A 72,089-nucleotide genomic window follows, 5' to 3' on the forward strand; every position below is an offset into this window, starting at 1 on the left:
GAAAAATAAGCTTAGAGCGACTCTTACGGTGGTCTTGCCACAGGAGGAGGTCTCAGTGGGGGAGGAGGTGGTCTATAAATGCAGAAGTCATTTAGGGTGTTAAAGGCAATGCGCGTAAATAATTCTTCGCTTGGAAGTTAAGTTGGGAATATTTCTTTTCTTACGGAGGTCGGGTAACAAGAGGTGGTCCTGGCGGCGGTCTCGGCGAGGGAGGAGGTGGTCTAAAATAGGAAGCGTCAGTTAGCGCACACAGGATTACAGCGACTAATATTTCAGTAGCCGAGGGCCGCGGGCTCCTTACAGTGGTCTCGCCGAGGGAGGTGGAGGCGTGTATGCAGGTGGAGGCCGTCCCGAAGGGCGCCGAGGTCTGTGAAAGGGGCAGAACATGTTCTATCCGGCTTCCGATTCCTAACGAGAAGCAATTAGCGGAAGAGCACGCGTGCATTGCTGGCATTCTCGTAGTGTAATGCGTGCGTTTAAAGTTTAAAAAGTGGTTCACTAAATGTCTGTTTAAGTTTTCACCTTTGGGCACATTGTAAAATGTAAATTTTTTCTTTTGTTTATGTGATTTGTTATGTGCACTCTTGCAATTTGCTAGTTATCCCTTTTCCTGAAACTGATGTACAGTTGTACAATGTACTGTTGACTGTGTACTGTTGAGGCTTGATGGCCTTTGGCCTCTTCGCTGCAGTGAGCTTTGTATATTGCTTACTGTATACAAAATGCCTACTTACTTACTTACTCACTTACTTACTTACTTACTTACTTACTAACTTACTTACTTACTTACTCACTTACACTATTCCGAAACTAAGGCTGAGCAGTATTAAATGCGCGTTTCTCCAGCAGAAGGCGACCGCCCAGCAGCACTTTCGACAACTTGTGTGTCAATATTTTTGGTAGCAGAGAGCACACTCGTGCGAATGAAAATGTCGAAATGTAACCTGAATAAAACATCATTGTACTATTCATCAATTGAAACTGGTTCGCTGTGCCCTGGACGACTGAAAACTCACTCCAGCGCATCGCAAACGCTACTGTAGACCTACTATTGCGATCGGCTTACCGCGATTGAGTTAGCATTTCGAGTTACCAATCTGAGTATTGCAATATGCACACGTTCGGTCTTGTGGGGTTAAATGCTCTTACAATAGGAATTTGGCGTTGCAGCCACAAAAGCGCTTGCCAAGTAGTTCGTGGCAAATTATCTGGCACGCCAATGCATTCTAGAAAACTCTTTGGAACGATGTTTGGAAACTTGCGTTAGCCTTAAGATTAAAATTATGTAAATTCTTCTAGAAAGCCGGATATGGCGGCATAACGGGAAAGAACACCGATAAGCAAAATAGCAGAGACAAAGCAATGGGAAATTCCAAATGAATTTGGGAAATGCATTCATACGGGGGCCTCGGCGAAGGTGCTGGCGGCTGGTACGGCGGACCAGGGGGGCTGAAATTGGGGAAGTGATAAGGACGTTGGCCAAAACGGTTGCTTAGCAATATTCAATGAAGCAATATTCAACACATGAAGAGGTCGTGAAAGCCTTACGGTGGTCTGGCCACTGGAGGGGGCCTTGGAGGGGGTCTTGGCGGGGAAGGTGGTGGTCTGTAATGCACAGTTTATACGAATTCGTGGCTCGTGTGTTGTACTAGGTACTAGTTGAGTAATGATTGAACGCAGCCATTTCTTACGGAGGTCTGGCCACAGGAGGTGGAGGAGGGAATGCAGGTGGGGGTCGCGGTGAAGGAACTTGTGGTCTGCAAAACGTTTGCGCAATACATATTAAGGTTCGAAGCGGGCTCCGAGCGCTGGTGGTTATGCTTAGTAAGAACGTTGATTTGTTCCTTCGAAATAATGGATTCAATGGGCTGTATGCGTGAGATTTCGAGATGGAGCGTCAGATGCTCAGGTACGTAATATTTATAGAAGGGAATTAGTTTTTAGGGTGGCCATGAAGAGGTGATTGATAGAGGATTACCGTCTAGTAGTTTTATAATAACTCTATATCAACTATATTCAGCTTTTGTTACGTAAACAATGTTCTTCGATATGTTACACACAATGAAATCAGAAATGATATTCATCCCTCAAAGGTAGCCTGCAATTTGAATATATATTGAAAACATTGGTGTAATATTGCATAGCTATAATTTGCCGGCATTTGCCTGCAAGATACGCGGCAAGCTTTAAACACGGTGCCCACAAGAGAGGAAGTAATGAAATATGTCGATATTCACGTAGCGGTTATCCAGAAGTCTAACAGGATGATGAAGCTCAGTAATGTGGAAAGTTGGGCTAGTTGGTTATTATTCATCATACCTTGCTGCTGAAGCAGTACACTGACACGGACACAGTTAAGACACACAAGAAAACGCTGGGAGTGTCGTCTTTTCTTGTGTGTCTTCACTGTGTACGTGTCAGTGCACTGGTTCACCAGCAAGGTATGATGAGTAACAGGCTGAGTATCTCCCTTGCCAAGCCATTATAAGTATTTGCGCTATACAAAGTAAACATTGTGTAAATGATTATTGCATTGCGTAACGCTTCCAGAGCTATATGCTTCTGAACATGCGGCATAGTCATCACTGTTCACTTGTAAAGCATTTGTTGCGGTTTGGCGTTCATGTGAAGACAAATTTGGCGCTGAATGTTCCGTATATGCATACAACAAAATTGGTATGGAGGAAAACACTGATATAGATACTCTTTGGAATAGTGAGAAATCGATGCGAAAATTGCTACGACACGCTCTAATAATTGTACGTAGTTCTACGTACGCTAAAAACGTCTAAGTAGACACATTCAGGCTGCTTCAGAAAAATGTATTGGCCATTCTATGAACAATCGGTCTCTCCGATAATGAACAGCTTTGCGCGGGATTGCTATACAAGAGCAGTATATAAATAACGGACTGCATCTGCATATTCCTACAGTATGTGAATTGAAGAAGCTTAAATCGAAAGAATGCGACGACCGGTAAAACACAACAAATGAATTGCAGAACTAGAGCGCAGATAACAAATTTTAGACTCGCAGAAAGCTAAGGTTGTTAATCATTTCGGATCAAGAAATTGCGGCTGACTTGACCTATTAATATCCATACTGGAAGACTAAAGAATTGGTAGGCATATTGACTCCCCATGCCGTCCCTGCAAAAGGAGGTGTCCTGCGAAGCTGTTGAAAACCGCCGCTACAACCGTTGATGCGTTGCTTTAGTGCTTTAGAGTGATGTTAATGATGGTTGACTTTACACAATGCCTCCTTTACTAGATGCCTGCCGCGTTGTCCGGTAGCTCGGTTCCGGGCCCTCTGCCTTTTCTCTCCTCCGCTAAAAGGCAACCAGCGCCTCTCATGGCGAACACTTGCAACTCGGAATCACGTGCTGCGGCCTCTGATATTAACATGGCATCTGTCACCGGCTCGGAGGCCGGCGATAACGCTCGCTAACAGACGCTCGCGCATATAACGCGCCGGCGGAGTCATTCAGCCGCCGCTGCCACATCCGCCGAAAGTTGAAAGGCAACGAGCGCCGCCTCACGGAATTTATGCCGAACTAACTTCAACCAAGGGAACCGCCGCTACAATGGGAAAGCGAGCAACGCGGCGGGCATCCAGTAAAGGAGGCATTGCTTCAGAGGACGCCGCCGGCCATAGTGGTGCTGCAGCATCATTCCAATCAGTTGCTAGGCAGGTTCCCTCATTTTCGAAAAGCAAAGGAACTGACTTCCCACATCGCAAGCTGCCGTTGGCGCGGCAGCTTGCGCAACCTTCACCGGGAAACGCTTCGCATTGTTACGAGGAGTGCCTTATCATCAATTATGTGGCTCGGATGATTGGTTGGTGCTTGTTCCTCATTGAAACGTAGGCTGTTCTGCATGTTGCACGCGTGATTTCAAGGAATGTATGCACTGTTCGCTTCACATTGCTGAACGCTTGAAGCCTCTGCCTTACGGGGTGACCAGCAGTGCCCTATATATGGCGATAAGTATGTCGGTGTTGATTGAAAAGACACGTGCCACAATGAGTTTTGTATTTTCACAATTTCTTCGTTGTATTGAATTGCATACTCAAGTGCCTTCTTTTTAATTTTTAACCTTCTTTTGAATGTTTTTTTTTCGATTTATTATTTGGTCTTCGAGGTGACTATCGCTGTATGATCGGCATGATATATGGCCAGTGGCTCCGTGGCTACACTGGAAAGGTTGTTCGCCAATGTGAGGCTTATGCCGGACCGATGTCTAGTCATGGACACACTGAAGTTTGTATAACAATGAATTCGGAACCTTTCCTAGGGAAACGCCACGAACCCTTTTCGATGTGATCGATGAGCAAAACGCGAACAAGGTGAAAGCAGGAGCCAACCTTTCGACAAGTGGACTTGACGAAACGTTGGCTCCTGCTTTCACCTCGTTCTGGTCTTGAATTTCCATCTCCCAGCTTGCCCCTGTTTTCCGTGTGAGACACGCCTATGCTGAGATCCCCCGCAGTTACGATGGGAGCAGGCAGGGGTGATCCAGCCAAATGCGCTTGGCGACTGCGGCCCCAGCTTCGTCGGTGTCACGGGCCGCGTGCCGTGCACATCGCCCTTCGGTTCACGACGGGGCCCTTCGTAGGCGCGCTGTTCTTCCGCAGTCCTCACCGCACGCGGCCTACTCATTGCACGTGGGAACTGAGACAAGGTTACCTGGTTTTCCTACAGAGCCCAAACCGCAATCCATACTAAAAGGCGTCTATTCTGGTTCTACCTTTTCCTATTGCGATATTTTTTGTCGAAATAAGTTTTGACACTTCTCGCGAATAAACGCCGTTGGAGCATGCCCGGTGATACGCTTTTGATTTAGGCTTTGCCTTTTTATGTCTGGGGTGGCCGCCATCTTTTTGGCTACGCACACAAACCGCCCCAACGAGCTCTGAGTAAAAAATTAGAGGACGCTTAAGCTTCCCCTTTACGAGTGGAACGCGATAGCGTATCGGCACCGTTGACACCGACACCGGATTTCCTGCCACAAGGTATCCGATAGAAAACAATGGTGGGCCGATCCCGGTGGCAGGGCAAGGCAGAGCAGCGGCTCGTACCTCCGAAAGGCATGTGTTACAAGCATTGACTCGTCAATGGTTTGTGCGCCCGTAAGTAAGAGGAAGAGGAAGAAGGGGGAGCGTTTCTGCTGACGTCCCTGCGTGCTTCACGTCAGGGGCGTCCACCTCTCACGCCATGATACCTACGGTGCCGTGGACTCCTTCGAAGACCCAGATTTTTGATGTAGCTGTCCCTACTGGGAATGATCCTTAGACCGTCGTCGACGCGACGACCTCAATAGTTGGCCTCTCTGAGGTCTATTGCGTTCAGCACATTGGACGCTTCAACTTCCAAGTCACCGTCAAGAGCACGGCTTTCATGGCTCTAATCGTCGATGAGGGACACTGCCTTGTAATTGGTGGCGAGCGTTGTCCTGTCGTTCACGTCGGCCCGCAGGTCACCAACGTAACCTGCCTCTTCTTGCCGTCCTTCGTTTCGAACAAAGTCCAGGCACTATCACCTTACGGCAAGGTTCTCTCAGTCAATGCTGGTCTCATGAGCGGACGACCTGGCGTGCTCACCGGCACCCGCTTCGTTCGAATGGAAGTGAGCACCACAACCGCTGTCCCCAATTATCTTCGAGCATCTGGTCATCGTGTGACGTGTGACTACCGTGGCTTGCAACGCCTGTGCCGTCGCTGCGGCTCCAGCGACCACTAGCGTGCACAGTTCATCGCAGCGTTCTGTCATGGCCGCTCAATGGAAGCGCACTTGGCGCGGCCCGTCGCGTCGCGCCGGTTTTAGCGGGCGAGGGCGTGATGCGAGAGTTTACAGTTCCGCCGTCGAGGCGCCACTGCCCCGGGACGCTTTGCAGGAGGAAGAGCGCCCGAGCACCGCAGAACCAGTGGTTATCACGTGTCGCAGTGGGTTTCATTACGATACGACTGCCCTACTGGATCTGCGCACGTGTGTGATCCTGTACGGTGTGAACAGATGTTTTGGCACAGACAGTGCCATGCCGCGCTACTACTGTGTGCCACTGGGCAGCACCAACGCAAGGGAAAGTCCGACGACCCGATATCATGAATTTCCGTGCGATCCCCAACGGCGGGCAGCATGGTTGAAGAACATTTCCCGGGAGGGCCCGGGGGGAAAAGGCACCAAGTGGCAGCCACGTGATAAATCACTGGTATGTCACTGCACTTTACGGACGCGGACTACAAAAAACAAACGAAACGGAAGATTCTGCATCGGACCGTGGTTCCGAATGTGTTTCCGAACTACCCGCATTACATGCAAACAGAATAATAATATTTGGGGTTTTACGAGCGAAAACCACTTTCTGATTATGGGGCACGCCGTAGTGGAGGACTCCGGAAATTTTGACCACCTGGGGTTCTTTAACGTGCACCTAAATCTAAGCACACGGGTGCAAAGAGAAAGTGAACAAAGAAGAAAGAAGAGTCCAAATGTGAGTGGAGATGAACTTGATCAAGAGGCATGCAGAGAAGTTGCTAGTGAAAGGTACCATATGTAAAAAAAAATTTAGACAGGTGAAGAGTGAAATATTTGGCCATTCTTTATGCAGGTTGGAATTCTGCGAGCTGCAGAGGCAGCAAATGCTCCGATTAACTCCGAGGCGCAAGCAACTGTTAACCTTCCCATTCAGGATGGTGAAACTTGTGTCTTGCCAGCTGCCATCTTATCTGCAGCCAGGGAGCTCTCGAGTGAGCTTGAATTCACCGCTATGTGGAGTGAGCCAGTAGCTGAGATTGAGTTACCACCAACCGCATGCCTGGCTGGCTACGTTGCACGTGCATGTGAGGAAAAGGTACCGTTCTGTTACAAGTTTGAAAAATTGAATTAGGCTTGCATTATTTCATCCTTTCTTTAAGTGACTAATTGCCCTACATGTCCAGAAACTCTGTCCAGAAACCATGTCCAGACTCTGCATGTCCAGAAACGTAAAACAGCGTCAATCAACGGCTCTAATTGTGGACGAGACTGATCAGAGTTCTGACTTCCTAAAACGAGCATTTGTATGCTAACCAGCTAATTATATGCAACAAGTTAATGTAGCGGATATCCGGCTTCGTGTGTGTCGAACGCGAGTTACTGAATAGGCGAACGCTCGAAAAAGCGCACGTAACATAGGTAACTTCCGACACAAGCTGTCGCTAACAACTGCAGCGACGGTGACGTACTGCTATCAGTAGGAGATCGCCATTTGGCATTGCCATTCATATTTTGTGAAACACCGCGACACAGCTCTTTATCGGAACAAAGCAAGCGCTGACCGCGTGGCCGCAGCGGGCGGAGAGCACAGCTCTCACCTCGCAACTGCGCCGGAGCAGTGGCGCTGTGGCGGTGGCGAACGCACCAAGTGCGTTCCATTGAGCAGCCGTGGTTCTGTGGTCGTTGTGGTATGCGTGGCCACGAAAGCGACGGGTGTTACCGTCCTTGTAGGCGTTGCGGGGATGTTCACCCTACAGTCGTGTGCCTTGTGCGGCGTTCACATTCAGACGCTACTGCTGGTGCCTTTCCCCCCCTTACCACCGGCGTCTACTGCGGTCGCCCCTGCGCGTGATGCCGTCACGACAGAGATTGCCTTGACACCGCATCAACGAGCGTCGGCAAATGACAAAGAAGAAGTATGCAGCTCGAGCAATCACAACACGCCATGTTCGCCGGGCTCGTCGGCCGAAAGGGAGGACCATGCTTTTGATGACGTGGCCCATCGCAGCACGCCATGTTCGCTGGCCTCTCAGCCAGCGAGGGACACGCGCGCTCGGGTCGGTGGCGCCTCCGCTTCGGCTGCTACCACCAGTCCTGATCACACGGAAGTTTTGGACACGGCTAAAACACCTGGCCCTGCAATTTCTGCGCTCGCTACACCAACGAAGTCTGCGGTGGTTTCATGCGCCTCAGTTGCGTCGCTTACAATGCCACATTCGATTTGTGGCTCTTCTTAAAAATCCACTCCGCCGATGCACATGAATGAGCCCCCCACTGCCGAAGTTGTTGGCGGCGATGACATCGATCCCGCAGCACAGCCGCTACCACCATCATCATCCTCTGAAAATAGCTTCAGCCTCGGAGTTGATAGTAGCGTTGGACTCTCACCAAGCCTGGATGGACTCAACGTAGAGGTGGCAGCCCCACGAGACGTAAAGCGAGCCCACGAGTCAGCCTCTGGCTCGGACGGCGCCCCGGATCGCCCCGCCGAGTCGCAGCGGCCAAACCTCGGCCTTCTTCGAGAGGGTCGAAGAAGTGACGTGTGTGCTGCGTGTCCCCTGGACTTGTTCCCGAGGCGCCGACATGAACGACATGACCAGGTCAGTTCAGTGACACTTTTAATTTAATGTGGCTGACACCCTGAATACTATTTCATTGAACGCACGGGGGTCCCTAAATCCTATAAAAATGTCTAAATTATCAGCGTGGCCCGTGCTAAAAACTTTGACATTGTGTGTTTGCAAGAAACAAATGTTTTCACTATTGGACATGTTCTTGCCTTCAAACGCACTTTCAACCTAGATTGCTTTTTCTCTTTCGCGACATCACACTCTAGTGGAGTCGGTATTATTATTTTCAACAGAGCTCTCTTCCGAGATCTTCATGTTTTTTATGATGGGACAGGGCGAATATTGGCATTTGACTGTGTGCTGTCCTCATTAAACTACGTATATCGTGCATCCATGGGCCTGCTCAAGCCTCTAAGTCCAGTGATTTTTTTGTGACCTGGACCTGTATTTCCTGGAGGGTCGTCACGTGGTTCTTGTTAGGGATTTTAATTGCGTTTTAGACACGCGAGCAGATGTGCAAGGCCCGGGCTGGGTTCGCCCAGATTGAAACGCACGGGAGTTGCGTCGCGATGCATATCGACTTTTTCATGGGTCTTCATTTCTCTGGACGTGGCGACGCGGCACGTCGTCAAGCAGGTTAGACCGTGCCTTTGTGCCATGCAATTTAGCTCCGTATGTCTCCCAATCTGATGTAATAACTTTGCCTTCATCTCATGTTTATATTTCCGATCACACCAGTTATGCTTGAAGTTTGCTTCCCTGCATCTTCATCAGCAAAACCTTGGCGCGATCGACACCTGCGTTCTACACGACGCGCACTCGCGCTCTTATTTGTCAAGAGTCTTGGGCGCTTCTCTTTCTAGATCTCAGCCAGGGTCATGGGACGCGCTCAAGGTGCTGTGGCGTCTGCATTGTTCAGTTGAAGGTCGTGCCCTCACAGGATGTGCGTCACAAGAACTGGCGGATACTGCCATGAAGCTCCGTATTGCCCTTCGGGTCAATCAACTGACTCAACTGATGCGGTCTTGGCAGCCTGAGCTACGGAGGCATTTCCAACGCCACATCACAGCGTCGTATTTGTCAGCTGCTGCTTGGCGATGCAGACGTTATCCGTATGCACACCCTGAAGTTCTGCGCTTAGCAAGAGACTCTGTTTTTAGGCAGCCGAATGTACTCGTTTGTGTGGCCCCAAGAGCACTTCCTGTTAGGTCGCCTCCCGCGCGTGATTATTCGCTCTTTGTATCGCAGTTTGAAAACATGGCGCGTACGAATATGCGAATTGATCATGGTAACGTCGAAATCCTTAGTGAGTTGCCTCAGGTTCCACCTGAAATCGCTGAACGTTTCTGTGCACGACTGTCAGCTGACGAAGTGAAAGAATTAGCTTCCATGAAGTGTGGCTCGGCCCCAGGGCTGGACGGGTTACCCGTAGAGTTTTATCTAACATTATGGGAAAGTATTGGTGCCACTTTCGTGTCTGTTATCAGCCGCTGCTTTGAGAACCTTGAATTCCCGTCTAGTTTTCGTGACGTTCGTATTGTGATGATAGCTAAGCACGGTCCATCATCAGTTCGTCCAGAGGAATGGAGGCCAATCACGCTTCTCAACGTTGACTACAAAACCTTCACAGCTGTTCTTACCCGACGCCTGGGAAGCCTGATGCCTTCATTAATAGGACACCATGAGTCATATTCAGTCCCTGGCAGAGAGATACACAGTCTCTCGTTCGTCACGCGTGACATAATGACACACACGCTGACCACGACCGCACGTAGTCTCTTAGTTTCCCTCGATCAAGAAAAGGCAATAGATCGCCTTGGACATAGCTACATATTTAATGTACTGACCTCACTCGGCTTGTCATCAATTTTTGTTGAACTTATTGGGACTGCCTATTTAAATATCCGAAGTACATTGTTTCTTAATGGTCGGGAAAGTGCACCATTTCCTGTTACTCGTGGTGTTCATCAAGGATGCCCTCTATCCCCAGTACTCTTTGTGCTCAGCCTTGAGCCTTTTCTGCGATCAGTAGTGCGAGAATTTTACGTGTGTGGTCTCCGCCTGGTAGCGGTGTTGTGAAGGTGGCAGTGAACGCCGATGACATCACATTGCATTTCAAGAATGAAGATAACTTATCCTGCAGCCTTCGTATATTCACTGAGTACGGAAATATTGCAGGTGCTGCGCTAAATTTCTCAAAATGTCGTTATTCATTGGTTCACCCCAGACACGCCTCAGTCCCGCTTTCTGTCTTCAAAAGAGCGACTCTTTTCGTACATTAGATCTTGATTACACCTATGATGGCATATGAGAATCTGTGTGGCTCTCAATTCTTGAAGATGTAAGACAAAATATTCAGATGTCAAGGGTATGAGTTGCCCCTATTAGAAAGAAGGTACTCAGTACAGTCTCTATTTTGCGGCCGAGTGTGGTACGTTTGTCACGATGTACAGCCACCATTACGGGTTACTAGGCCCTTGCAGTCCAATCTTGGTTCCTCTTTATGGTCGGGCAGTACAGAACTGGTCTGTCGGGCGGCACATGGGCAACCACGCTAACGCCGTGGGTTCGCGTTCCCATCCGTGCCTGTCCGCTGCCGGCTGCTTGCCCTGCGATTTCTGCTCCGTATGTTAAGACATGATCAGTGTCCTGCGCGTGAACTCGCCTGCTATTTCCTTGGCGCAAAAATTCGTTACAGGTTACCAGGCGTACATTTAAATCGCGGACCACAAGTGTTATACGCACCTGCGTTTTACTCTACGGCCGTGGCATATTATCGCCACATACAACAGGTATTTCCTGACGAAGACGGTCTCGAAAACCGTGTTGCGGATACAATGTTAGCCTTGCTGCTTCTTCTTGTTCCTCCAGCGCGCTGCACACGTTCCAATAATGTGTCGTGGAATGCAATAACGGCGTCATTTCGGCCTGGCCACCTACGCGACTTCATGTGGCGTCTAGGGTGGCTAGTGCTTCAAACTCGGGACAGGCTAGAGCGGTGGGGTGTAGTTTCATCTTCGCGGTGTGCCAATTGCCCCCTTCAGGAATCCAATAAACATATGCTGCGGCAATGCGCCGTTGCCAGGGTGTTTTGGAGGGCCGTGCATACTGGTTTCCGTGGCCTTGGAATTGACCACTTTATCACATCTGGTCGCTGGTCACGTGGCCGCTTTGCGCGACGTGTAATCGCTGCGGGGGCCTTTTGTCTGTGGTCTAACCGATGCGAGGCAGTTGCGGCGGGGCATCGTCGCCGTGCTCTGTATCCACTCCCGGGGAGGCTCTACTCTGAGCTGCTGTGGTTTCTGTCAGAGGTGTTGTTCTTCCTTGGGGTAGAAGAGTTCCTTCGACAGCGGTCATGCCATTTCCTGTCGGTTGCTGATGGACGCGCACAGCTTAATTTTCGTCCAGTCTGGTTATTGTAGCCAGGACATTACACGTGTTCATTGAATGTGCACAGAATTTAAGTGCCTGTAACTTCTGTGTGTGCGTGTTCTCTTATGCATGATCATTTTTGTTTATACACATCTCATAGTATCACTTCAAAATTAGGTGAAGTCTGTGTGTCATCTTCATTTTAGATAACCATTGTGTACACGGTATATACTGAACATCATTTTATACATGAGTCAATTAGCTCATGTTTAACTGTGCTTTTCCGTGGATCTATGTTGTTATATGTTAATGAGTGAGGACTCGGACACTCCTTTGAGAACATGCCATGTATACAATCCTTAGTTTTTTGTATATGTTATCGTCCTAGTGCCTTTTTGCCGTGATTGTGACTGAGTGTTCGTATCGTCCCTTGTTTAAATAAACTTTTTCTAAATACAGTAAGGAAAAAAGGCGCTCGTATTTGAGATTTCCCGTAAGAGAATTATGTTTTCTCGTAGACCCAAATTATTTTCCGTCGCGTTCAATTAACACTCCGACGCTATCACGTCTGTAGGTTCTGTGCAAGTCGGATGTCTCGAACTTTCTTACGCATTTTACTGTGAGAAATTCAATTTGTTCAGCAGCGCCTGTGTGCCACGCGGAGGGCCTGCGTTGTTGTGGTGCGGGCAGAATTTTCTCTGCTGACGCACAATGCAGCCGGCCGCGGACACCGGTTTTTGTGCGGCAAGGAGCGCTTAACGCTTTCGCGTTAAAATACCGCCCACCCAGAGCCAAACAGGTTCGCTTTAAAACCGCATATTGTATGGTCCCATCAGACCGTTGTGAGAGACGCCGCAGGATCCGCCTACCATCATTCGAGCATAAGCAAGCGTGTTTGTCAAACTGCAGTGCGTATCGCGCGCTGATTCGTGAGATGTGGTATAAACGAAAGCTCGTCCGGCGGAGGTTGGCGCGGGGGTTCCGGAGGTCTGATATGGGAGAGATACCTGGTTGCGCACCCAAACAAGCTCACCCTTTAGGACGTACCTTGTGCCTAAAAACTGATCGTCATCTCTCTGAATTGAGTCTACTTTCCTGGAAACTGCACTCGCTACTTGCTTGGAGAAATTTTACGGCAGCCAGATAACGCGCATGGCGTTCGCCACCTCGAAGTGTTAAGAAAGAATTGGGACTGGACGACGGCTACGCTTGGGGACGGGAGCAGCGCCGCCAAAGTGGTGCCGTTCTCTTATCAATGGTGCTTCATTGTGCAAGTAAATCCTAATCAGCACTGCTGTGTTCTGTGCACAAGATAAGCGGTTGTGGCACAAGAGGTGCATGGTGCAATACTCTCGAAGCGTTCGGGTATGTTTAGCATAGTGATGTGTGTCTGAACACATACTGCTACGTCATGTTTCCTTACGGTGGTCTGGCGACAGGAGGTGGTCCCACAGGAGGCCTCGGGGAAGGAAACTGTGGTCTACAATATAGAAAGCAGTATTCGGTGGGTGCGATATTAGCATGGAAAGCGGAAAGAGCAGGAATATCTTACGGTGGTCTGGCCACAGGCGGGGGTGGAGGCTGGTACGCAGGTGGGGGCCTTGGGGTCGGACGTTGGGGTCTGTGAAGGTGGAGACGATAAATAACAGGCACACCCAAGACTAGTGCGAAGAGTAGCTCGACACAACTGGGTGGCAGCATTTTAGATATCGAACGGCTTTCATGTCAGAAAAACACAAACAAGAGTCAATGCTAAATTTGCAGGAGATTGCATTTGCGTGGAAAATGAGGCTTCTTATAAATAATATGTTAACTATTAGAATAAGGCGCGTTGTTGGAGGGGGTGGGAAGGAGAGTGGAGTGGGTTACCGTGGAAAATTTTTAACCACCACTGTTTTTTTCATAGCATGCGCCCAGTGCAGAGGTACGTGAACGTATTTGCATTTCGCGCGCATGCTTCCACGAGCTGCAACGCCACTGTGCCACAGCGCGTATCATGTTGAAGGCACCTGGATACCCGCATGAGCTGTGATTAATTCATCTGAATCGCCTCAATGATCCGTGCTAGGCTATACGTACAGTGTCTTCCACAGTGCACAAAACAAGACTACGCAATTAGAGAACCAGATATCGCGGAATAAGATAGAGAGCAGGCCAAAAACATTAAGAGTGACTATCAGATATTGCAACAATAAGGGAAAGATATGGAATTGGTTTCATACGGTGGTCTAGGCGCAGGTGCAGGAGGCTGGTACGGCGGACCAGGGGGGCTGAAATTGTGCAAATTACAAGGATGTTGGTCTAATCGGTTCTGCGCGATTTTAAATGCAATACACAGACGAGCCCGTGAAAGTCTTACGGCGGTCTCGCCACCGGAGGCCGGGGCCCTGGAGGGGGTCTGGGCGGAGGAGGTGGTGGTCTGCGAGGGACAGTTGATGCGGGTTCAGGCATTGCATAAGGCAGTGGTTAGACAGTGAATGAGAGCAGACGTTTCTTACGGAGGCCTGGACACAGGAGGTGGAGAGGGGAATGCAGGTGGGGGTCGCGGTGAGGGAACTTGCGGTCTGCAAAATGTTTGCGCCATACGTATTAAGGAGCAAGGGAAACTCGTTTGCCAAATAGAAGTGTCTACGGCAGTGAAATGGTTCAGTAGGAGCTGCTTGTTCGTATTTTACATTGGCCTCAACAATTCATTTATATAATGTGGATAAATATAGGAGCAGAAAACTGTTTAAGGTGGTTCGGCAAAGTTGGTATAGACATTTTTACCTATATTAGAGTAATAATTGAAATTTGCTGGCATTGTATTATTTATATAGACACCCAGAATAAGATCGAAATGTTCGCTGAATAATATAGATATGTCCTACAAAGATTACACAACCATCTAACGCACTAAACAACCGCTGGTGTGAATTTCAACAGGGATAATAGTTGTAAATGGAAATAGTTGTAAAAAAATTGTAAATTTCGCAACGTTAAAAATTTAGCTTAATGCTCTTAAACATATTAGATTTTAAACAGTGTTGCTATAAAAAAAAATTCGCTGCCGTTTGCTCGGCAGATGAGTTCTCGATATTTTGTATGAAATAGAGATCTACATGTTATGGTGTTCAACCGTGACAAGCACTAATCATAAATTCAGTAATCGCAAAAGCACACACAAATAGTTTTAGGCAGTCATATAAGCATCACTCAAACTTATGATTGTTGGAGTAACGGCAAATATCAAGTGATAAACGTCTTCGACCATGCAGTTCTAAGGAAGACCTAATGCGAGAATTGAAGCCGGTAATCCTAAGTGTCAAATAACTTCGAGACTCGGAAAAAGCTCGCGTTGCTGAATTGTCCATTAGAATTAATATGGGTTTAGTTTATTGACCGAAATAAAAAACTGGCAGCCAGAAAAACGCTTATCAAATGTTCGTCAGAGAAGTGGCTGTTTTTCACTCGTCATCTGTCGTGTGAAATGGTTTTGATTAAATTTCTATGCCGATTGCTTTTTTCATAAATATATCACTGTATATAAGGAAGCTCGTAACGGAGGTCTAGGAGCTGGCGCTGGAGGCTGATACGGTGTACCAGGAAGGCTGAAGGTGGCATGAATGTCGAGTTACCAGTAGAGCTGTGCGTCAAACTATGCGATAAAAACTCACAAAGGCAACGTAATGCTAATGAGCGTGCAAGTTGTCTTAGTCGTTGTGGTCAGTAAGAGCGCAATGCTTTCAAAGTGTGCGCGGCCATTTTGTAGCGTTACGTGTTTCCCCAGATACAAAGTTTGGGTAATGTTTTCTTACGGCGGTCTGCCGACAGGAGGTGGTCCCGGAGGAGGAGGTCTCGGGGAAGGAAACTGTGCCCTATAAGAAGAACCAATATTTAGTGCGTGCGAGATCATCATACAAGGAGGCCTTAACATCTTACGGTGGTCTGGCCACAGGCGGAGGTGGGGGCTGGTACGCAGGTGGGGGCCGTGGGGAAGGACGCTGGGGTCTGTGAATGTGGAGGCGAAAGATATGGCGTGCATGAAAGGCAAGTGTGATGGAATATGCATTGAGTATACTTTGGGAAAAATTGCTGTAAACGGCTTTGATGCGCCAGGGCTCGCAGATTTTCAAAATTGCTCACAGAAAGTTTTTAGCGTATTAGCTATTCATTGTTGCCGGTTATATGCTTCAATACTCAAATACATTGCGTATTTATTGATTTGGGAATAAATTTTTGGTTTCTTTATTCCTTTAATTTGAACCGATGAAACTAGTTAGAAGCATATGTTTTTTCTAAAGTAATTTTGTGACATTTTATTCTGGGTATGTGTTTCCCGAATCTTATGAGTATGATAATGATCCAGTCCTTGAGTGTACACATCGTAATTTCATTTACCGCACACGGTGTCGATGACCGATTTCAGTACCACATTGCGTCTAAAGTGCCCTGTCTGCTTATTGTGTGAAGGCCATGTGGACGCGTATTTGCTTAATTTATGCAGATGTCATTTTATTTTACACATTGCGGCAAACGCTATCTTGTTATCACTAGTTGTCCGACTGTTAGGTAAACACAGCTAGCGTTAATAAATTTTTTATTCCCCCCTTTATTCTCCGGCTACAATCAGTGGCGCTGGGTAATACTGTCATGTCATTAAAGTAGATGTATTTTTTAAAATGCAGTTCTAGTTATGGCGTTAGAAATCTTGCGTTGAAATCCAAATGCCGTTATAGGTGGCGGAACCCTCTGTACACCTCATCAACAACGCCAACAATTTTCGAAGGAATGCGATGCTGACAGCACGACGTAAGTGTACACTTTCAGGCACCAGAACTACTCGTATTATACGCAACAGAATCAAGTTGACTGCACTACTCCGTTGTGCAATATTGGAGGCACTGTCAGAGAACGAAGAAGAAAATATAAGTTAATTGAATGTTTTACTCATTGGTAGAAGACAAAAAACTGTCTGCTTTTTTATATTTGTAATAAGGTAACTGAAACATACGGTGGCCTAGCCGGGCGCGCTGGTGGCTGATACCTGTGGCCTGAAATGGTTATAGGTGGAGCGATTAGGTGCCTCAGAAACGTCGTGGCGATGTTGTATGTCTGATATCAAGGGTGGCAATGTCTTACGGTGGTCTTGCCACTGGAAGTGGCCCTGGAGGGCGTGCTCTGTAAAATGATATTTTTTGTCTCAGGTTCATGTAGACATTTAGAAAATTAGTTGAATATTTTAAGAGAGCAGCTTTCCGACTTTTCTGCATGGTCACGGAAGTCTGGACGGTTTCAATGCAGGTAGGCAAATTGCGGTCCCCATTTTCACTTATTTTACGGGAAAGTTCCAATGGTGGTCAATCATCTATATCTTTTACTAACCACAATTGGTTGCGCAGAAACTTTCACTTTCACTGCTTTAGCCACATGAACAGTGGAGGTGCATAGACAGCACCATAATTTCTTCATTAAGTTGTAGAACTTTAGGAGCAACCGTCATAACAAAACTTTGAATTGCTGCCTTGGGTACTAGGATGAATTAAATATTTTCACTGAAAGCGACATTGCCATGTCTCAGTATGAGCCATAGGCTTCTTAATACTAAATATTTAGTTAATGGTTCTTTGCATTGGTTATTATGGTTATTATAAGATTATTTATGTTGTCATTGCAACATATACTTATAAATTTCCAATCAATTTTTACTCGTTATGGTTGCATTCTACTGCACTTTTTTTGCTAAACCCGCTTCCCTCTTCATTGTCTTGTATGCTCTGAAGGTAATAAACATTGCCTGGCTTAGGTATTGATTATCATTATCGTGATCTTCCGTGTATATTTTTCAATTTACCATTGAAAAGCGTTCTTTTCTAATCATATATTTCTACGTCAGGTAGCAGGTTAAAAAGAATAGTTGAAGTGATTTGCTTTCTACTGGGCATAGCGATTTAGTTTGCTGCGCTCGTAGATAAGACGAAGGAGGAGTAATGAAGGTTGTAAATGAGGAACTCCGACTGGCATGCCATCAACCTTCAACGACGTTGCAGTCCTTCCTTTCAATTTACACTTTAGCAGTCTTAGTGTGAAATCCACATTACACTTTTAACAGTTGGGCCAAAAGGCTGTGATCGTGCGTTCCTAGAAGGCCGGAGAGAGAGGTATAAAGAAGTGCGTGCGGTAATCCAACAACTGGAGGTCGATTAGGTGTACTGGGAGTTGGGAAAATGCGCAGACTTGTCGGTTTTCAATGTTGTCGAGTAATGAAAGCAACAGCCGTAATAAAGAATCTAGAGTAGCACATGGAGCCTTACGGTGGTCTGGCCACAGGAGGAGGCCTCGCCTGAGGAGGTGGTGGTCTATAAGAGTGGAATGCATTGGGAATTATGAAATGATGGCCATAATAACTCAGCGTATTTGTTCCTTACGGGGGTCTGGCTACAGGAGGTGGTCCTGGAGGCGGTCTCGGGGAAGGAAAGGGTGGTCTAAAAGAGGAGACACTCATTAGTTCTGGCATGTACATGTCAAGTGTTTTGCTGACTAGCAAGATCGAGAGCATCTTACGGTGGTCTTGCCGCAGGAGGTGGGGGCGTGTACGCAGGTGGGGGGCGTGGCGAGGGAAGTTGGGGCCTATGAAAAATACACGGAATGACAAGTTTGGTTGTAAGTTTTTATGCATGAACGCGCATTTCTTCCTGTGGTTCTACGTTTGCCAACGTTGTTTTACACAGAAGCAAAACACAGAAAATTTAACGTTGCGATAGCGAGCAGATTTGGACGTAAATTTCTAACCCAGTCAATACTTATCCTTACAAATGGTATCGACTTAGGACATCTTCATCATCAGAAGCAGCAGCTTATATTTATGTTCTTTGCAGGACGAAGGCCTCTCCCCGCGATTCTCCCATTACCCCGATCTTGCGCTACCTGTTTCTAACTTGTGCCGGCAAATTTTCTAATTTCGTCACTCCACCTAATTTTCTGACGTTCCTGACAGTGCTTCCCTTCCCTTGGAACCCGTTCTGTAACTCTAATGGTCCACCGGTTGTCTGCCCTACGCACTACATGGCCTGCCCAGCTCAGTTGCTTTCTCTTAAATGGCCCCTCACCAGGCCCCATAGAAAATTTTGGTTATACGCTGAAAGTTGTTGCGTGTTCTCAAGGGAGCGTTCTGCCGCAAAAATTTTTCAAGTCGGCTCATTAATAGCCGAGATAGAAATATTTCAGTGCCGCGAACCCATGATTCCACAAGGCGAGCTCCACTGCATAGCGAGAAACTCTCAAGGAGAAGGGAAAGCGGCGTTCGAAACTTCAGACCTTTCTGTGGCGCGTAGGGATGTAATTGTTTGCAAACACGATCGTTGGCGCGCATTGTATGCTCTGCGCGCTCAAAATGGCCAGACCTTGTGAGGGGCTCTTTAACGTCAACTGGAATATCGGCTATCCCCGTTTGCTGTCGAATCCACACCGCTGTCTTCCTGTTTCTTAAGGTTACGCCTAACATTCTTCGTTCCTTCGCTTGTTCTTGTTCTCAAGCTTCTTTGGCAACCTTGAAGTTTCTGCCCCATATGATAGCGCTGGTATAATGCAATCATTGTACACTTTTCTTCGCAACGACTGTGGTAAGCTCCATGTCATGATTTGGTAATGGGTGCCATGTCACTGTAACCCATTCTTATTCTGTAAATTTCGTTTTCATGATCAGGGTTCCTTGTGAGCAATCGACCTTGATAAATTTCTCCTGGACAGACTCTAGAGGCTGACTCCCAATCATGAGTTCCTGTTTCCTTGCCAGGTTATTGAACATTATTTTTGTCTTCTGCTTAATAAGCTTCAACCCTACTCTTACACTTTCTCTGTTGTCCTCAATAATTTGTGAAATTACTCCCCAGTGTTGCTTAACTTGGGATATATCTTGTGGGAAACCCTTGTTTCATGGCGCTCAAGTGTCCCTCAGGAATCACATCTAACACCAGAACGGGTGATCCTTTGCAATTCCCTGCTTTAATAAAAATTCGTAGCAGCCATAGGCTGTTCCATAAACAAATGGAGGGCAGCTTGCAACGATGACTAATGACCAAATGACCCTAAAACCAGACCCTTTGTTGGTAAACTCGAGGGTATCTGATTTCAGTTTTGGAATTGTCTTCCCACTTATCGTATCATTTCCGGAAGGGCGGATATGTCGTCAAAAAATCGCAGCAGACAAAGTTATTAACGTTCGCATAATACTCATGTAAGCGATAACTGCCACTGGTTGCTTGCTGGGGGATTGAAACATGAGACAAAGTTCAGAATGATACGGTGGCCTAGAAATAAATTGTAGGTTCGTGCTTGTATTTTGCCATTCATCGGGAATGCTTAGTTTAACGATACTGTAATTTTCAACGACTGTGAATGGCCGCTGCTGCATCTATTCTGCAGAACGTGGCATTGCCGAGCAGATCTCACTATAATTAAGCACGTTTAAGTAACATCAGGTAAGTAGTGTAGCATCTTTTCTCGTTAGCCATAGTGCCTAGGTTGAACGACTGCTGCGACACGTTCTCATGAACGTGATTGCAGGCCGTCAAAAATTTGCACTGACAGCTTAACACTTTATTACCCCAAAAGGCATCCTATGCCCTCCAGTACGATTCTATCGCTGTGAAAACAAAGCACGCGTTTTACAAAAGCAGCTGCGAGCAAACTTATTGCTGTAGTTTCCGCATCAAACAGGTCGTTTAGTCGATGTCCCCTTTTTGTTTTTCACTATCCGGGGTGTTTCTTTAGCTGCGCCAAACTTTAGGTAAATTCCCTGTGGCAGATAGCACAATTAAAATACATGATTTCAATTACTCGATCAGGCGGCCATTACTTCTACGAGAAAACAGAATACCTAATTTAGTAATTAGCCTAATTACATTAATTAACTTTATATTAATATTGCGGCCACTATTTTAATCTAGGCATTATAGCCGGTGACTTCGCAAAGCGTATTGACTTGGAATGTATTATCAGGACTGTACCAGTTTCAAGATATTAATTTTCAGAGTGTCAGACGAAATGCATTGGTGTTTCAGTTACATTTGCGCTTCAATGAATAAAACAGCAGTTCCTTAAACAAAGTAACTGGAGCTAATGATTACACAAGCAATTATAAACAGGAAAATACTCATCATATTGAGCGAAAGAGTCTGACGAAGGGTCTTAAGGGGAACTTGAGGCCTGTAATCCTGAGAGATCGTAACCATGCCCAGAATCTGAAAACGCCATCGCTGCCAAACGATAAATTCCGGCTGATTTCATTCACAAGAAATTGATCGCAGAAGCCGAACAACGCTATGCATGCATATGTTGTGGCTCCAGGTTTCTGAGGTCAATAATTCCTGTTTCGCATGTCTCTCTTCTGCAACAAGCTAATTGGCTAGATTTTGTTCTTACGCATTTCTTGTGCTTAATCAATTAGGGTTGGGGGCTGAAAATGTTTGACATGTATTGAAAACGCGGAAATGCAATCAACTTTTAAAAGTGGTATGTAAATAATGTGAAACATGGTTCTTGATAATAAATATGACTGCATACTTATCTTCGACATCAGAATGTGCCCAAACAGGGGCAATAGAATGCGGAAGCATCTTTTCGTGATCAAGCAGAACCGTGCTCAGATAAACTCTTAGGAGACGTTCATATATCAACAAAGTGCTTGTAATTCAACAGCTATTCCGTGTCTAGTTGTTGCAACATTAGTGTAAAAATGACCGCATAGACACGCTTTCATGCAGACTTCTATGTCTTTTTTCTAGTACCGTAGCGGTCACAAAAAGAAGAATGGTTATAGTTAAGTTGAATATCGTTGGCGCAAATTCTTGCTGAGCCTCGCCTTAAAGCTGCGTAATGCTAGGGATCTTAGGCTTCCAAGCGTGCATTGCATACTGAGTAATAAAGAAACGCGTTGACTATATACGCCAATGCGCCACGAACAGATATAGTAATGCGAAACAAACTTGAGAAATGTAGAGAAAACAAAGAAAATAATGGTGGGTGCACATGGTAACGTTTCTTATGGAAAATAATAGGAATAGGCAAGTGTCTTCGTACGGCGGTCTGGACACAGCTGGCGGAGGCCGGTACTGGGGACCAGGAGGTCTGGGAAGGGAAAAAGATGGGAATGTGCGTTGAAGTGGTTGGTGAATGAACGTGAATGAAATAGAAAGCCGAGAGTGCTACTGTCTTACGGAGGTCTCGCCACAGGTGGAGGACTGGTAGGGGGTCTGGGAGCAGGAGGGGTTGCTCTGGCAGAAAAGAGAGAAACAAAAAAGAATGTAGTCTAATATTTTGTTATTTACAGTGGAGTGAAAAATTATGCCAATATTTTCGTACGGTGGTGTAGGTCCGGGCGCCGGAGGCTGGTACGGTGGGCCAGGTGGGCTGAAAACGTTCAGACGCATTGGCTTAAGCGGTTGGTGAGCAAGGTGTTACGGAATGAAGATAGGGCCTTACGGTGGTCTTCCCACCGGTGGAGGTCCTTGAGGGGGTCTGGGTGAGGGTGGTCTGTAAGAGGAAGACCCGGCGAGACTCAGCCTCATTAGTCATTACGTGAAAAGTGAAACTCGGCTGCAGTTTGTTTTTCTTACGGAGGTCTAGAGACAGGAGGTGGAGGTTGGTATGGAGGTGGTGGTCGTGGCGAAGGGCGTTGTGGCCTGCGAAATTTTTAACCATTCTGTAAAAGCTTCTAACTCGATCGCAATATTGGCAACACCAATTACTGTTCGGTCACGTAGCAACCGGCTTGTGTGCCGTATAGGGTAGTTTATTCTACATAGAACAATTTCATTTAGTCCTGGGAAAAGCAGAGATGTGAATATTAACAAGTTATGGCTTGGCGTTGCTTACAGTGACCAAGAATAGCCTTCAATAATGTTTTCTGACAAACTAGATTGGGATGAATTCTGGTTAGCCATGTTATAGCACATATAAATGCATAAAAACAAACGAGAAGTCACAGCAATCTGTTGCGTCCGTTCTTAGGCGTTTACATGTGGCTGACACATTGCTATCACGAATAGTCTTCCACTCTGTCAAACAGCTGCTTTTGAGTTTGATATACGTACACAGAACGGAATTACATATCCATTATGATATTTAAGAAATTATGGGGTTTTACGTGCCAAAACCACTTTCTGATTATGAGGCACGCCTTAGTGGAGGACTCCGGAAATTTCGACCATCTGGGGTTCTTATACGTGCACCTAAATCTAAGTACACGGGTGTTTTCGCATTTCGCCCCCATCAAAATGCGGCCGCCGTGGTCGGGATTTGATCTCGCGACCTTGTGCTCAGCAGCCCAACACCATAGCCACAGAGCAACTATGGCGGGCAATTTTGATATTCAATGCAGAGAACAAGCAATGGAAATATATTGGCGAAACACCTGAATAGTCAGACTACAGACAAAATATTTTTCTTCAATGCAATATTACTCTTTCGGATTATATAAATGAGCCCACTTCATGCTTTGGACTGCTTAGAACTTTACCAGCCCAGACTGTCAGGTTAACCGTACCTGTTCTGAAAATCTCAACCAACCAACCAGCTTGCCACTATCTGCAGTTCTCTTCATATCTCTTGGTTGGTTTAAAAAAACAGTTGACGAGCCATTTCACTCTGTGGAAGTGGACGACCATCGAAGCTTTTTTAGCGCACGACAAAGAGCTGACACAAAATTTCGAACAAAGGTACGAAAGTACTTATTGTCCGGATGTGTGGTCATCCTGACGATATAGGTATATACGCACACACGTTCGCGCATAACCTCTGTCATTAAATGTGTCCCTCACGTAAGACAATGAGTGGCTCATGCCCGCTCAAACAGTGGCTCACGCCTCTCTAAACACGGCCTCCCCACTGCGAAGACAGAAGAGAAATGAAATTCTACGCCGGAACGATGAGCGGCAACGGAGCCAGCTGTCGAAGAAGACAACGACGCTGGAGCCTTTGCTGATGATGATAGTTTGGGTCCCAGGTATGACAATAGTAGTTCAAGGGCGCGTTACAGCTCCTCGAGCCCACAGGGGTATGGGCCATTGAGCTTGGACCCTTTCTGCACTATCACCAGGATCGGCGCATGATATGATAGTTTTTGCACACAGGCGCCGCGAAACAATAGGTCTTAGACATACACAGCTTCGCTGTAGATTCAGATATAGTTTTACTTGCTTGAGTCTCCCACTGATTCGGCAGTGCCCTTTCCCGTAATTTTTTTCGCGATATTTTACGTGTGGCTATGAGTTCATACAAGCAGCGTGAATGCTTGCGTAGAAAAAAATTTATGGGGTTTTACGTGCGAAAACCCCGGTCTGATTATGATACGCGCTGTAGTGGGAGACACCGGATTAATTTTGACCACCTGGAGTTCTTTAACGTGCATCGAAATCTAAGTACACGGGTGTTCTTTTTTTTTTTTCATTTCACCCCCATCGAAATGCAGCCGCCGTGGCCTGGATTTGATCAGTAGGAAGATGACAGAATACTTTGTCTAGAGCAGCAGAGGCAGTATAAATGGACCTTTCCCATTCCATTTACCCATTTTCCATTTCATTCCAATTATCTATTTTCCATTCATCCATTCTGTATGCGCTGCAGTTTCAATAGGGGGCAAGCTTACCGGCTCAAGTCGACAAACATGGTATACCCTGACGTTTGCTTTTACCCTTCTTTTCTAGTCGTTACAGCTGCGCACCTGGAGGACTGTCCCGGCCGTACGCCTGTTGTCCTTGTTCACTGCATGTGCAACAACCTCGTTCGGAAATACGCGCGTGTGCTCGTGCATAAAAATGCCTACACATAAAATTAAGACAGACTTGCGCCTGCCTTACCGAGAGGTTACGCAAGTGCAACAATTTGAAGGGCACTCCTTCATCACATCTGTCAGCACATTGTTGTTCATGTCACTGTAAACCAGTTTTTGAAAGAGAAAACATGTCGTCTTCAGGCACGTGGATCAAAAAGCACGTGAAATCATTGAAGCTCTCCGCATACAGAAAAACCTTGAACACTGCACTTCTGTCCCATCCATCAACCTGCACGATTAAGGAATCAGTCTCCTCGAAAGATGTGGCAAATACCAGTAGCGTGAGGGTGCGCGCACGGACGGACTGCTTTGTACTGACTCGTTTCTGTGTGCAATAAACCAGCCAGTTGTTAGTTCAGCGCCTGCCTTGTGCTGCTGTCTTTTCGCGCCGCTTTTTACCATGAAGATCAATCGACTCGCCCACTTTGATGCCCTATTACATGAAATGCCTGTTTGCGACCTGCTCCGACCACGAACTTCTTGTCGCCAGCCTTGATCAGGTAGTTTAGAAATGGTTTTCTGATTTCTTACAGCGCAATTTAAAATGTGTCAGCGTATTTACGGACAAACAAGAATTGCTGACGATTACGACATTCCCTAATGCGATATTCTGTTCTGGAAGCGCTTCACATTTGTAATGCAAGCCTTTTCGAGTAGTCGCGAAACCATACATGAACTGGAGTAGCATTGTGGCTCGACTTGGTGACAGCTTAGCTTGAGGTACAGTACGTTCGATGAGCTTGCGTTAAGTTTATTTTTGCTTAGCGTTCCAATAATAAATTTTGCCCACCTACGCTGACGTGCGCGATCGCAAAAAAACCGGGTTTGTTGACAAACGAGGTGATGGTAGCATTGATTCGTTGCTGTCCCAAGACACGCAGTGAGCTTGCAAAAATTCGCTATCGTCATGATTTAACGTACATGCTTCAAGTCGTGCATTACTTCTTTTTTGTTTTCTAAAACCATGTTCTTTACAAATAAAAAAAAAGAGTCACCCGAAAAATTACGAAGAGGGCTGCCCTGCAGACGTTCGTGAAATTAGACACGCACAAGCTCTTCCGAATCTAGGTCCTGCTCCAGGGCGCTACGTGTGTTGGGTGGTTCGGCAGGGTTCAAAACGGTAATAAAAATGAAACGAATGTTTCTGTTTGATTTACAGTCGCTGCATGAATTACACGCAGCAGCCATGTCAGCACGTAGCGACACTCGCTGCGTGCCCGAAGAACGGCCGTGAACAGTGCAGCTGAGGCCGGCCGAAGCTCGCACACCTCCCACACCGTCGGGGCGCTTGCTGTTCGTGGGGGAGAATGTCTTCTGTCTGGTCTCCCAAATTTTAAGCGAATAGTAATAAGCGATGCTCGGCCTTTCAGCGGAGCGTTGCTGGAGCGGCTTGCTCTCGATTCAGAAAGCGTTCAATCGCACCCTCCCTGGTGCGTAGCGCGCAGACTGTAGAAGGTCTGCAAGTAGCTTTGCAACGTTTATAACCAGAGGCGCTGCAAGCCTTCCGGCTTTGTCCACGGAAGTCACCCGATAGGTTGAGCGTGCAAGAAAGGCAATGTCACGCTGTAGTGGGGCACCAGTGCAGCATAAGTCTGCAGATTTTTGTCCATACTTTTAGATACAAATGGTGCCTAGTCACGCAATAAATTAAATATATTGTAACGTCGCACCGGAAGAGCGCTGAAGAGGAAGAAGAAGCTGCGCTATGTTTTTGGGTGATCGGCTGTTTCGGACAATCTCATGTCTTCTTTACCCGTTTCACTGTAAATAAATAAATTCTACATCTCTAACAATATCTTCCCCGAACAATAGTATACGGTCCAGAGACTCCAGGACAAGCCTGATGTCTTTCTCCGCCTTGAATGTAGCATAATATTGAAGACTACAGTCCAAGCATTGCATTGCAAACTTTCAAGTGCACTGGTTAATTTGATTTTGTGCGTCTGAATTACGGGTAAATTAAGTTATTTTTAGACGAGTTTGTCGTTCATCTGTGTTTTCTCATGGTTCAACACGTCGTTGCGGCATCATTCCGGATTTCTCTTATTTGGGAACAAAAAAAAAATATACGTTGAACAAACGTTAAAAGTTAGAGGGGCCTGGCTACAACACACTACCGTGAATATATTGTGCATGAACATGTAAACTAGCACCATTTTTTTCCGCTTATTTGGTGGAATGTCCTGAAAGACGATATTGCAGCATTTACAGGGACGTGCTCCGCTGCGTGTTTTTTTTCTTCGGGCAGCAGCTGCATAGCCAGAGATCGCCCCTTCAGCCTCACTGAACGTGACTACGTTGCCGGCACATCGCGCTGAGCTATGGGCGCGGCGTAGCAGGCCATTCCTGACCGCGTTTGATGTTTCACGTACCCGCTATTTTCCGTTTCCACCTTTGTTTCTTTTTCTTCTTTAACATTCCTTAGTCGTTGAAGCTTATTTGGGATTATTAGAATGGCCTTCGGTGGCCCCTTTTTGCAAGATCCCATTATTAAAAGTTGACAGTCCCTTCAGAATGGGGCAAACAGGATGAAGGCGAAGGCCTGCCCGCTCACGAGACATCCATTATATACAAAACTGGTACAGCGTAACATAGAGTTTCCGCGAATGCAATACCAACTCGGCCAATCCTCAACCCTAGTGAAATTTATTATATTACTTGACACTTTCATTCTAATGCGTTGTTACTTCCTATTACTTGTTTTCTCCCACCTAAGGTAGTGGGAGCGAGTGCCCTAATTAGCTACAGCCTAATTAACTGTACATTAAATAACATTACCCTAATTAACACGAAAGGTCCTGCAGGCACTTCTTCGCCTCGGCTTCCCGCCTTGTATTAAAATATTGGCAGAGGCTTAGCTTGGCTAAGCCTAGTGGATTGCGAAAGCAATCTTCTGTTCAGGTTGTAGAGTTCCATACTGCTCATCGGACGTGTAGATGCAGTCTCGTCGCCATTTAAAGCATCCATAAGGCTTGCTGTCGAACGATCAGGTGTCGCCAAAGTCGCGTCAGCATTGAGAGCATGCATGATACTTGTAGATGCACCCAGATCAAGAGATGTTGAACGCATTCGCCTGGCTGCATAATACGCACGCCGTTTAGCTAAACGTTGTTCCCGCTCTTCATCGGTTTCTTCCGCACGCCGCCGCTTCTTAGCTGCAGCACATCGTTGCAGCTTCACCTTATACACATCATCCGACATACCGTGGAGGATTCGCTGGGACGATCGCGACGAGCCGAGTTGGGGCCCCGCTTTTCCACAGCTGATATGACGTCACACATAGGTGACGCTAAAGGTCAATGGTGGATGCTCCGGGACGACGGCCAAGAGCGGAAACCTCGAGCAGTATTGCTTTCGCACTAAAAAATGATGGCCTGATTCTCCCTGATTAAAACCAAATTTCGAGGGCACGACTCCCACCAAAGGTCGAAGGTCTTAATTAAATTCGCCTCATTCAACATCACAGGTAGTGGGTTCGACTCCCTACGTATTTTAAAGCAACGAATGTTGGCGCCATAACCCCGGACATCGGATTTTTCGTCCCACGAGCCGTCTAAGGCGTTAACCACCAAGTTTCTTGCAAAAGGCTGACCTCAGCAGTGGCGCTTGCGAAGCGCGAGCGCCCGCAAGGAAGCAGCCACACTGCTTGTGCGCCAAGGAACCGCGTTCGCACCGACTCGGCGGCAACGTGCTTCCGTTCTGACACATGCGAAGCACTTTAGCTAGCATCTTGTATAGGGGCAGTTGTGAGTAACGGGCGGCCCTTCCTGGCGATAAATGGCACTTTCCCGTGATCCGCGCAGTGTCCTGGGAAACTTATTTATGCAGGAACGTTTTATCTGGGATCCACCAACGTTAAAAAGATGCAAGAAGCCTCGTATTCTTATTACCATCACACAGGTGGTGTTTGCCGTTGAGCTTTTGGCATTTCCATAGTGCATCCATTGCCGTCTTCCGGCCATCCACTCTTTGTGTATTTCTCGCTTTTAGCATTTTTTATGGGAGCTGAGCGCCTATGCGGCACCTTCTTTGTGCCACTTTGCCATTAAAAAAATCCAGGTTCGTAAAGCATGGTTCTTTTTCCCCTGTCGCGCTGAATACGGGACGGAAACGGGAGCCACGTCCCAGCTGTCTGAAGGGCGTCTTGTGACGCAATGTAGCGGCAAGCGCTGCTAGAACGGGAGAGCAAGCTTTCCTTTTCGGAAATGACAGGAATGCACAGAGGAATTCATTCCGATGAAAGTACCAGCCGCAAAAGTTTGGTTCCCGTGGGACATTGCTATGCGATTCCTGGTGAGGTACTCCTGCGTTATCTGCGAGACGAAGCAAAACTTACCTCGGTTCCGGTCCATACCCTTCAGGCGTGGGCGTGGTCAGGTGTGGCACTGCTGTGGGGTCGGTGACCTCTGGTATGTAGTTCTGCCACCAGACCTTCCACCACTCGCCCGCTGCTCCTGTGGCTCGGGCTCCTGTCGAGGCACGCTTCTGCAAGACGCGGGCCCCCGAAGCACCGCCGGGGAGCTTGGAGGAGCCTGCGCTCACTCCGGCTGCCACCAGGACCACCGCGAGCAGCAGCTGGCGAAAAAAAAAACGAGACAAAGTTTAGTACAACACGTCGCTACGCATGAATGGTTCTCATTCAGAAAGTGGCTCATTACGAGTAATTCGCAATCAGTACGGCGTGCGGTGTCAATGTCGAAAGCATAGTAGAATCAACATTTTTTTTACGAGAAAATGCATTTCCAAATGGGCCAGTGCATCTTGTTCGCTCAGAATATAAAACTTCCAGCTGAACAATATTTTTTTTGGATTTGTCATTGAAAGCTTTTGCCTATCTTAAACGCAGATATGGGCGCTATTTATGGCAACCTCTTTTTTATTTTACGTCGCTCAAATCCTGTATAAATGAATATAGTAACGGGCGCGCGGAAGCATTATAGTAACTGATATAGAAAGTCAACCCCACCCTTGACTTTCAGAAGGACTGCGCACGGCTAGAATCTGATTTCTGGGCTTTACTGGGCCAAACAAAATCGTATCGTCATGTCAATCTGAAGGGAAGGTATAACTTGACCATTTGTTTACTCATGATTTCTTTATTCCTTAATTCTCCCGACCAGCCACTTTTGATGGCAACTACGGTTGTTCGAATCAAATCGAATACAAATATTTGAGAAAAGTGCGCACTGCTACGAGGGACGTTCGTTCATTGCAGCGCAGAGCTTCCGGTGTCAGCGTTGGTGTGCATCGCCACGTCTAGAGAAATTCATGGCGTACAACGCGGGTGGTGTATGCATACATTGTGCAGTGCGCCGAGTTTACGAGAGAGAATCCACCGCAGTCTGAAGGCTTCAGAGCAGCATTTCCGTATGGATAATGGATATGTTGCGGTCCCTCACCTGCTGTTCAAGGACGAGTGAAATATACAGGTAAGAACATTAGTTATGGTTCGCTTTTATTAAAGAGTGACTAACTTCCAATTTGTCATGAATTACGGTATGTGGTTCTATGATGTGTGGTGCAAAATTTGATGTAATGGTACATTTATTGGAAAGCGAGAACTACGCGAGCGGTAGCGTTGATCGAAACAGAGAGTAATCAGCCTCGTGCATTTTTAACTAGTTTTAACACCGGGCTGTTTAATTCCTCAGAATTGTTCAGTTTATGGTACTGAAGTGCCTAATTCCTACGACTTCTGTTGTTTTTATTTTATATTCGCCACCTCACAGTTCTCTCTGTGCCCGCTGACATTTTTCCTCGGGCAAGGGTGGCGTGCTGGAAGTTGCCACTCTGCATTTTGCACCGTGCTTCTTCTCGTGATTTAGAACTATGTCAGTGGCGCATAAATGTGGTATGCCGTGTATGCCGCTCATAGTATACCGGTGCCCATAAAGTGAAAATTCTTAATTTTGTGAGTTATTTGTCGACTGACAGTAACTAGCATTTTCCGAAGCGCTGCATGCGAGGTTGTAACCACACGTGCTACTTAATTTGCAACCTGAGTTGCACTCTGAATTAGGATATCTAGTGTAGCTCCGCATATTTTACATTTTGGGCTTTAAAGAGAGGAAATGTGACTGTGTTCAATGAACATGAATTTACTCTGCTCGTTGGAGCTCTTCATTTCCACCTGCAAACCCATCTGCGCCTGCAGTGAGAATTCACGTGTGATAAGTTCACGTAGAATGTCATTCTTGTCAAAATTTCTATCTCGATTGGCTTGGAAATTAAGCGTAACTACGTTTTTCTAGCTCATTTTTGTTTAGGCATTAAAATGTTTTATCGAAGGCGTTGCCAGATGTGTTGGAATTTTTAAACTTCATTTTGATGAAGAGCATGATGGAATAAAATCAGTTGCAACTGTGCGTCTCATCGAAATGCTTTTTGCGAATTGTTCTTTTGTTTTTGAGGTCACATTTGAAAGAGAATAAAGGTTTGGATGAAGAATTGATGAAAATGAACAAATATTGAAAAAGCTCCTTCTGATCGTATCAATACAGAAATTTTCTGAGCCTTCATAAGTCGCGTTAGAAGCGTGCTTCCGACCCAGGCTTACAATGCATGCTCTCATTGCTGCGGTCATTTGACCTTCTTTCCCCTGTCGCCCACTTCTAAAAACTTCTAAACTGCAAGATTTAAAGAGCATTCAGTAGGAGAAATGCCAGAAGAAGTGCAGTCGGTGTCAAAGCAGTGAAAAAAACCAAGCGGTCTTCGTTAACACATTTAGTCTGAAAGAAACATGCTTTCAGCTCTAAAGTGTTGTACTTTGGGCAATAATACATTTTTTTTTTAGATTGCGCCAAGTGATCTTAAAGAGACCATGCATTGTCCGGGGTGAAACACGGCTCCTCACCTGCGGCTGCGAGCAGGAAAGCATTGAGACCAGTGACGTCCCTAGAAAAGGCACCACTGGTGTGCCTTTATGTAACGGTATCCGGCGGCATGTGGCCAACTTTTGTGCAACGAACTTAAAGCCAAGAACGAGGAGAGAAATATCATAGGCGCAAACAAGAATCAAGTATTTGTTCACGGCGTTGCGCATTTAAATCAAGCTCATACAAAGACGTTTCAGGAATCTGAAAACGCTTTAACTCTAAGCTTTGTTTTTAGCACCTACGTTTCCATTGCATCATATTTTCTGGGAATGAATATTGTGAGTAAAAGATTTACCTCAGGAAGAAACATGTGTGTAATAAACCGCGTCGCAGAGCCCGGTTGAGAGGTCATTCGTCTTTTTGTGCAAAGAGATACCGAGGGGCTTGTTTACGTTTTACATTCCTTGGCGTCGTTGAAATGTGCTAGGGCTTCTTAGTGCCTTAGTTTCAGTGTCACCGGCGGGAGCGTCTTGCACAATCTCTCTGCAGCATACTCAGCTTCTACTTCACCGGCATATTGCCACTGTCATAGCCTCTTGGTCCGTCACAGCGTGTACCGGTGGAGCAGAAGTTAAAGAAGAGGACTTCGAAGAGCTTGGTGAGCAAAGCTCGCTTCAGAGAAGCAACCCAAACGCCCAAGCCGGCCAGTGCGTCTCCGTTGCTTCCAACGCGTGCAGGCGAGGGCATGCTCCATCCCCCTTGCCCCCATGGAACCCTCTCTAAGCGTGGAGATGGGTCACGCCATAGTAAGCGTGGAAATGGGGGTCCTTATCACGTCTGCTAAGCATGAAGAGGGGTTGCTGATCACTCCTAACAAGCGTGATTGGTAAGCGGGGGGGAAATATCACGCTTAGATTAAGCGTGCAATAAACTGCAAACGCAAGCTTAGATAAGCGTAGATTTTTTAGAGTGTACTTGGCATAGTAAATTTAATCCCTTACTACTTATAGAGGCTGGATATATAGCAAAATGTATTCTATAATAGTCAGACTATAAGACATGCCTTAGCATTCATTGTGGTATTTATCCAATTACCCTTATAATTTAATATTTCAGACCCCGAATAATTTCTTGCAAGTCGTCTTTTGTTGCTCATACTGAACAGTCTCTAACTTTATGAATTGGATTGCATGTGCAGGCTGCGACCAATATACCGAAAACATTGCTAATTTTGCCAGGCAGCGAAGACGACGTCTCGCCGAGTGATAAAAATTGCGCCAAATGTAACGGTGAGTCGATGAGTCAGCGGCAAACCTGTGGCAACTGCTTAAAATTAAAAAAAAAGTGGGCATGTTTTTTCCTAGCGGTAACAAACTTTTATACTCTACGAGTCTGTCTAATGTTTTAGACATGAGTCGATGGACAGAAAATATTACACAATGTATATGCACACATGCCCATTTTAAATTAGTTTTTGTTAGCATTGCTGCCGATGGCTGCAAAAAATGGCTCCACACTCTTAAAAAAGTTTACATCCTTTGGGTCGTATCTTGTCCCACAACAACAATCGTCATCTGTCTTGCCCGCATTTCCTTGCTTTAACGCAGCGAGCCTGGTACTTCCAACTCTCGAGCGTCTTGCGCGTTATCACCGTGACACAGCATTCTCGACAGGAAAGAAGCGAGCGCCGAGTTTTCAAGAAAGCAAACGCAACCAAGGTAGACGACGATTAATGTGCCGAGACAAAGTAAGCCCCAAAGGCTGTAAACTTTTTTGAGAGCGTAGTCAGTAGTCTTGAGCATGGAGAATATCTAATATATGTTGGTACGATAAACTTGGCGTGCGACCCTTGCGGTGGTGATCAATGCGCAAGAGGGTATGTGGAGTCACGAAAAAAATTACTCTTAAACGCTGTGACAGCTCGGGACCATTGGCGTGAGCAGAACACATTTGTACGGTTCTCATTGAGTAATAAAGCAACACGGAACAGAATCCCAGATATGTGACGCATATTGCAATTGTATGCGAACAAGTGAGTCGTAAAGTATTAGCTTCAAAGGACCAGGAGTAGGCAAGAAAAGTAAAGCCCATTGACGTCGGAAATATGTTTCAAATAGCGGTGAATGAAACAAAGTAATTGCTCAGGTGCAACTCCGAATTCAGAAAACTGCGAAGCTCAGTTAACAGACGCCAATAAAAAGAGCATCATATCACACTCATGAAGGCCGTTTAAGCACTTCTTTTGCACCGCAAAATATTAAAGGTTGATTTTTTCTGGCAAAAAAAAAGGCATTTAGAGGACGCTGGGCTGTACGCGAATTCTCAGCACGCGCGAAGGGCAGCACGGCGTTGGCCTCCATCGCGATGCAGCACTGCGTGACGCACAGCCGAGTTCGCGGCAGGCGCTCGCGGTGGCCGTTCGTCCAAATATAGCGAAGCAAAACGCGCTGTGTGACCGCATAATCTCTTTCGCAGAGCATTTCCGGGAAACGTCGCTTTGGTCGGCGGCAAAGCTTGCGTAACTTTTGGGAATTCGGCGCGAGGCTCGAGATGCACCCATATCAGCGCCCCTTATTCGAGCGTGCTTCTACGCGCCTAGCAAGCAAGCGAGACAAGAGCACCCTTTCGGAATCGAATCGCGACTCGGCCTTGACTAATTTGGTAACAAACATTTCAGGCATCTGGCGGCACATTGACTATGCCTGTCAATAGTTTGGTCGCTGTAGGCCGTTGGCACCGTGTAGTAGTAATGAAGTGCTCGACCCTGTGCTATAGCGATGGTTGTGAGTCGTTTATTATATCTATTTTTTTAGGCAGCGCCAAAACACAAGGCTTGATGCGAGGTGCATTTGTAAGAATTTGGCAGGCGGCGATCTGACCAGCAGCGTATCCCACATTAACCATGTAAAACGGGCTGACTTAGCTCGAACCGGAAATCACTCCAAGGTGTTTAGAGAGTGGTTCAGAGAGTGGTTTTGGCACGTAAAACCCCATAATTTTTTTTTTGGAGGTGAATCAAGTCTTCGCCTGTTTTTGCGAATGTAGCAGAACATGGCAAATGTCTCTTAATTTTAAGAAAACCGTATCAATGACTTATCCAAATGAAAAACAACCATTACAATTTATATTTTTTAATGAAGCGCACAAGCTTGCAAGCGTCCGCACGTTCAAATACGTTGGCGTTACTTTCTCCCCTGATCTGAAATGGCATGCTGACATTAAATGTATAACCAACAAGGCGTTGAGAAAATTGGGTTTTCTTAAAAGAAACTTACGAGATGCAACTAAAGAATGTAAATTATCGGCATACAGATCACTAATAAGGCCCCTACTTGAATACGCGTCGGTAGTGCAGTCGCCACATCATTTCACAGGCATAGACATGATTGAGTCTATTCAGAAAAAAGCCATAAGGTTTATACATAACCGTTATGACCTCCATTTCTCACCGACATCACATGCTAGTAAGCTGCTACTAAAGCCTCTGGCCCATAGACATACTTCTGACCGTGTTGTTCTGCTACATAAAATTGCTCATGGGAAAACTTATGTCAATGCACCTATTGTTTTCACTAATCCTTCTTCTCGGCCCACCAGAAGAAGTCATCGTCTTAACATTGTTCCTTTGAATGCCTCGATTGATTGTTTTAGGTTTTCCTTTTTTCGACGTACAGTTGCGATTTGGAATGGCCTTGAGGGGTCCTTGCAAGAGTTATCGAGTGATGAATTGGCCGACCTATTGCCTAATTATGTTCAATAATCAACTAGCTCTTCCTGATATTGTTTTTTATATTGTTTGTTTCTTTTTTTCCACTAAAATGTATCCCTCAATTAATTGACATATATATGCACTCACTCCCACAATATCTTGCTGTACAAGATGGCAGTATAAATAAATAAATAAATAAATAAATAAATAAGTAAATAAATAAAAGAAATAGGCTTCCGGGCTGCGTGCATGAAATGAAAATATCATATACATTACCCAGCTTTGTCTGTGCGCAGGCCATTTCCTGCACTACATTTGTAAAACAATGAACACTTTTTTATTTTAACCCATGAGTGCACAAATGAATAAGCACTTAATTTTCAGAGGTAATCCGCAATGACAATATAAGTTTCAAAAGCTGCTTCACTACGATGCCATTTCAGTTATGAAGACGAGAAACTTTCATGCGCAAACAACATAAGCGGCTAAGAGTGACAACTGATTAGTTAATTCGGAAAGGAAAACTTTGAGTTTAACTATTTACTCTTTAGCGATCGAACTTTTAAGTATTCCGATATTGTATACAGCGTCTGCCCTCATCCAAGAAATACCTTTTGCAGTTTGTTCTTTTATTTTTTGTTTATTTAATTACGCCATCAGGCCTGGAAGGCATTGCAGAAGGCGGTTGTTAGAGTGAGGCAAACAAATAATGTAAAGAGTAAAAAGCAACTTTCCATTTATGCAATTTCAGCTGATGGTGAATGAAAAAAAAGTCAGTGCGCAACAGGAAGACAGTTTTTTGCAATAGTACAGTACTGCCTGATATTGCAAAACACTAAAAAGGAACTTAGTCAGTAAGAACAAATTCCGCTTACACAAGCTACCCTAGCTAATGCTGCATGAACCTGGCAATTATTAATATTGTTTAGTGTTTCTGTGTGAAGGGGATTTCAATCAAGGGATGTACGATGCAAAATAGAGCGAAAGAAGTGGAGCGTGACTAGATTTGATGCCTACTTTATAAAGGTGAGCAACACGATCTGTCTATATGTGTCGATGAAATGTCACTTAAGTGATTGAAATTGAAGGTCAGATTTACTTGGGGTTTATTTGTATTTGTATTTCACCGCACCCCACATAAAGCCTTAATGGCGCGGCGGTTCAAGTATACGGAAAGAGTGCAGAATAAAGTTCAAGTATTCCGCAACACGCACATATATTTTCATTGATTAGCGTTTATTTCTATCAGCCATTGGTCGCACCAATTACGGCGCCAAGGTCAGAGGGGACTCTATTGATATCTTCTCTATTTTTTTATTTGTGTATAAATAACTCAATCATCAGTTGAACATATGAGCGCTGAAGAATATTGACGTAAGCGCACTGTGCTGTTTAGCATGCAAAATTCAAGCCTGACTTGGCGAAGTCTTGGAAGATTGTAGCAGCAGAAATTGTGGGACAGAAACACAGAAAGACACCCTTTTGCTTGAGTCGCAGGTGCACCAATCAAGACAGACGGATTCGTAATAATTGAGAAAAGCTTCCAAATTTTAGCCTGCGATTAGCATTTACTGCGTTTCACCGAACCTTGTCTTATAGCGACGTTGCTTGTTTTGTTTTTTTTTCAAACGAGAAGCTGATGGTAGATACTTTAAATATCGATTAATTTTAGGTTTAAATCAAGCACCGATTCGATAGCGGTACAGTTGGTGGATGCCGATAACACTAGCGTAGTGAAATAAATTAGCAGTTGCTTCCCCGGAGCACGAACTCAGCAATCTCTGGGTTAATTGCGAATGCTCGACAGATAATTACACTTTTTCTCTATTTTAATACGCGTGCGCATAGCAGGCGTCGCCATGGTCCTCCGTCAGCTTGGCAACGATTATCAGAGATGGCGCCCGTAACGTCTGGTGTGCGTGCAGTTTCATTCGTGTCGGTTAATTACGGAATTCTACAAGCATTACTCTCATGTTCTTAGGCTCTTGGGAGAATTAGACATGGCTGTGGCTTTTAATGTGGAGCAAGTGGTTTTCAATCGTGCGTACCTTGAGGCTGTGTGCTACCATAACCGGCAATTCAAATTCCTACTGCAACTGCTCGATGGAAAGAGTGCCAATGAAAATTTTCCTGGATTCTGTAAGCAAGCACAAAGGCTGTGCGTTTTTTTTTAGGTTGTCAGGTTATATGGAGAAAATATTTCAACCCTAAATAAGGAATAATTAGACAAGACAATCACGTTTATAATGCATCTTGTGGCGTGGAATTTTGAAATTTTCTGGTGAACAAGGGAGTAGCGTCTTCTAAATTATCTAACCCAACCACTATAGAATTTCAGAAGTAAGCATTTAGAGATTTTTGGCCAACAATACGGTCTTCTGATCCACACCACGGCCTTCTCGCTTTATTTCCACTTCTTCCTTCCCAAGCAGATTTACAAACCTGCCTAGCTATCGTCATACTATTCTAACTCGAACTTAATGGGGAAGCTTTCGCTCGTGGTCTCCTATATAAATGCATGGGAAATCGACAAACCTTTTTCTGAGCAACCACTGCGCCGAATTTCATGAGATACTATATTGAATTTAGAAGACAAAGTTCAAATGTAGTGATTTCGTAAGCAATTGTTGGATTTAGGCTGAGATCTTTCTTTCAATATCTTTGCGAAAATCGCGCCTAATACATCTAATGTGGACAAAAATGATATATGATATGCTGCTTTGAAATGTACGACTAAATTATGAATATGACATTTGCAAAACCCTTTAAGGCATTCACATAAACTGAACTAGGGTCTGTATCTGAGCTAGTTTGTACGGACACGCTTTAAGGCAAGCGAAGCGCTAATAAAAGACGGACAACGGAAAGAATCAGGACATACCGAATGCTCGGTGTATATGCATTGACCAATCATAGCCACAGCACAGGCGTCATAAAAATTTAATCTCTGCGTAGTTGACCCAAACCACCGAGGCTACGCCGGAGCCGCACACTCAGAGATAAAAATCACGCCTAGCGGGAAAACAACGCGTCGCAAGAATATCAAACCAAAACTACATCAAAAAAGAGATTGTGGTTCAAAAAGAGAGATAGCTTAATATGTTGAAAAGAAACAATGCAAAAACATTAGGATATGAAGATATATGAATGAAAAATAGGAAATATTGTGGCATGTAGTGCACAAACTATGGTGTTTCTTGTCACCGTGTCTAACTAGAGGTAAATAAGGACGTAAGTTTACTTGGAAGTAGGCCCTTGGCGATAAAAAATTTAATTATGGGGTTTTATGTGCGAAAAGCACTTTACGAGGCACGCCCAGTGGGGGACTCGGGAAACTTGCACCACCTGGGGTTCTCTAACGTGCACCTAAATCTAAGCACACGGATGTTTTCATATTTCGCCCCCATCGAAATGCGGCCGCCGCTGCCGGGATTCGATCCTGCCACCTCGAGCTTAGCGGCCCAACGCCATCGCCACTAAGCAACCATGGCGGGTGCCCTTGGCGATAAAAATATTTCAATCGAAATTAGAACGTATATCCGGTGGAAGATAGTAAAGAGGAGCACAGGAAACTAAAACGTTATCGGAAAAAACTTTTCCAAAGAACTGATGTCATGCGTGCCACCGATCGTAACTGACGAGAATGAGCTCCGAACAAAGAGCTCGAAGGCAGCGTGCCCTTCCATTGCTCGCGATGTCCAAGGTGGCGCCATTCTCCGTGGCGCCCTCGGCACTGGGTGACAGACGGCAGCGTAGGTTTCCAAGGTTCGACGCAGCGCTGGCCGGACGCGATCGGAAGCGAGGCCTTGATTGACGCCTTGTCTTTGCCGAGGCTGTTTGTGTGTCGAGGTGCGTGTCCGGCCCACGTACTGCTTTCGGACTGCCCTTCGTAAACGCGGCGCTCGGATACGCACGGCTCCCCGGCAGGGAGCCGCGCGACACATGTGCACTGCGGAGTTTTTTAATGGCCATCATGCTCATCTGTGGAGGTCGGCTCGTAAAACCTTGGGGACTGCTGCTGATTTTGTCTGAAATTTTAAAGCTAAGACTTTGCGAGAAGCTACCTATCTCTCTTTATAATATTGCATCTGTGAGCTGCCGCAACCTCCCTTTCTTTCACGTACTTGGTTTGAGAGAGACAAGTTGGCACAGGATTATTTTCGGTAGACCAGAAAGTTGTAGACGGTGATATACCGTGCAAATAATTTAGTATGTATTGTATTCCGTGACGTTTACCGGGTACTTCGCTTTCCAATTAGAGGAGAAAGTTGGGCTAGTTAATGCGTAATTCTGAATTGGGACACATTTAAGTAGCGCTTGAACGAGAAGTGCACATCGCACGGCGGCAGACTTGAGCGGAATCTTTACTATACGCTGAAACATAAACTTATAGGTTGCGCAACCCCCAGACGCAAAGGCGCAACGTTCGTATCTGGAAAATAATTTTTGTATCAATTTCTTCCGTTAGCTGCGTGTAATGGACAAAAAGGAGATCGAAAAAATCAAAATTGCTTCTTTGCTCATCCCATAACTTCTATCCTTCAGCGTATGCAAGGTGAGCTTTGCCTAAGCTTTACAGAATTAAAAAAAAAAGTCGTCTGTGGCCGACAGCATAATTTTTGTTTCTGAACTGGAGTATTCAAAAAGGCGGACGTTACTGGCACGAGAAATCGAAACATATTTTCAGCTGACTCACAAAAATTCACTTATAAAAGTCGTATCTATTTAACGCCACATATGAATTTCCAAGACGAAACTAGTACCGAGATATAGTTCCAAAGAATGTGGGCCGACATAAATGGACGTTCCAGTTACATAGTACTTGAATGTATACAAGAGCGCTTCCTTAAAAAAGCAAGCGGCGCAACAGCACATTCTTACGGCGAGTTTGATGGCGCATATATTGAAACTGGTGTCATTCTGGAAATTTATTCCAAGTGGACAGCCCCTGCAAACTCAGGGTGTAAAATCTGCAAATTACAAAATCCGCCGTAATCAATAAGAAGATAATAAGTGAGTGTTTGTTAATTCGTTGAATGGGCGATTCGATTTGCCGTGCAAGTATTGTCCGCCGCTCCGAACTCGAGGATTAGAATCTGCAGCAGGCAACTACAGAGCATTCCGAGACTCCGACCTGGCGTCGCGTGCCTTCTCGGTGTAGCCGCACAGGCGAAATATGCATCGCCCCGGAAATACGGCTTCGCACCCAAGAGGTTCAAGAGCAGCAGTGTACGTGATCTGAAGAGCCGACGCTGCCTCTCGAGGAAACGTCGCAAGGCGATCGACAAATTCGGCCTGGCCTGCGGCCTTCCCGCATTTTTTTCCGACATCGTGACTCGAATGGCACTGCGGCCGAGGAGGAAGCGGCGCGCGCGCTCGGAACAGCCGTCTCCGTGCATACAGTATCGCGCCTCAAACGGGGCCGGCGCCAATTTTTTCCAGCGCAACGACTTGGTCTTCATGATGCGTCTTGTTGGTCGGTCAGGTATCTTTCCCTGTCGTGCATGTCTTTAGAAATTATAACCAAGCAAATCGAGTGCGCTGGAACGCGGAGGCTCACATTCGCCCCGCCGACTTTATGTGTTAACCTGTGAAACTAATCATAACGTGCCAGCATTTCTTTTTACATGAACTCGGGTTATGCCATACGACAACAGCTTGCATAGTCTTTGTATCCTTTCCAAAATGGCCTGCTCGGACATGTTCACCAGGCGTGGCCACGATAACGTCACGATAAAACTCCAAATATTTTCCTTTTGACATTTTCACAGTTACTTGAGGGTCCGCAATTATCAATTTGCTCTAGCTTGATCACGAGCTCATTGCTTGCTTTTTCACATTTGCTAAGTATTAGCGGCTGCAAATCGCGACGTACTTTCCATGCTAAGTATTTCACCGGTCGTGGCGGCTCGTTGCTTTCGGACACAGATTCAGTTGCGACACGGACGTCAGTGAGCGAAAGCGGCGGGCCTTCCAGTGCGCCACTTCGGGTGATCTCGCTGTGCCAGAATCAGTGCAACCGTACGAGCGACGAACCCTGGTTGAGTATCTTAGTTTCAATCGTAGTCAACCGTGGAGCTAAATTTAATGCGCTCGCGTGTTTTACACTAGGCATAAAAATCTAGACTGCACACCAAGAAAAATTGTGCCTTTAAGGTTTTTTCTCTCGCACCTATAATTCGCCCTCTTACACTCATGGAAAACTGTGTTTCGACGAACTAATACAACGATTCTTAAGGGTCAGTTTTTTTTATTGCACCATTTTACCAATGTATGTATTGGCGAATAGCACACTGTGTTTTATTTTTGCAATGATACCTGTTATTATATGACTATCGTGGTCTTTCAGACATCAGCCGATGTACCCGCGAATTGTTTTCCGAGAAGTTTATGACAAACTAAAGCGAAGAGAGGAACCGGTGCAGCACGGATTGCGATGAGCGGATCTGCAGATGACGGGTCGGAAGTGCCACTTCTCGACCACTCCGCCTACGCAGAATACAAATAATGATACAGCACCTTAAGAGTGTGGTTGCATTGACAGGCTCAATCCACGCTCTTCCAAAGCACCAAGGTTAAAAGCTGTAAGCGAAGCTAGCACTAGGATGGGAAAGCCAAGAAGCATAGAAGAATAACTGTGTCTTTCCAATTTATGACCGTGGTGAACCACATCCTCAATGAATGCTGCGCTCATAGTGGTAGAATATTTCTCTTCATGCACCCGCGAATACTTAACCTAGTCCACACTGTGTGATACAGCGCAATACTTAATTTGCATAATATTGTGCAGGCCGCGCTGCCACACCCGAAAGAACATGCTTCCGAAGAACTACGATTGGCTGACGCGCGATGATTCACTGACGATTGGCAGCTAGAGCCGTATAACGTTAAACTGTTCCAATCTGTTTTTATTCCAATCTACTGACGACCAATTTACATAACCAGCGATGCAAGCATCTGGTGGTGATGCATTGTTAGAACTGGCCAATGAAACGCTTTGCTCGTTTACAGGCGGTCACTTTCGTTTGCTTTAAAGCGAATAACATTGCCTTACTCGACAGGTCTTTCTCATCTAATTGGCTGACCAGAGGTGAGTAGCATGAAGAAGAGAGGCTTTCGGAGGGGCGAGGCTAGCACAGTGAATGTAGATGACCGGGTTACAGGAGGGTGGCGTATGCGACTGGCCCGCTTCTTCTGGCTCAGCTTTGGTGGAAAACCGCGGCGGCGTGCAACGCAAAGGTGGAAATGCAGCTAAAACGGAACCTCAGCCAAAAATAGTTGGCAGAGCGATGTCGTGTACGTGCTGAAAGGGCTCGGCAACGTTATACTGCCACGCGCAAATATTCATTCTACGCAAATAAATGTATTCTCCCTGGCAGCTGCGTGTAGCCAGTGCCAGAACGATCGGCGGGCAGCCAGCTTCTATTCACAGGGTGACTCTACAATGAAAGAAAGATCATGTAAAGCAAACACCAATTCACCCAAGAGGAAGTTATTGTACAACTTCTATTCATTTCTGTGCGGGGCATTCTATGCCGAAAAAAACTACTTTTATTATGCATATTAATGCATCTTTGATGCGTGCAGATCACTTTGACGTTGCGAGTTTTCTGGCGTCGCGTGAGACAGGTCAAGTTTGCGCAGCTCAAAAAGTTTCGATCAATTACGGACTGCTCATGGTGAAAAAGGCGTACTTTCAGAAATAATTATTTTTCGTTGGCTCAGTCTAATCAGAATGTATACGTCATATCAGATGAGGAGCCCTGATGGTTTTCCTGGCGTTGGGTGGCAGACACGCGAAGTGGGCCTGAACAAGAAGTGGCCTGAAAAAATTGTGACCAATCATGGAAGGCTGATTGCAGAAATGAAATAGAAAAGTTTGGAAGAGTTTTACGTTGTAGCACAAATTACCTATGAAAGAACTTAAAAGAAGCTACTGGTAAAAAGCGATGGACAGGGTACGAAATAAAAGAAAAAGGCAATGTCTTCTCACTTCACCAGCGGGGACGCCATGTATACATTAAGCAGCAGGTTGCTATTCTACTTTGACCATGTGACATGTTCCATCAATGACCTGTTGCAAACCTCTTGGAAATAAAGCTGTATAGCTTTTCACTTGCCCTAAATGTCGAAGTGCTGGAGCACCCTTAAATTCCGCAAGGTGTATGTCTGGTGCAAAACACCCTTCTAGCATCCTGAGATTAGTCAAAGGGCGCTCTAAGGGGGTTCTACTAACGGATGCAGCCACTTTCAAGATTGTCAGAAAAATTAGGGGCCCCAAAAGGGTGTTTCGACATCGTGTCCACGATTGAGGGTGTTATTTTCCTGGGTGCGCAATATTTTCTATAATATTTGCATATAACAGCTAAAGCCGCAGGACTCCCTACCGCAATTTCTATTTTTACATTATGACTTCTCTTTCGCAATGTCGTTAACGTTCGACTCACGCGTTCCCAAACATGCGTTAGATGTACTTACTTATTGCAGCTTTATCTGCCTATGACCGTCCATTACCTATCAACTCTGCGATTGTCTGTTCTCGCAAACTTCTTTCTCTGTTGCACCTTAGGTCTGGAATCAATGCTTACCTTCCAAAGCAACCTTTCCCATTCAGGTGAAATAAATTAGGCTAACTAACAATATAAAAGAGGAACACATAAGACAAAAATACGAACAGGAACGCTGCTCCCAACTGTTTGTTTATGCAGTTAATCATCATAGCATAAATTTTCTGGAGCAATTGCATAAGCTATGCAGTTTTGCAGAGAAGTGTACATCATTCAGACAGAACGACATTGCGTAAACAATGGGTTACGGGAAGATGACGAAAAGGAAAAAAATAAAGGAAATGAAAGAAGAGCGCACATTTCACAGACCACGTGACTGTGTTGGGATGTGCTTCTTCACGACGACCATTGTAGGTAGAAGTCCATGTAATGGAAATTTTTGTTACAGCAAGGAACAGCAGATTGTGCATTTGTGAGACGCAGCGCTGTTGCGATTGGGCTCGGCCAAACATGAGTTCCTAAACATCTGGCTATGACGTGCTTGTGTGATCCTATTTGACTTCTCTTTTTTTCCCTTTCTTAAGGTGCCAGAGAATGCGCGCATATGCGTGGACCTTTCTGCAAATAAACACGAGCCCTTCTGCTCAGCCTTACTCTCGGGTGTTCCTTCTGTTTCAGCATTAAATCACCGCAACACAGAAACAAGACAAACTAGTCCTTATCCCCATGCGTTGTTCATGTGCGTGAGACCTGACTCAGTGAGTTCAGAATTGCAATGCACGGCCTTTGTGCGACCTCAAGTTTCATGTTGCATGTTTCTCAAGCACTAAGCTACTCTAGACATCACGGATGATTCGGGTGAATGGTACAGGTATTACGTTGATCGAACTCGATAGTTACGCTGTGGAAGGAGAAATATTTGGCACCACGATAAAGCAAATAATGCTGGAGTGAATGAAGTGCTAGACGTGCTTGCAAATGATCTTTACGTCATCATTTTCTTGTGGGCATGTTGATTAAAGAGAGGATTTTCTTCGGGGACACAATAGCTAACATGACAAATTTGTTCCACTTAATTTCATAGCGAATATGACGTGTGCATTGGTTTTCTAAGCAACTTGGTTCATTACTAAACAAGAAGAAGCGCCTGTGTGAGCATGAAACATGCGTCAACAGTAAACTTTTGTAAGCTAAATGTGAGGGTTGTTGACAGCCACTGCTTTGTAATACACGCAGCCAAAGAAAGTATTTTTCGCATCATCTGCTTTCTCACCTGATATGCAATCCTAAAAGTTTCGACAAACGATATGTCACAGCGTGACCATATTAACTTTCAGCGACAATACTCCGGTGGGTGGCGCGGGGTCTTCCTTGCGTCTTCTCTGGACCGAATAAAGTGCTTTCACTCACTCACAATACTACAGTACTTGAAGCTGGCAGTGGACGTCGATGTAAATTTGTTTTGCTTGCAAGGGATGAAGTGGTCGCACATTGCTTCATGACGCCTATCACATAAATGTTCGGGGTATCGCGAGTATCATTCATAACCTAAACGTGACGACTTCATGGTGAGTAAAATTCAATTCCGTATTCCTCAGAAACCTTTAGGCACCTGTAAACTACCCCCTGATTATAAAATCAAGAACCTGTGCGCCCGCAGCCATTCCGCGGGCCTCCATGGCCATCTTTCATCATGCTTTTCGTCAGTTGGCGCTCGGTCGAGCTTCCAAGGTCCCACCGTCAACGTCAGCACCCTGACGGGGCCACCACCACTCCCGCCGGCATCGTGGGCTCGGCGGCTGTTCGGCACGAGTGGCCCCACTAATTCGCGGCACTTCGCCATGCAGGTTGGTCCTTCGCACAGCTCGTTCGCAAAACAATCGAGCAATTACTTGCACAGCTGCGGAGCCCACAGTGTTTGATTAATGCTGCTTGGGAATGTTTTGCCGTCTTGCATTCCCTACTGGTAGCCGAGGGTGAAACTGAGTCAAAGCCCGGGCGAGACATTGCATATAGTTTAATACCATAATTATTACAGGGAACTCTCGTGCTGCAATCGTTCAGCCCCCGTGGGATTGATATGAAGTACATAGATTTGTCTGATCTTCGTGCTTGTGGATTCAGACGTTTTTGTGGCTTTGTTGATAACGCTTTATATGCCTTCATTGTCGTAAATTTAAGAGAAATCTATATTTTTTCCAAGACGCTGCGAAAACGTGCAATCGCTACCAATTGCAACGGTTCCGCTTGTCGAGGTGGTAAAACTGAAATACGCCAAGCGTCTCAAGACACTGGCTTGCCCGCGATAAATTCATAATGGCGTTCTATGTCGCTTGTCGATGCATGCGTCCATGGCGTAATCTTTTCAATATCAGGCTTCTGTGCTAGAAGTCCTGTGTTCGCATCCTGCCCTCAGACAATCTTAATAATGATTACTTAATTATCTATTATAAAGTGTTTTGTTGAAAATGGCGAGCTTACTAAGTTACGAAGCCCTTTGAAGCCAGAAGGACGATGTTTAGGCAAATCCATGCACTTTCCATAATTACCATGCTAGCTGAACCGCCCCCATTGCAGTTCCCGTAGACACAAGAGCCAGAGTTCCCTCTCGTAAATATTGTATGAAATTACATGAGACACTACAGCCATTCTTTCTGAGTTGCAGAAACTAACCGATCACAGTCGACAGCAGTCAATGAAATTAAAGACTTTAACGTTTAACTTCTTACAAGAAATAATGACATTGGTTACCTCGCCAAACGTATGGGGAATGTCGAAGCGCATTGTGAGCATATCGAACACTTACGACAGCAGCTTGTAGCCGTAGACTCATAGCGCCGAAACTATATATGACGCCCAGGATCACTCCCGGCGAAACAACCCAATATTTTGCAGTACCTCTGATTCTTCATCACAGTTGTTCGCACGCTCTGAAGAAACACTAACTCAACTCTGTTCCGAGCCCCTAAACAGCCTAATTTTGCTCCTGGAGGACGAAAGAGGCCATCCGTAATAACGCTTGTAGGCTAAAGGGAATCACCTATACCATTGGCGAGGATTCCTCCCGGCAAGTACACCAATGCACGCATACATCTTATCGCATTTACGAAAAGCAAGTATGTGTCCCCTTGACTCCCATACAAAACACTTCACGTTGGCTCACAACGTTTTATAGTTGATAAGTCATCACAAAGTGTGCACGAAAAGCCCTGGCTATCACGTCGCAACTGTCAATCGCATCGTCGTCCCGCTTCCGCAGCTCGGTCCGCTTTTTCACTTGTTTTTACGCGGCTGCTTTTCGAAACGCGACACGGCGTCATCTTTACCCGGAAGCAATGTACTAACTGAAGCGTGCCTTTCGAACGACATCTCAGAGGTTCTTTTGAACAACTCGCCTAACTTTGGTCTATTCCGAAAAGACAGGCCAAGTGCCACAGGGGGCGGCGTTCTTAACGCCGTAAGCAACAAACTGTCTTGCGGCCTCGTCAATATACCATGTGACCTTGAAATTCTATAGCTCAGATGCCATGCCGGACCACAAGTAATTCTTCTAGGTATATGCAGTAGACCCCCTAGACGTCATTCCGATTTCGCTGGCAAGCTGAACCACAGCCCCAGTGAACTGAGATATCTTAATGTATGCGTATTGAACTTTGATGACTGTAATTATCTTAGTAATAATTGTACTACTACACTATTGACTACAGGTAGCTCGGAGAACTCGGAATTCTGAACTTTTGTCTGAGCCATAATCTAACACAACTGATTAATAGCGAACACGGTGAAAACATTTCAGGCTTTGAGTACACTAATACGCTTATTAATACCGCTTTTGTATCAGTTTTCACGACAGAACCTGATGTTCTGCCCCCGCCATGTCTATAATGCCAGCCATTATCTTTCGGCCAACTGCGTCGCAGCACTATTTCAAAAACTAAAATTATCTATGTCTACATGTGCTGAAAAGTCAACTCAAAACTATTAAAAAGCACTAAGCCCTTTTTTTGCTTCACTATTAACGCTGTTGTTATCGTGGGCTTTGTCTTCGGGCCTACTACTAAATTAATGGAAGTTGGCAAGGTCATTCCAGACTACACAAGTCAGGTAACCACATTTCATTGTTAAACTACCGACCTATGTCCAGAGCAATTATAGCCTGTAAAACGATGGAGTATGCCATTTACACTGACATAACAAACTTTCTTGATTCTAACACATTTTCATTCATCATAGCACGGGTTTTGCAAAGGTCTATCTTGAAAAAATGAATTAGCTCTCTTTCTTCATGACTAACACTTAAATCTAGATACTGACGTACAGACCGACGAATATTTTCTTGACTTTGCTAAATCATTTGCCCCCCCCCCCCCCCCCATACACGCTTACTTATAAAACTTTCTCAGTTCGGCTGGCATCCTGCTTCGCTACAATGCATTAAAGAATTCCTTACTAATGGCTGACAGTGTGTACACATTAACAATACGGTATCTAACCATGTTCCCGTATCATCCGGCGTTCCCGAAGACTCCGTAATGGGCCCACTGTTATTCCTTATAAGCATTAATGATCTTCCAATACAGGTTTCTTTCCCATTGGGATCTTTGCCTGCGATTGCATTATATAACATTCAACTACACATACGAACAACCAGGTCCTACTGAAGAACAACGTAAACAATATCCTAACCTGGTGCAATCGCTGGCTTTAAATGTAAAGCAATGTTGGCTACGGGCTGTTGCAATTCCCTCTTCTTGCCTATTGAAGCAGCTACTTCCTTTAAATATCTAAAATTCACTATCTCCGGGTATCAATTGCCTTCCGCATGTGTCTAGCATCATCTCATCTAGCAAAAAAACAAACAAACTTAGGTTTCTTAAGACATCACCTACGATATTCCCCTCCCTACAATTCGCCCAAAACTAGAATATGCGTCTGCAATCTGGAAGCCTAATCAAATTTATCCTATAAATGCTGCAGAGTCGGTGCAGATTCGCGCTACTCGGTTCATTCTCTCATTGACTTCATCCAGCATAAGCATATCATCATGAAAAGCAGGTTTGCTCCCCCTTTCCTGTCACATCGCCAGCCTATTTCACAAATTCTGTCGCAGTTGAGGCATCTCGCCACCAGTTCGTGTATCACTTCGTGGGTGTGGGTACTTCGTGGGTGCTCCAAGTATCGCTCACGCTCAAATTCGTACTATCACCTTTTTGTATTCTTTTTTTTTACATATACCACTGCAAACTGGAACGGCCTTCCGTACGACATAGTTGCCATCACCAACCCACACACCTTCATTGAAGCTGTACGATCTCATTACTGATCTTGATATGGCCAACCTGTAATCTTTTGTACACCCACCCTTTATGTAATACTACTACTATACTATTACTACTACTGCTAATATACTACTACTTATCCCATTTATCCCTGCAATCATTCTTTTTTTCTCTTTCCCGTAACTGTGGATGAGGTCTGTTCCATGATATTAGCTCTAAAGAATTCTAGCCCTGGCTTAGATAATATTTCTGTATTTCATCTAAAACTTGTGGCGCCGCAGCGTATTTCTGATACACTTTGTATTAAAATTAATAATATTGTTAAATGTGGTATTTTTCCCACTTCGCTTAAGAGGGCTGAGATTATTCCTGTACACAAGAAAGGTGGTAAAACGGAGGTGTTTAACTATCGCACTATCTTTATTCTGTCGTCGAAGAGTAAAGTGGTTGAGAAGTTATTTCGTAAGCGCCTAAATAATTACTTAAAAAATTTAATTTGATGCAATCGTCACAATTTGGTTCTCGCGTTCGCAGTTCGACTAACTTAGCTTCAATATCTCTAACCGACTACATTCGTCACTCGATTCATACGGGCAACTTCGTTGGTTCGGTATTCTTAGATTTCACTAAAGCTTTTGATATAATTAATGATAACATACTTTTTACTAAGCCTGAAGCCCTGGGAATTGCCGGTCCAGTACTAGAACTTCTAAAAAGTTACCTACATGATAGAGAACAAACAGTTTTAGGAGGTGCTTATTCTGATACTAAAGTTATTAACCAAGGTGTACCACAAGGCTCCATACTAGGTACCTTATTATTCTCTATTTATATTAATGATTCACCCACTTGTCATAAGTCGGCACATTGTGTACTATACGCAGACGATACTACTGTCTAGTTGCGTAACAATACATTAATAACCTTAATCCTTAAACTACACAATGAGCTTGACCATATTGCTGCTTGGTCTTTTCCAATCAATTATTTATCAACCCTTCAAAAACTTAATTCATGATTTTTCGATCTAGCCAAAGAATACTACCTGGCTTACCTGAGATAACTCTAGATGGTCATCACATTCCCGTCTCCGACTGTGTATCATTTTTGGGCATCAAATTAGATTCTAACCTTACGTTTTCTCAACACATTGCCTTCATTAAGCAAAAGTGTACCTTCGGTATTAGACGATTAATGAAATCATGACCATACTTCTCTAAAGACGCATTATTAGCATTATACTTTGCCTTCATTCACAGTCACATTAATTATGGCATTGTTTCCTGGGGAAACCCATATAACTGTCATATCTCATCTATTTAGCACTTACAAAACCAAGCTATACGCATTATCACTAACAGTGTGTTTTTCACGAGCGCTACACCTCTATTTCGTGAAAATAACATCGTTGTTCTAACGAACTTGTTCAAATATCATCTAGTAATTATGTTTTATAAATTACTTACTAAATAGCTCTCATACCAATTAATTGATTCCAGGCACCTCATCAATAACAATAATACCAGGTTTCCACGTAATTCTAATTTTCTGTTGACTATGATTCATTCTAACTATGGAAAAATGACATCATCATTCGCTGCTATAAAACTGTGGAATGGTTTACCCATTAGCATTAAGTCTTCATCCTTTCATACATTTAGTCATGCTCTCAAGCTGTTTTATATGTGTAACTAAGTTTACGTCATTCATTACGTTATATGTGTCATTTGTATGTATTGACAGTTTTTTTGTGCACGATAGGCCTATATAAATACAATTTGTTTTCATTGATATTATTTTTCTATGTTGTCTTTTCGCGATTGTGTTCATTTGTTTTAGTTAGCTTGCTCTTCTATAATACATCTCTACTTTGTTATTATTAACGGAGGGTCCCGTTGCAGTCTTTGAGTTTGGAACCCTCCTCTGTATTTTGTATCTTACCAATGCATTGTATTTCAAGAATAATAAAGTGAAACTGAAACTGAATACCGTAAAAGTGGACTCTTCAATGTAAGAAAATGAAAAACGTTGTTCCTAAATATACAAATTTGGAAACCGACAGGCTAATGAAAAATATCACCCCATTTCACTTGCATTAACCTCCTGCATGGTTTTTGAATATATCATAGACATTAGAATAGTAAGCTTTTGGGCTAGTTGGTTTGAGATGATGTGATAAATCATATCGCAGACTTTCAAATTTGGCCCCATATTGAATCAAATAACCTACTTCTGCCAACCCACATGGTTTTATAAAATGTATGTCTTGTGATGCCCAGCTGGTCGAAAGTACAACCAACGTTCATTATATTATGAAAAACCACGAACAGATCAAACAAATCCTTTTTTGATTTCGCAAGATTTTGAAGGCCTTACTGCTCTGCCAGCTATCGTCAAAGATAACTGCTTCCTCACTTATCCTTTGGCATTAAATTTGGTCAAAACTTTCTTGTCCCTGCGTTCGTAGTTCCAAGCCGCAGAAACATTAAGCTCACCTTTTTTTGGGCTAAATTTGGTGTATCTCATGGGAGCGCTCTAGGCCCTATCCTTTTCTTAGTATATAGACCAATTACTTACCGTCCGGCATTTGTTATCGCGTATGACTCTTTACAGACGACTGCGTAATTTGTTTTAGTATTACTGCCTCAGATGATCACATAACAATACGACCATAACGTCATACATTAGTGATGCGTGAAGTAAGAAAGGAAACTGACCAGAAAAAATGCAGAGCTATCTCCGTTCGAACCGCCTCGGCAGCCCGATGGCTAAAGCTGCTGAGCTCGAGGTCGCAGGTTCAGACCCGGCTCTAGCAGCCGCATTCGGATTGGGGAGGAGCGGTTGTGTACCGTGCATGTCAGAAACATTCCGGTGCCCCTCACTACGGCGCACTTGATAATCAGATCGTGGTTTTGGCCCTTGGGTCTCTGTTAGTCACGAGCAAAATTTCAGTTACACCGTAAATTAGTGCACTGCTGCATGTGTTTCACTGTTGGCAAATTTATTTCACATTACGCTTTTCTTGGTACACGTCAATAAAGGTGGCACACATAAAGTCACCTGCAGATCGCACTTTGCGTGACACACTTTCCGTGAGATCGGCAAAAATTAGTAAATTAGTTTGCACGCACGTCTGTTCAGCCGTTGCTGGAATACGTCCATATGGTCCTCGCGCTAGAACTGAACCTCCATGATATATTCAGTTAAAAAATTGAGGCGCACAATTCATAACGCGCAATAAGGATCGTCACTATAGTATCAGTGAAGTTAAACGTCATATTTCACTCGTGTGCAATTATAATTTAATGGACAAGACATATTATAGTAGACTCATGCATAATATAATATACTGTCGTCTCCTTTCTCCTTGAAAGCCGGCCTCACCCATCTAGCAGCTTACAATAATTTGGCTTTCAGACGCATGTTCGGTCAAACGCTTCCACACAGATAATTTTCACTGTCCCGAGCTGTTCTCTGCTGGTATAATCTTCCCAGAAATGTTTTTTTTATTTGACTCCATATCCTTTCGCGAAATGTTACAACATAATTTTTTTCTTACCACTGTCTATTTCCGTCCACATGTTTGCTATGCGCACCATTTGTTGCCCCGTTTTCTTGTTTCTTATGTTACTTAGATTTCACGTTACCTTATTACACTTGTTTGTACTAATTCGCATTTTAGCATCTCACGTAATCTTTCTATTTACGTTTTATTCTCTTTATGTTACTGCATCACCTCGTTACTCAATGCCCCCTCGTAGAGCCTGTAAGGTAACTCAAATACAAACAATCCAGCAAACAAACACACAAACAAACAGGCATATATATATATATATATATATATATATATATATATATATATATATATATATATATATATATATATATATATATATATATATATATAAATATAGATAGATAGATAGATAGATAGATAGATAGATAGATAGATAGATAGATAGATAGATAGATAGATAGATAATACGTAATGGCATTCGGAAGCGCATGGTGTGAAGACTCATTCCGGCCACGACCTCAGTGTGTCACTCGCCCGAGAGCTGGAGGTCTCATTCTGTGACTGAGCGAGGGTCCCTTCTTGCCTGGCCATTCGCATTTGTGTGGTGGTTTACTAAGCGTTTTATTGCAAAGCGTTTCGCGGGGCGAAACATCTCAATGGCTCGGACACGGCGTGCATTGCCTGTAATCTCTCTTTGTCCCTGTGAGCCAGCCATCCCGATTTCAGCCACCGACAAGCTGCTCCCAGCGGGATTCTGCAGTTTCCGGGACGACGAGGTCAATTGGCTCGTCGTGGCTGCCGGAGGTCAGTGTGTGAACTTTCACCCGGCCGGCGCTTCCGGAATCGCGGCCGGAAGGTCACGCGAAACGGCTCGACGCGCGTGGCAAATTAATGGGGCCGCCCCTTGGTGCTCGCCCTAATGACAGCCTTCGTACATGCGGAAGGATAGACGTGCGCCATTTCCGGTATCATGCTGCCGCAATACGGCGCTGCCGGAGCCGAAGGAGCGGCTTTCGCTAGCGGCATGCCAAGTAGACGGCCGCTGGGACAACTGGGCGCCTTCGGTTTCTCGGGCGTGTAGTTTTTTAAGCGCTCCTGCTTTACATAATGAAAGGGCTGCTGCATTTTTTCTCACATGCAAGTGGCTGAGAGATGCGGCCTGTTGGGATTTTCTAGCCTCCTCCTGGGCGGGCACCGCAGGGACGACGCTAGTTCACGGAGCATTCTTACAGCTCGCGCGAGCAGGCCTCCTTTACGTCGTGCTCAGTGCTTGCTCAAAAGATCCGAACGAAATACGTGCACACGGACGCTGTACCGTCGATACATTCGGTTTAGCCACAGCACATGCAAAATGACAACCAGAGTCATAATGACAACGACAGAGCAGCCTGCCAGACGCTGGTAAAGGCCACGGGATGACCACAGGCCGCGGAGGAGGCCCGAGAGGGCGCTACATGGAAGAGCAATGCGCTTATTTGCGCTATAGTGGCCCTCTTGAAATTCCACACCACGCTGCAACTAATTTCACGGAGCGTGGCGGCACCCCGCGGCATGCTCCCCGCAATAAGCGACGCGGTCCGCCGGAACGGACGCATTTTCAGGGCACACAGCGGTGCCAGCAACTTGCCAGTCAATGTCATTTCAACGTATTCCCAACGTTGTTTTAAGCCTAGGTGGAAGTGTGAACGGTGTTAAGTATGCAGAGGGACAAAAAGAAATCCCCAAGCATATGGAGTGTGCCGCATACACAAGAATGCATCATGAAAAGAGCGCATCTGTCGCATTTTCGGGCACATGTTTGAAAGTACAAGGAAATGCCTTCGCCGGCGGCACCGCGTCGCCATCGCATCGCCCCTGCTTGGTATCCCTCGTTCTTTTCTTGTATTTGTGCAAAACACACACACAAGTAGAGACGCAGAGAGATGGAGGGTTTCCTAGAACTTACGAGTTTGGCCATTCACGGATTGTGTTCCCTGCTGGCCGTTTTATCGGAGCCTTCCGCAGCTTATTATTCGAGGAAACGACGGGAACGTGCATTCTCAGGAGCCGCACACTTGCTTGAAGTGCTGCTCCTGCTTCCTGACAGACGCGCGAGTCTTTTTCTTTCCAATTGGACGTTAGCGCTGCGGCGAAAACAAGTCAAAGTTTTTCGCCCCTCAACCAACACCGAACGAAACATTATAAATGTCCCTACGGGATAATGCACACACACTACTTACATATTAATATAATTGTAAAATGCAGCAACCTTCACATTCAACATTCTTCAGTTACGAAAAAGTGTTACCGCTTCACTACCGACGAAATAGAATATATCGGAGAAGAGTTACGGAGCACAACACTCCGGCCTTCTTCAGTCGTTCGCGGGTCCCGGCAATGTCACGACCATCTCATTGTGATGATGCCGACGATTCATTGGCACCCCCTTCGAAACGGTGCAGTCAGGACGCCTGCTTGAAATAATGTGGCATGCTGCACTTGTTTTTCATTTTAGCATTTTTGTATATACCTCCTTAATCTTTTTCTCTTACGCAAAACCTCTCTACCTCGTGCCGCTACCTAAGCCTGCAACGGACCCGGTATTATCAATTGCTTTCCTGCTTTCTTTTTCCCTACCACTACTCTAAACGTATCTTGCTTATCTGAACTGCTGACCAGTTGATGCGTATGTTCGCTGTCATTCCAAGCGCTTCCAGAAGGTGTTGGTTGCCAAAGGGTCTGGGTGGGTGAATCCCTTCGCATTCCATTAGGATATGTTGAGTGGCCTCCGGAGTTTTGCTGAAGGCGACACAAGCCTCATCTTGTTGCGAATATTTGCTCCCGCATATTTTTTTTCCTAAGGCAACCAGCTCAGCCTCAAATAGGCTTGAGCTATAGCCGCCATTGCAGCAAAAGGTTGCGAAAGTTGCCAATTGTCTCCTTTGCACACCCTAATATCGCGAGAACGTGATCAGTTATGCAGGCGGAAGCTCTTTGAAGATAAGATTAATTGGAATCCCAAAATCCCTATACAACGTGTCACTAATTTGAATTCGAACACGATGTCGCTATATATATATATATATATATATATATATATATATATATTGTGCAACTGAGGATGGCCTGCTCCGGACAACCGTCAATTGCACGTCGCTCCTCAAAGGCTGGACGTGTATCGAATGAGCTCCTGTAAGCACACTGAATGGCGGTGAACGCGCTTTAAACCATGGATGCGGGGCCTCAAGAAGGTGCAACGGGGAGCTAGCCAATTCATCTCGCCAAGTCATATATATATATATATATATATATATATATATATATATATATATATATATATATATATATATATATATATATACACGCTCTTCTAAGCTCTCACACACTCTCTATAGCTCTACCACGTGACACCGGTTTCCCACACTTCACACACATACACTTTTAGAGCTCAGCTCTAAGGCGCACGTTCTTGCGTCAGCGTCTCTCGTAACCGAGCGAACAGGCACAGCTAAGGATGAAAGAACTAACGCGGAGCGTGGCGGGGTCTGAAAGACGGCGACAGCGAAGACAGCGCTAGAAGGAAAGCGGAGGAGGAGGGTATCACGAAAGCATGACAAGTAAAGCGTATTGCAGCGCAACACGGGTTCTGCTTCGATGATGGCTACGAGGTGGCGCCAGAGTAGCACGCGTCGTCTGTTCATCGACGACGCCACCGATACCATATATGGAAACAAAGCACTGCATGAGCGGAGGTCTGTCTGCGGCGGCTGCTGTGAATCGCGCCCACGCATCACGCACGCGCTGCCTCTCGCGATCTCCCGGTTATAGAGGCAGTCCCGCCACACTTCGCTCCGTTTGCAACGTGCAGCACAAGACAGATTGTCGGCGCCAGCCAACATATCGCGAAATTTCGTATTAGGGAGTATCGTAATCTTCAGTGTAATTTTTTGCCTCTTTGAGACTCCTAGTGCTTACGCATTCAATCCAGAGACAGGCCGACACATTTGGGTAACATATTAGCATGACACGCCACCTTCTTTAGATGTTATGATGTTACTTTTCGGGACACACACTTGCGTGCTATGTCTGCTCCTTCGCCACCACTAGCGCCAATAATGAGCCTTGTAGAATACTTCTAATTTCTCCAAGCAGTTTTCAGCGCACGCGTGGGCTACTAGAGAAACTGAGCTCAACCTGTGGAAAGCTTCAGTTCGATATCTTCATTGTGCTGCTTGAAGCGAAAGTTTCTAATTTCATTTCCTCTCATTGAATATAGTATAGTATAATGTATAGTAGGCGTTGAAACAACTTTTGTAGATATTAGGAGTAACAAATGCGTCATATTTGTTGCTTTTCAGGCAAATAGATAACGAAACTAATATTTCTTGCTAAACTTGATTATACAAGCTTAGGGCTTCTAATTGAATGCTTGAATAAAAATGCGAGGATGAATCCTTAAAATATTCTGTAACGTTTCTATTTTCAGCCTTCATTTTTCAGAAGAGGATCGGGGAAAAGATACTGAATGAAACGATAGCTTGCTCTTATTATGCTGGACGGATCTGTTCATTTTCATTGCAAACGCGGAAAGTAAGCACGGTTGTGGGAAGTAATCACTTGCCTCATGTCACCATCACTCTTCAAACTTACATTTGTGTTTCAGAGAATTTATTATGAAAAGTCGACACTTTCTGGAACCGAAACATTCGCGAGTATTTCTAGGTCTGGTTATGCAAGCGCCACCGATTTCAAGCTCACAACAAAATTTAAAAGGAGGAAATGAATTTCCTTTCTTTTATGAACTTCTGTTGTTGGAGCCCATTTTTTATCCAATAATTCACATCAGCTTCTAATTTCTCATACTAAATGGTTCTCAACAATACAAACACAAATTACTGTTATATATAACAAAAATAAATAGGCATGATGAGTGTTCGTAAACCTCACCTGAATGGTACCACGCAAATACTTTAATGAATCATATTTATTCATTCAGTAATGAGCTGCATTAATTGTGAAAATAAAACGTTTAACCACGATAAAGAAACGTTGTGACGCAATGGGATCGCAAGAGCCATGAAGGAGACTCCCATCGGCTTTTAAGGACTCCATGCCAGATGTAAAACAATCCATCTACTTATGCTCCCCACTCTCTTTACGATTGAACGAAACTAGATTTTGCTCTGGCATTCTTACTATGGATCTCTATCGCCGCACGTAATACATTGAATCCGGGATGACAGGGACGTCGATGTTGCTGAATTTGTGACATGGTCTTCGCCGAATAATTGTGCATGCGCGCTTGTAAAGTGGACGCTGCATTTCGTTCGTGGAAAAGCTACGCTGACGCAGAGGCCGCTTCGCCTACTGCGGTGGCGCCCTGGCGCCAACCTAACTGGGCCACAACGCGATCCCGCAGGCAGGTTGTTTTTTCGCAGAGGTTTTTGATATCCTTTGTTGCAGCACAGCGCTGCCACACGACGGCAGCAATCGATGCAGCGTACCTGTTGAGTCTGAAGATTTCCGTCTCCACATGGCACATTATCTTCTTTTCCTGACGCACTTTTCCTGCCCCGAATTTTTTCTCTCGCACGGAGGCGGAGGAAAACAGATACTTTCACATCGTGGCTGTATGTGGGCAATCGTCAGTTGCACTCCTTTTGCTGTGTTGTTTTCCTCGCCTTCTGTTAACCTGTATTTCTGCTTTCTCGAACATACTAGCCGCTACAAACTCTGCCTAAGCATTCAAATCCACATAATAATGACGGATTGTGTCTTTTATTTGCGCACTATTCATACGTTTCCATCAGCCAACTCGACCTGCAGTAAGCAATGGCAAATCCACCGGTAGCATGTTCACCTCTTTGTCCAAGGTTGACAGTGTCCCTCATTGTAACAACACGTGACCTTGATAAAGGTAGGTAGCTGGTGACCCTGGTATGCACCGAGAATAAACTTAAAGGGGCGTTTTCCTTCGAATCGTCTTGATCTGTCAAATAAAGCTTCTTTTTCCGGAAGCGTGCGACTCGACAAAAAATGCAATCTAAATGCCCAAGGTGAACATTGCATGTACAAAAGAAACAGGAATGGTAATGGGGGGGGGGAGAGATTAAAAATCGACTTGGTTCAAGGGGTGGAGTAGGACAATGAGGTACAGCCTGACCAATGCAATTGAGGCTTAGGTAGCGTAGAAAAAAGAGCATGCCAGCGCGGCAGCCTTTGGTATACAAAATAGGGTTAGCGCAAAACAAAACAGCAATAAAAAGTGAACATATGTGGGGGTGACAGCAAAGTCCCCAATTGACACACACACACACATACAATGCCAATGAGCAACTGTGGTTTTAGACAGGTCTTCCAGCTATAAGTAGCGTCTATTGGAATAAAAATGGGCTAGCGCAGATTCTTTAAAAGAATAAGCTGACTGCTGGCGTGGGCGCCATGTCGGCGGTATACAGCGTCATACGCAATGCGACTTACTACACGGTGTTGAGCGCGGGAGCAGCCCGTGCTCCGGGAAGGCCTTTGCACCTGCATGCAGATGCCGCTTTAGGGTGGCGGCGATTGCAGCACGGCAGCTGCTGTTTGCCACCATATTTGGCTGATCACTATTTGGTATGCCATGTACATAATCGTGTACACCAGAGGGCATAGCCGATATTTTAGTAGGAGGGAAACATGGTGCCGCGCAAGCCATGTGATGCGTAAACGGTGAATCATTAGAGTTACAGAAGGGAGTCTGTCCAGGACCGAGGAAAATTATTTTAGGGGGGGGGCACGAAATTAGAAAATTTGCAGGCACAACTTGGAATCAGCTAGAGCAAGACAGGGTTCATTGGAGATCGCTGAGAGATGCCTCCGTCCTGCAGTAGACATAAAGATGCAAATTCAAATTTATTTTCATCTCAACGACGATGGTAGGCTCGTGAAGAAAGTGTCGTTTGTCAGTTGACGAGAACCCAAGCCTCTCTGAAGCATAGAAATCAATGAGGACATCAAGATGAGTTCATTGAACATAATGGACATTAAGAATTAAGGAGTAAAGTTATAATGCTATATAGAACCATGTCGAATGTTCTACAACAGAACATTAAAACCGTTTTGCAGAATACAAGTCACAATATACATGAACACCAATACTATATACAAAAAGTATCATATACCTAGACAGTTTTTTAACACCAAAATTAACATTATATCTATTTTCACAATTACAGTGCTTCCCCAATCTCACGCGGACTACATTGCTAAATTGTTCTCTTTCTCTGGAACTCGTTTAATAACACAAGAACAGACAACCGTAGAATTTGTCGCCAAATGTGTGTACTGCAGATGTGTGTACTGCAGAGTGGAATAATGCAATGTTGTTGGTGTGTTGTTGGTGTCGTAAAACTTGTGAATTCTACCAATGGTAAACCGTTAGAACAATTCACCTGTACGTGCATTAGCTGTAAAGTTAATTCCTTTTCTTTCGAAGTGTGTAACATCTTACTACAGGTGGTTGACGTTGTACTTCCCCACACAAAGAAACAAAAAATTCACGTGCGACCAAAAAGAAGCGGCTTTAAATAAATTAAATTATGGGGTTTAACATGCCGAAACCACTTTCTGGTTATGAGGCACGCCGTAGTGGGGGTCTCCGGATATTTCGACCACCTGGGGGTTCTTTAACGTGCACCTAAATCTATGCACACGGGTGGTTTCACCGCCATCGATATGCGGCCGCCGTGGCCGGGATTCGATCCCGCGACCTCGTGCTCAGCAGCCCAACACCATAGCCACTGAGCAACCACGGCTGGTAAGCGACTATAAGGTGATATCTCAACAGAAACTGCAAGAAAGGAACTCATTCTTGCAAGTATACCCACACATTTGGAAATAGTACTAATTAAATTAATAATGGGAGGTTCCATGACAAAGTACAATGAAAAAAAAACTTGTAGGGTTTTAACGGTCCCCACAATTTGAACTGCCGCGCTGCCTATGCGTAATGCGAAAAGCAATCTGTTTCCACCAGTGAAAAATTTCAGCTTTTATTTCTGTTGCATTGTTACACTAAGGAATTTCGTTCACTGTATGCGTTTAGGCTCTCTGATAATTGATTTTATTTATTTAGAAAATACTGCAGTCCGTAGACCAAGCAGGGGTGGCATATGTCAACGAAAACTAGTACACTGCAAACTGAATAACTAATCTTTCGCGGCGAGTCATTTGAAACCCGAGAAGAAATCAAATTACTATAACATTTTCAGTCTTTCACAGCCTTCCTGCTTTCACAGTGCCTATACGTCCAAGAAACGCATGCTCACGTCCACTTTGAAGGTGTGTAATTCAATGTAATTAAGGGTCCCGAAAATTCGAGGCAGAAGTGTATGTGCACGGCCAATACAGAAATGCGGCATGTTTCTCCATGAATGCATGCCATGGGCCAACACTTTGATATTCTTTGGCCGCCGCAAGGAGCGGCAACAGATTGCGCAAAAAAGTGAGGCCTCTGCGTAGTAGGAGCTGCTCGGTTGTAGAGTGCACATAATTTTCTTATTTATTCTTGGTTGAAAGTATATAGATCTGATAAAAATTTATCCTGCAGATGCCCGGCTGATACGGCTTGAATATACTTATTGACATACATGTATATTTTCCTTACTATCAAATCTGTCGAAGCAGCGGAACTATCGCAACGGTACATTCATAAAAAGAACTTATAAAATGACATCAGTGGCTGGCGCACCGCCTGTAAACTTAAGTGAACAAAGCGAAAGTTCTAACTTGAGGCCAACCCCCCCATCATTCTTCAGGATATTTATCTTCACTTCATCATTTTGTAACCTAGCATGAAAAGTGGTTTTAGCACTAGGATACCTGGTAGGTACCATGTTTTCCCACTCCTCCCGCATTCTCCCCCATTTGTATTTTTCATTCATCCAAACAAGCAACGAATAAAATAAATGAGCACTTATAGGGCAGACCGCCTAATCAATTCCCTTGCCGAATGCATGGAAAAACAAACGCTTGAAGTATTGTTTCTAACTGCAAATGTCTCAATAATATTACAGTGGTCTAATCTTGAGTTACCTATAGAAAGGAGCATGAACACATTGCAAAGCACAAATCTGAGTTGATTAAATAATGGCCGAATCATGTCGATCACAGAGATAGTAGTAAGAACGCTGAGATGAAAAGAAGTACAAGAACACGCCCACCTACTTTAGGGCGGAGGGCAACTGTGGCCGCATAACGAGAGAATATAGTCGTTGCTATAATCCCTTATTATGCTGTCGGGGCTTCACTTGTACCTACAAACGAGATCGACGTGCTCCGACAAAGGCTGCGGTGCAAGAAGCGCCAGAATATGTGTCATCTCTCAAAAAGTAATTATTGCCAAAAACTGAGGTCATGGAGGCTGAGCCCTTCGCGTTGTGAACGCTTTAGGGAATTCCGCTTTATTGCATTAAGCAATTCTCGATTTCATAATCCCTGCATTATGTGCCCCCTTCGGAAAGCAATGTAAACGGGTTGCCAAACGTGACCCAGTTATCATGCCTCAACATGATGGCCTTTTTTTGGACGCTATTAAGGCCAAGCATTAATTTATCGATTTCAGTTTACTATGAAGGTATTGAGACGTTTTATACGAATTAGGCAGGCAGTTGACCTCGTACATATTTAGTTGCTTTTCGACTCAACAAAGTTGCCACTTTGTTGAGTCGCTAGGCATTAAAGCTTTGCTTGACACAACGCTAAGTATGAAATAAGAGATAATGGAACATCATTGGTCAGCAGACGTGCCTTTGAGGCATGAAACGATGAGGAAGATACACAGGGTACGAGAGAATTGAAAAATTTGCTCCGCCACTCTTCTGGGTATAAGTACAGAATTGGATACGCCGCTGAAAGCATCGGTGTTTTTGCCCTAAACATTTTGGATACGACTGTGTAGAGGTAAGGTTAGTTCTGGTGCGTATTTTTCTAAGAACTTTCTCGTAGTATGAGTCATAGCCTCACCTTACTTGAAAACAAACAAACGACCAACAAACGATGCGCCCGTACGACCTGAAATCTTGTCTGCAAGAATGGCGCGTCGGAAGTCGGCGAACCGCGCGCCTCCTTCGCGTCGAACCCGGAACGTGGTGCTATTCATAGCCAGACCGGGCAGTGGTTAACCCCCGCGAACTCGGCGGCACAATGGGCGCAGCCCACTTTCGGCGGTGTTTGTCGGCGCTGTGGGAGCATACGCGTCGGCCCGGATCCGTGACTGCGTCCAGTTGGCGGTCAGCGTGGACGCGTGGCCGTCGACAGGCAGCGCCGAGTGACTGCAGGCGGCGAACAAAGTGCCAGTCTGATTGCGACTGTGCTCGTTAGGCGTCCACTCTTTTGAGACAGTCTAGCGACAAGGTTGTAAGTGCTCGCGTACTAACTATTTCCATCTGTTGTTAAGAATATACTAAGCATGTAAGAACGCCAGGACATCGATTCTCAGTGAACATGTTGTGCTTGTTTCTACCGCTCTCTTCAATTGATCGTATTGTGCCGCTGAGATGCAGTCTTGAATTTTTTATTATCATTATTTCTCTATTTTCTTTTACAGTGAACTCTCACTTGAGTCAACTTTAAGGGACCCAAGGAAATAGTTCACTTATTTTATAGTGCAATAAACTGAATATTCATTATAATATGGAGCAGCATAGGGCACAACCGACATAGGGTCAAAAGTTTGAAACGCAATTTATGGCGTTATATGCATCAGTACAAATATACCAACAGTGTAACAGTTACGTTGTTGCCTATACCATTTTGAAAAAAAGATCCAATTATAATTTGAACGTGTGCTCTTAAAGCGCAAGAAGTAATAAAGCTGTCCAGACAGTCTATAATTTTGTTCACTTGCTCTGGCAGACGCGAAGTCTCGCAACTTTACAAGGCATCCTACAGCCTCGACCAGAGTTACCGCATTTGAATATGCCTCTGCCATTGCATCTTCCTGGTCGCACTCATCTTCAGGACGGACACTGAAAACATTTTCCAGATTCTATAGTCCAGCACAGGTAACAAGGTCACTGTCACAACGCCCGCAGTCTTCAAACGAAGTGTTGCTGTCAACATCCAGCTCGTAACAGACCTCTGTCCACATCCCAGGGTCGATCAGCTCGTCGCGCTTTCCTCATGCTCCCTTTCACCGCACAGGATGCGAAGGTCGAATTTATGCCATCAGTTTGCAATTGTAGTAGGTGTTACTATCCACCAGGAGCCTCAGGTTCGTTCAACTGAAATATCCGCAATTCAGAAGTTCGTTTAACTGAAAGATTTTTGCATATAATGCATAGAAAAGAACGACTTGGATTTTATAAAAGGTCGTTGTTCTGAAATATTCGTTAAAGCGACGTTCGTCCAACAGAGAGTTTACTGTATTTGCTATTTGTATTATTTTAGCTACTGACTTTTGTATTCTATTTTGCATCGAGGCGGAAAAATCAACGACCTGCCTCTTCCTATCTGTATTGTATTATAAGTATGGAGATGATTTTAGCGTTTAATTCTTATGACCTACGACTTTGTTTGAGAATACTGTGGTACAGGTTACTGATACGTTGCTGACACTGTGGTAACAGCCCCATCCGCAGGATTAAGATTATAGGTGGCATTTAGCCTGTCCTGCGAGGTGGACACCTCGCTGTGCGGACCGGTGACGATTTAGTGCGATTAGGTGCGGCATGTTTCGTGTACGGAAGCGTGCCTCGGAGCTCGTGCTATTGCGAATTAGCCAAATATGCAAGTAATTCGTGAAATTCGCCAAGTTAAGCTAATAGGATCCTTGCTTATAGAACGAGCATGTCGACTTTGTTCCTTTGCTGACTTTACCGTTACTGGGTGCAAGCTACAACTAACAATACATACGTGAAAGTAAATACCTACATCGCTTTTGTTTACAGTGATAGCGAGAATAACTTTGTAGGATCATTTTGAGTGCGCATCATTAACATTTACGCACAAAGCTCAAGTCCATGCTCATCATCGCCTCTAATCTTTCTTCCAAACTAGTTGCGAATAACCTTATAGGCTCCAAGGCAAACATTCGGCAGAGATCCGCCTGGTTGGGAACCACTGAATTAAAAAATAAAGAAGCGCGCTGTGTACAAGGTTACTTGGACCGAATGCCCCGCGTCATAGATTGGTGATAGCAAGAAACTCTCTGAAAGAATTCAGCACAAGAATGACCTTGGCCACTTACGCAGAGCCGTGGCAGAACGCTTTTGACCGCAACATGAGCCCCGACGCCTTATTGGAGACAGAAAACCACCGCCGGCTTCTTTTGGAGTCCTGGTGCGTCTAAAAGACGCCTAAATACATAAATCGTTCCACACTTGTCACCGTCTACTTCCAAGAGCGGCGTATAAACGGGGACAACTCGTTCGACCCCCTTTTGTGCTGTAATTTGGCACCCTTGAATCTGGTAAGCGCACTGGATTACTAGCTTAAACACTTCCCTAAATAAATCAGCAATAGGCTCGATGCTGGAATGTTCTTTTTTCGCATGATTAGGCCGGCTTATGTCAGCCGGTTTCCTCGAGTCACTTGTGATAAATGGTCGTCTACTACTGAACATAATTCAGGCGAGTGCCAGCTAAGAACACTGGCATCGATACATTGTTTTTGTCCACTTCTCTATTGATTATCTGCCATAAGATTTTATGCCGTCCTATCGCGGTGGCTTAGGTGTCGTTCCTTAACACCTTAGTTCCTTTATGATTTGTTCTTCCTCTCTTGTTACGAGTAGAAATTTTCTTGAGGACGAGTTAAACACTTTACTGCCAGAAGTCTGAATTTTCTCGATTCCGGAAAGCCTTTTGGTCTGATGCAAAAATATTCAAGCCACGTTAACGCCAGGACGTGTATATTTCGGAGGCATGAAGAGGGGGGAGGAGGCAGGAGTGCATCTGTTTGTTAGATGGATGCCGTTTTTGCAATTTGTTATTTAATTTTCTTTAGCTCACATTTTGCATAAAGAGTACTGTATATTTTAAGTGTTGCTCGTGACAGTCGGTTTCCTCGCTTCTTATTCGTTTCTTACCACACCAAAGTACAATGGCTATGCGCATTTATAGTGTGTTCACAAGTATCTCTTTGTCACTTATGAAATCATAAGATCTTATGACCACCTTATGCATCCACGCTCAAGCATACAGGACAAACGTAGTAAATGCAGCGCAGGGTAGTATACAAAAGACGACAGCATGTCCATGAAACAAGCACTGCCTTCCTGTATGCTGAACTGCACTGCAATGAACAGACTTCTCCAATTACTAGCGATCCGGAATCGCCATCAAATGCTATTCACTCTGCTCATGATGGCTTTACACACAATGCCTGAAAACTCGGCCAAGGACTCGTTCGAAGCAGTAATCACTCGCGAGCCAGTAATCCTTGCCGCTTCCTCCCATTGAGTGCAATCCGGACTAAGCCGCCATGTTTCTTTTCCTGCCATAAGAGTGCCCCTCATGTGGTGCAGTAAAACTGTGCCAGACTGCGCTCGCCTAGTTCCTGCGCGACAGCCCCGTGGCCCTTCCAGAGGACGTTCTCCCGGACGAATCTCAGCTTACTTACGGTGGTTACGCAAACCAGAGCATCCGCTACTTTCGCGGCGTAATTGCCATCAGTTTGTGGGGTCAGAAGGCAGCGGCTGAGTTATTGGGAAAGCCGCAGCGGAGGACTCCACGTTCATTTCCATCACCTAGTGTCATGCCCCTGATCTGCACGAGCGGTTTTGCGCATCGCAGCGAAGCGTTGCGTTCTCCTCGCTACCTCAGCAGCACCGCGGCTGATTTTCATGCGCTGCAAATACCACAGGTTTAAGATTTCCGCAGCACTGCTCGGCAAGTTGCCGCTAGCCAGACACGCAGTCTTAGCGTGGTGTCTATATATCCCCGAAAAAAAAAGTTTTACCTTAAAAATACCTTTTTTCAGACAAATCGTTGCAACCACTGCTCCCTTCACTAATATTGCGAAATACACCGAGTGTGATATAGAGGAGTTCTAGCTCACTTAGTGAGGCACAATTGTTCTGGCGGTTCGAGCTGTTTTTTTTTCCTTGGAGCAACAGATAAGTTTCGTCTGTAGCCCACGTAACAGCCGCGTAAGCCGCCAACAGCGCGAGCAATTGGCATATCGCACTTTTTCTCACCTGCAGGTCATCATGTGACATAATTCGGTTGCACGCGTTTCATGGCACAGCCCCCAGGTTTCGCGGCTCTGTCCGACTGGTCCACAAGCACGGTTCGTTGGCGAGTAGTATTATTTGTACGTGAAACGTCTTTCATTGCGGTCACCATACGTGGGTCACTCGATAAAACCGCATGCAACGGTTCATGTATGTAACCAAAAGACGCAACATTAATATCGCTCATACATTTCCAACCGTACTAACCGCACGCCTTAATCTGGTGTCGTTGTGCGGAGGAAAAAGAAACTTACTCGATCATGCATGCGTCGCGTGCACTTATGTCGATGTGGTCGCGCCGTGCATGACACAATCGGAGGTACATTTAGCTTTTCGCTCGTCACTGAGAAAGACGTAGCTCGGCAGTACTTTTGTCGATCCGAGCGGCAGCGGTCGTGTTTGAGAGTGCTTACTCTGGCATAGAAGGTGTAATCCATCAAACTCAAATCTGTGCTCAGAGGAGTTATAAGGCTGACAAGTGTGCGATATGTTGCAGAAATCTGGCGATTGCTCAGCAATGACGCCTAGGTGTTCGACAGGTGGGGCTCAGAAATGACGTGAAGAAACGGGCTGCTAGACAGAGAGATGCCAATTTGCGCCCAGTGCCTTTGACCATGGCGGAACGAATAGGGAGTGAGCACGATTACGAGATTACACCATATGAACCCCTTTATCTATAGCATAAGTGAAGCATCTGAGCTCGGCATTGCATGAATAAATGTCACTTTCATATTTGTCATTTCTGTACCATAGTGCCTATACACTCTCAGCAACTACGTCTGCGATACAGCCTGCTGAATATTTTTTTTTCTCTCGCTGCCTACGGCGGCGCGCCCTACTCACGGCTGGCGGGGCCACTGGTACCCTGTGTGTGCTTTGTTTTTTCGCCCGGCTTTAGCGTTTCGCCGTTTGCGCGCTCAATACCGTGAAGGTGCAGGTGCGAAGAAGAAAGGAGGCATCGCGGCAGTCACCTTAGTTGAACGTGCCGAAGGCGCGGTAAAAAACATTTATCACCACGTAGCCCTCCTTCCCCTGAAGGAAAAACTAACATGCAGCTGAATCATCACACCTTATCCCTACCGCAGCCGAAAACAAGATATCTTATACTCTTCCAAGATACACGATAGTCATCTGACAAGCTATGGACAACGTACAAACTGCACCGCTGGAAAATGTCATCAGCACAAAAAAGGCTCAAAACAGGAACGCATAATCAGAAACGCGAAGAGAGCAGCAATAATCGTAACCCACAGACAGGCAGGGGAATGTGTGAATCAGTCAAATATGGCCGTGCAGGTACAAACCGGGACTCTTGATTTGAATGGCATTCAAGGACTGTCAGTCACACTGCACGCTTGTTGAGCTGAAGCCAGAGTCGGCACAATGAGGTCAGCATGCTCCGGCGTCAACTCTAGAGGCCGGCTTCAGTTTTGCACGGGCAGATGTCGGACAATTGTGCATTTTTTCCTTAATACCAGCTATTTGATGCGTGTTAAAATAAGTATCCCTAAACTGTATGAAAATTTGTTTGTGAATACATTTATCGGCACTCAAGAGAAATGCAAGGGTTCTGCGAAACATTCTGCGGTGTGTCATATTTCAGCTACAAGCACAGTAAGATGGCGACAGCGACAGGAATCCGATGTCATACCAAGGCATAAAGGAGTAATTATAGATAATGGCTGATTGTAAGTCCTAATTGTGGAAAAAAGATCGGTCCAGTTATTTTGGGCACGATCTCTAAGGGACAAAGCCTGCTCTTCAGATGTGTAGGAAGAAAGTGCCACGAAAATCAAACAACTTTAGTTCATGTTTGATACAATATTGCAGTAGCAAAGCTTATCAGCTATAGACAAAATTTCTGTTAGATGGGCATGAAAAAGATCTCGGTCAAAATTGTTCCTCTAGTGCATGTGGAACCCTCCGTGGTTGCTCAGTGGCTATGGTGTTGGGCTGCTGAGCACGAGGTCGTGAGACCGATTCCCGGCCACGGCGGCCGCATTTCGCCATGGGTGTGAATTGCGAGAACACCCGTGTACTTAGATTTATGCGCACGTTAAAATAGCCCCAGGTGGTCGAAATTTCCCGAGTCCTCCACTATAATTTAATTTTTCTTGTGTATGTGGAAAAGGCACTTGAAGGGCTATCGAGCAGGTCTTTGTCTTTAATGACGTCACTAGGCGAGCGATATAGCTTCAATGTTATACAAAAAAGGAAAGTTTAATTCCAAGCGTGGTTTATGTTAGCTGCGCATCTAGTTTTATCAGCTGCGGGTCCAAACAAAGCTGTGTAAATGAGCTGTCTGTGTCACCACATTGTTACACCTAGCGTATCCAAATTGGCGAAGAAACTACAGAGATATGAAAACCGATGCAGGGAAAAGTTTATTTTTTCTTCTCTGCTCCGTGTTTCATCATTTGCTCATTTACGCCCAATTGTCGTCTCCATTAGCGATAATGTCATGTGGCTGAAGCAAGGCACTGTATCGTTTTCTGCACTACTATATATTTCAAATGCATTGTTACGACTCGCTGGCTCGCTTATAGTCACACGTGTGATGGCCGAAAGTTTCTGATGGGCCTCAAATGGGGCAGCGTTATTCCGACATATTCACCGTGTCGCGGCGGCGGCGATGTCTGCAACCTCCCGCCCTCTGACCCGTCACACGTTTCCCATATCGCACGCTACAGCATCATCTAAGTGCAGACCTATAAGATGAGAGCGCCTTGTCGCACTTATGCGACCACTAAGTCAGTTGCTTCATGGCTGGCGCGAAGAAGCGAAACGAAGCTGGGAATTTTTCTCGCTTCGGTATAGAACCTGCATTCCGCCAAGAGCTGTTTTCTTGCCTGTTTGGTGTGGCACGAGTTTGGCACGATCACGTAGGTAAAACATTGTCCATGCCGAACACGCGCCAGTTTTTCATATCCCTGTTTTTCCATATTCGGGGGTTCTTCTCTGCATAAACGCTCGTGCAGCGGTGCACCAATCACGAGGCGGCTCGTTAGACTCCTCGTGGTAGCTCGCCTGCTAAGTTTTCGTTTCGGTAGCAATGTAGGTTCCAAAATGAAACATTTTTTACAAAGGCAGTTTTTTATTTGCTTTACCTTTCTTTCACAGAATCGTAGTGAATAGGCCAAATAGGCCAACAACTTAACTCGCGGTTCCATCAGATGTCTAGCGCCATGTTGGCGACGGTAAAATGACCGTCGCCACGATCGATGAAGCAGCAACGCGAAGTGGGCACGCGCCCGCAACGTCGCTGCGCACAGCGTCTTCTTCAACGCGCATCCTTGTGCTCCGCACGCGGTTCAGCTTCGCCCCAGAAATAGCGCTTTTCTGAGCCAAAGCCTGGCAAGAATCCACCATATCATTTACTACCAGAGCCCATAGTCAAGTAGAAGACAGCACAATCTGCATGCGGAAAAACAGATAATGTCGTCTTTCTCGAATATCTGGAAACATAGGCGACACATCATTGATATGCATTTGCTCCGCAACGGATCAAGTGCTTGCTGCAAAATTTATGCATGGAACACCCGTGCATTTGGCGCAGTATATGTGGGCGCATATTTCGATACTAGTGCTCATCTCTGGATTTGCACTAAGCACACATGGCCTCACGCTTTGATGCCCTTCCGCTCCTAATTTCAGTGCGCGCCAAAGTTATTGCGTAAAATATAATCTTTAAGTTTAACTAATTTAGGAGCCCGTTTGCGAATATCAGAAACGCTTTTCGTTTCTTGTGTTTGCCGCTGGCCGTTAAACTTGAGCAGCAATAACTATCGTATTTTTTTCTAATCATATTTTTTGAGCCGTTGTAAACATTTATCCCTCAAAGAGCCGATAGGTCTCATGAGATCGTTAGCTCGATGATCGCCATCGAGGATTTTCAGTGTCTTGCTGTTTTCCTCTGCATGGCAGCAAACGAAGCAGTGCATGCGCAGCAGTGAACCTCAACCTCAGGCTTGAGGTCAAAGCTGAGATGAGGTCGACGCTAATGCGCCGGTACTGAGCTGAGAAGACCACTTGCGCTCGAAGAGAAATTTGCATTTGCGAGTTCAAAAGAGACACCCTGCGTAGTTGCTAATACTTTTGTGATATCTGGCTTTGAATACATATGTACCGAAGTATTCCATTGGGACAGCATTTACTGTCTTGGCATTTAAATCAATTGGCGGCTTCGTTATCTGTTAAAGCCACAGGAAGGCGCAGCAGCGGCAACGAAGTGCTTCCACGAGGAGAGCAGCAGCTGCGAGAGCGCCTCTGTCGTTTCTTGAACGCAGCCTGACGCAGTGGTCGTATTTTCGATGTAGAACAGCGCAGCGGCGCCCATAGCGGGTGACGGTTTGGTGGCAAGAATACCAAGAAAAACAGAGAAGCTAGACGTGAAAGTGCCAATCAAGAGAAAAATCAAGGATGCCAAGTTCGAATGGGAAGCGCCAAAAATACAGACCGGCACAATATAATGCTGAAAGAGGAGGGGTTATAAAAGGCTCACAGGTAAGGCAGCAACCTATGTAAGCCAGTAAAAGGAACAAATAAACAATGGATAAGAAAATACAAGCAGAAACCAGGAACAGTGGTCTGTGGCGTAAAAAAGGAGCAAGAAAAAGAAATGTCAGAGGTCGCCGGCGGAAAAAAGAGCGTGCCGGCGAGCTGCTTCGTGACCCAGGAAGAGCCATCTTGACAGGGCGGCAATTTTGCCACAAGTGCGTCCCATTTTCGGACCGCTGTTGAACAGCACTGCCCGGTGGGTTTCCTGCAGCTAAACCACTGGCTGAATGCGTCTTTCTAGAATTCCTTGCTGCGGCTGGAGATTTTCTCCGACATTGAAGCACGAGAAGTTCGTGATGACCCTATTCAGCCACCGGAGCGACTCGTTGTTGCTTCAAGAACTTTCAACGCAGCTCCAGCGTTCACCGCGTCCGACGGAAGCCACTGCTCTTGTTCTTGCAGAGAAAGCTTAAGTGCTGCGCAAGCGGCCATCGCAGACGGCCGTGAGGGACGTGTGACGGAAATTCCAGACCTTCCCGCTTTTCATCGTCGGCCCCGTAAAAAAAAAAAGCCTTGGATTTTCTTTCCATAAACTCCTCAGTTAAAACGAGATCAGCTGTGGCATCAGTTCTAACTAGTGATGCATCGGAAAAGAATTTGTTATTGAACCGCTCAAGACGAACGAAGAAGAAAAAAGAAGCAACTCATAAAACGCCGGCTACAGCGGCACGCGTGTCCCGGCCGCCAACGAAGTGACGATTACCACGGTGAAGTTTGACTGCCGACTTCCTAAATAATTAAAGAGGGGCGCTTTCGTTTCAGTCGCATGGCCCAGCGACAGGTCGCGCCCCGCAGTTGTTGAAGAACGCCGTGAATACAAACAACCAAACCAAGTGGAAGAGGCCTTGGATATCGCGACACATGCAATGATGGCTGCGTCATTATCTTCGCTGAGCTGGGGCTCTTTAAGAAAGACTGATGCCTTGGCTTGTGACCCGCAGAATTGGAAGAAAGTACACACCATGGCGCATCGAGAGCGAAAGCTGCGGGACATCTCCTCCTGCTG

This window comes from Dermacentor variabilis, unplaced genomic scaffold, assembly GCF_050947875.1.
Source record: "Dermacentor variabilis isolate Ectoservices unplaced genomic scaffold, ASM5094787v1 scaffold_13, whole genome shotgun sequence".
Classification (NCBI taxonomy): Eukaryota; Metazoa; Arthropoda; class Arachnida; order Ixodida; family Ixodidae; genus Dermacentor; species Dermacentor variabilis.